The sequence below is a fragment of the Neophocaena asiaeorientalis genome, unplaced genomic scaffold (assembly GCF_003031525.2).
Source record: "Neophocaena asiaeorientalis asiaeorientalis breed wild unplaced genomic scaffold, Neophocaena_asiaeorientalis_V1.1 scaffold479, whole genome shotgun sequence".
NCBI lineage: Eukaryota > Metazoa > Chordata > Mammalia > Artiodactyla > Phocoenidae > Neophocaena > Neophocaena asiaeorientalis.
In genome coordinates, this window is record NW_020173774.1 from 3866009 (window position 1) to 3935945 (window position 69937).

Below are 69937 nucleotides of genomic sequence, written 5' to 3' on the forward strand. Positions count from 1 at the left end.
ATAACGGGGCTTCCCTGGTGGCACAGTGGTTAAGAATCCGCCTGCCAATGCAGGGGACACGGGTTTGAGCCCTGGTCTGTGAAGATCCCACATGCCACGGAGCAACTAAGCCCGTGCGCCATGACTACTGAGCCTGTGCTCTAGAGCCCGCGAGCCAGAACTACTGAGCCCACGCACCACAACTACTGAAGCCCGCGCGCCTAGAGCCCGTGCTCCACAACAAGAGATGCCACCGCAATGAGAAGCTCACACACTGCAACGAAGAGTAGCCCCTGCTCGCCGCAACTAGAGAAAGTCTGGGCGCAGCAACAAGACCCAACGCAGTCATAAATAAATGAATTCATTAAAATAAATAACGAGTTAAAGTTTCATCTTCAATTTCCAGCCCAATCCCCAATCCCCCTCATCAGAGGCAACCACTAATCTCAGTTGGATGTGTATCTTTCCAGACTCTTTTCTATACAAATACTTAATATCTCTGTGTCTCCATTTTCTCATCTGTAAAATGGGACTAATAATAATGGCTCTTCCCTCATAGGGTTGCTGTGAGGGTTAAATTGTTACCAAACCTGGGTCCCTGGAAATTGATGAGAGGCCATATGAGGAATTCAGGAAGGCTTTACTGGGGCTCGTGCTGCAGCACTAGGGAGCAAAAACAAGTAACAGGTGACCCTGCTCGCTGCCCGGGGGTGGGGGATGGCAAGCTGGTTCCTTAAATGGGGTGAGGGTGGGGGGAGACTTGTGGGTTGGGCCAGAGCGGGGGCTTAGGTGGTCTGCCCACACTGTGTAGTACCCTGCTTTTGCTCCCGGCACCTTGGAAGTGGCAGCTGGTTTGTGGCCTTTTTGTATCTTATCGTTCATACTTCGCCCCAACTGCACATGCATGCAGTTATTTTTAGTCCCGTATAGTTTCTTTGTATTCTGTTGCTCGAGGACCCCATTGTCCAGGTGCAAGCACCCCAGCAAAGAGTCCTAGGTCCGAGGACCCAGCCTGTCTCAAAATGACTTAGTACACACATGCAAAGTACTCAGAGACAGGCCTGGTCCAGCAAGCACTCAGTATATGTTAGTGATTATCATTATTATTATGACTACTTACGAACATCCATAAATGGTTGACTACTTGTTTGTTTTTCACATTTTACTGGATTTAAATTCTGCTACCTAATAGTTACCTGTCTGCGGGAAATTTTTTTAGCTTCTCAATGCTTTGGTTTTATCATCGGTAAAAGGGGGTTTTATACCTGCCTTCCAGGAGTGTAACAAGATGTGAATATGTTGTAGGAAGGTGACTAGCAACTCAGGAACCAGATCAGTACTTGCCTTAGTCATGATTACACACAGCTGGGGTCTCCCTCGCATCCTCGCACAGGCCTCCACACTCACTGCTTAAGGCCCTTTTACACCCAAAAGAAGAGGAGATCAAGGACAGGACAAACCCTGGCATTTCTCACCCTCCTGCAGACAGTGCCCAGGGAAAGGATGGGGTTTGGGCTAGAAATCACCTGGGAAATGAGTCTCAGTGCAAATTCTGATTCAGTAGCTTGGAGGCGGAGCCTGAAATTCTGTATTTCTAACAAGCTCCCTGGCGGTGCTTATGCTGCTTGTCTGCAGACCCCATTTCAGTATCCAGGGCCCACAACTCCTATCCTTCCTGTGGTCCAACTGAAAGGCATCTACAGATGCGTTGCCTGGCGAAGTCAGGGGCCCAGACAGCTGACCTCACAGTCCATTCTGAACCCCATGGGGCTGCCCTCCCTCTGGGTACTCCCTGGCCCCCGAGGATCCCATTCCTTCAAGGAAAGAAGGGAAAGTCTAGATTTTCCCCAGAGAATAGACACAGCCTCTGCTCCCATGGAGTTTACATCCTAGTTAGAGAAGATATACAATAAACAAGTAAACAAATATATGTCTGCGTTTTGAAAAAAAATAAAGCAGGATAAGAAGACAGTGTCTGAGCTGTGGAAGATGTTATTGTAGGTAAGATAGCCAGGGGAGTCTTCTCTGAGGAGATGGCATTTCAGCAGAGACCTGACTGAAATAGGAGAATGATGGGGAGTTCTCTGGTGGTCCCGTGGTTAGGACTCGGTGATCTCACTACTGGGGCCCCAGGTTCAATCCCTGGTCAGAGAACTAGGATCCTGCAAGCCAGCGCATGGCCAGTAAAAAAGAAATAGGACAGTGAAACCTGTGGATATCTGGGAGAAGAGCATTCTAGCACAGGAACAGCATGTGCAAAGGTCCTGAGGCAGGAGGAGGCCAATGTTTGAGGAACAGCAAGAACAATGATGCTAGCACGGGATGAGTCAGCAGGAGAGTGTTAGGAAAAGAAGATATCAAAGAGGCAACAGGGATCAGAACAGTAAGGCCTTCTAGGCCATTGTGAGGAATGAGTAAGACAAATTGGGAGGTTCTGAGGAAAAGAGTGACATCATCTAATTTTTTTGTAATTTTTTAAGATGTCATTTACAGAAAGTAAACTTCACCGTTTTTAGTGTAGAGTTCTGCCAATTTTGACAAATGTGTGCAAGCACGCAACCAGAGCTCTATCACCCCCCAAAAGTCTCCCTTGCCCTCTGTGACCTTCCCCACACCCACCTATAGCCACGGGCAGCCACTGATCTGTTTTATGTCCCTACGGATTTGCTTCTTCCAGGCTGTCATTTAAATGGAACTATAGAGTAGGTGCCCTCTTAAGTCTGAATTCTTTCACTTAGCGTAATGCACTTGAGATTCATCCATCCAAAAGTATATGGAACTTTTGATTACTGAAGAGTATTCCACTGTATGGATGTGACAGTTTGTTCATCCGTTCACCAGGTGAAGGACATTTAGACCGTTTCTTGTTTATGGCAATGACAAAATCAAATTTCTATAAACATCTTCGTACAGGTTTTTGTGTGATCATAAGCTTCTATGCATTTCTTCTGACAGAGATGGAGTGGGAGGAAATGGATTTACTCTCCGATCTGAAACAACTAAAAATCTGGGGGAAAAAATATACAGAACCTCTTCCCCAGTGGCATTTAACCCTTTTATTTCTTCCATCTTGAGTAGAAAACCATCCATCCTCCTTCCTACCTGGGCCAATGCCTTTTCTGTCCTTCAGAGCCAAGACACCTGAAATTATAACCTCATGTGCCAGTGCCTCCCACTGACTCTTCCACACCCTGGAATCCGGCTCCTTCTGCCTCTGCCACCTGGCCCTCCCCTTCCACTGTGCTGGGCTCACTGGGGTCACCGATGACCTTCCTAAGGACTGATCCTTAACTTAGCAATGGTCACTCTGTTCTTAACATCCCTTGCTACCTTGACCTCAAAGACATCACTTGGCCTTGCCCTCATCGCACCCTTATGGCCTCGCCTTCCTTCAACCAGCCACTGAGTGTCAGAGCCCAAGATTCCCTAGATGAGCCCACCTTCCCCGTGGTCCGAACAGACCATTTACTCCTAAGTCCTAGACTCTGATTTACAACTGTCTACTATCCTGGTATCCTGGGGGCACACTCGCCACTTCCATAAATGCACATTACGCCCAACACGCTCTTCCCCTCCGCTCCCTTTCAGGGCAAACTTACCTCTAAGTACCCGCTCAATGCAAGAGGAGCTTAGAAGCCATCCTTGGCACCATCTTCTCCTAGCCCCCTAAAATCAAGCTCTGTATATTCTACTCCCCTGATTATCGCAACCCTTGCACTGCTCCCCATCCCTTTTCTGCCACCATCTCTTGCCTGGGCAACCGAGTCCGCAGCACGACGTCCGCTGTCTCCTGTCTTGCCCTCTCGAGCTCTGTCCTGTCTCCCCCCATCTCCAGTCCCCACCACACCATCGGCGCTGCAGCCGCAGCTGAACCTCTTGCAGCCACCTGAACCCCTGTCATCTCACAGGCTGCTCTGTGTTCCCCAAAACACATTTTGCTTTCTCCTGGGCACCCAGCAACTACATTTCCCAGCCTCCCTGTGGAGGAGCATGTGGGCAGAATGACATGGTCCTCTTCCAGGCCTGGCCCATAAACCTGCCAACACACCATCTTCATTCTCACCCTTCTCATCCACCACCTGCATGGAAAAGGCTCCAAGGACCTAGAGGAGGGCAGAGCCACAAAGTAAGATGCAACGCCTCCAAGTGACATGTGGAAAGCAGCCTGGACAGGAGACCCACAAGTGAGAAGCAAACTTGCATCGTGTTAAAAGTTTTCTATTTCAATCACAGGAGACTATAAGCTCCCTGAGAGTATGGTCAATATTTAGCCCATTTTAGTAATACCAGCATCTAGCAGAGCATCTAGTTCAGAATAATCCATCTGGTCTCAGTGCCTGCTACCAGCTCAAATAAGAACACATAATTTATGTGTATTTTTGTCCTAGTTGAGTCAGTATGGCCTTAACCGGTGACCGTATGTCCAGGTTTGCCCAGGACAGTCCCAGTTCCTAATTTGGCTTTGACACAATTGTTTATCTATCCATTATGATGACAGCTCAATGGGGAGAGGAAATAGGGATGAAACAGCAATGATGGGAACCTACCCAGGCCTTGGGACTGATCCTTACATGGAGAACAGCACGTTCAATGAACAGCATTCCAAGAGTGTTATAAACTCAGACATGGACCAGGAAACTTCAATATCCAACAGGTCTATAGCTGATGAGAAGGTGGCAGGAGGTTCCAGGCCACAAGCTGTACCTGAAGACAGGTGAGTAGTGGCGTGGGGATCCAGGTGATGAGTCCTTTCAGGTTGAGAGCACAGAGCAGGTACTTTAGCTGAAGGCTCAGAAAAGAGTGCTGTCAGGGACATCAGCTGAAACTGAGGACCTCACAGACTTCTGCGTTGCTGGGGCCCTTGATTGAGGAAGAAGAGTCTTTTAACAAGATCTTTGAGGACTTAGTGTTTGAAACCCTTTGAGATGCAGTCTTAGGTGAATCCATTGAAGAGAAGGATATGGTATGGTGAGAAAGTGTGGTATGATAAAATCCATGAATACAAGCACACACTCACATACACACACACACACACACACACACACACACACGCATACATAGTCCCAATTCTTTCCCAGCCTGGCCTTGTGCCCAGCAGCTGGAAAGAAGGCATGAGCGCTTGGTTAATCTATGTTCAAGTGATTTAAGATGGACAATATGAAATGTGCATGGGTAGAGTCATTCCTGGGATATAAGCCTAAACTTCTTCCCTCCCTCACCCCCCCAGATAGCTTGTCCCATAAAACAGCAACCTGGAGGGACCAGACAAGCAGGGCTCAGTGTGCCCACATACGCCAGTCAGTAAATTGTTTTGTGCTTTTCCTCTTTAAGGTTTACGTTGTACATTTGAAACAGATTTCACCTGGATATAAATGTTAATCTGGGGTGGAAGGGCCTGGGGAAGGGGGTGTGGTGATATTTAGTGGTACCAGAATCATTGCCAAGGTCATCTGTACAGGGAGGGCCCTGGTAACGATTCCAGTATTAGAGGGCCATCTTTGCAGCTTCTCCAGAGAAGTACTATTAGCACTAATACGACCTGAATGCCTGTGAGTATGCCAGGCATCCTTAGACTTTTTACATCTGTTATCTCACCAAGGCAGGGAACGTTTCAGACACAAGGAGACTGAGGCTTGGCTGGCAAGTAATAAAACTGGGCCCCAAATTCCAGTCAGCCAGAAGTAGAAACCCCAAACCGTTTCTATTAAACATAATTTTTATTTCATCCAAGGCAAAGCTAGATAAAACTCTACAATGCAAAACATGTTGTCAAGGCAAGACAGTCTGATCACATTCATTCTGTGCTTGAACACAAGTCAGTGCTGGGTGTGTGCACATCTGCGCCTCCCAGGAGGCACCTGCAGATCTGAGGCCCCCCAAGGCCCGTTTGTGCTGCATTGTTCAGATCTATAGTTACATAGGAAATTGACTATGAGTATTATCATTCAAGGCAGAGGAATAAACCATGCATAAGATAGTCAAAAGCACTGTGTATCGGGTGGGAGGGTAAGGACTCCCACCTGGGACAAAGTAAAGTGAAGCAAGCTGTAGGATTTTCCCCAGAGAAGTGCCCCCTCCTGGCACTCCCCCCACCCCCGGCACTCTGATGGCATCTGTCTGTGACAATGAGATGGAGTCACGGCGGCGTTACGGAGCCCAGGAGCACGGCTGATCTCCCCCTCTGTCTCCTATCCTTTCTCAGCCTCCAGGTGCCCCAACGGATATAGCTCTGGCCAGGGAAGATGGCTCCTGAAACGTGCAGAACCTCCCCCATCTCAGGCACTCTCAGCCTTTACACACACCTTCATACACCCCGACGTCCATGCGTGGCCCACCCAGCCCACAGTCATGCATTTCCACACATGCACGCCACCCAGGCATGCCCTCAGCTGCCCCCATCTCAGGAGCTCGCTCTCACCCCCTCCCTGAGCTCTACCGGCCCCTCTCCCAGACCTCTCCAGCACCCCAGGTTCCTTCTGGCTGCCTTCTGCTCAATTCCTGCACCGGGAGAATCCCAAGGCCTGGAATGCTCAGGTCCTATGCGGGGTCAAGGACGGGGAGCTGGGAAACGCTTCGTCTACAGTCTCCTGACCTTACTGTCAGCATAGCTGCGTGTGTCCAGGGCTCCCAAGTTCAACTTTGTGAATGGCTCTCTCTAGCCCACAGGCCCTGAAAACACCCTCACCAGCCCCTGGAGACCTGCACTTGCTGAGGGTCTGCCTGGTAAGATGGCTTTGCCCGTACGTCTTCTACGGCAAATTCATGCCAGGGTTTCTCCGTGGCTATAATCCCGGCCTTGGCGCAGGACAGTGTTTGTGGTGGGGACTAAGTTCAGCATTCTTAGCCCCCACCTTCACTAAATGTCAGTAGAGCCCTCAGGCATTGGGGCAGCCAAAAGTGTGCCTGCTACAGTCCCAATCACCTCTACTGAAAACCACCAAACAAAAGCCATGGACAGGAAACTTTAAGCATCAGAGCCAGGGTTCTAACATCACAAAGACTAAAATAATTCCAAGGGGGAGGGGTGGGAAGAGAGAGACAGAGAAGAGAGAGAGTGTGTGTACGTGTGCGTGTGCGTGTGCATGTGTGTGTGAACTATGGGGATGGGACACAGAGATGAGGACAGGACAGACTTGGAACAACCCCTCCAATTATGACACCTGGACTGCTAGATCCCTTTCCAAGACAAAAAAGATTTTTAAACCAAAACTTGCCAAGCCTCACAACAGTCCTGTGAGGTAGGTATTATTACACCCATTTTATAGATAGGGAAAGCTGAGCCAAGAGAATGTGCATGACCCGCCTATGATGCTCTTCCTCTCCCCCACTCTGTACGCCTTGGCTTCCTCTCAAGGGAGTAAGAGGAGCACAAGACACTCTGCCCCCCCAAATGCTAACGCTGGGAAAGGAGAAGCAAGCAGTTCTGCGTGAAGGCAGCCTACGAAGTTTCCCAAATGACTGGTGGCTCTTGTCTGTCTGCTCCCAAAGCCAGGAAAATCTGAACCTGAGCCCAGGATGGGTGGAGGAGGCCGCAAGGGACAGAGGCAGATCTCAGTGGGACCCTGCAAGCCCCTCAGGCTGGGCAAGGGTCACAGGTCACAGCCATGGCTGCCCTGCAGGCACTCCTGTTCCCCTCCCCAAACCTGCACCCTTGGGGACGCTCGCTGCTGCTTTTTGGCAGGGAGAGTCCTCAGGCAGTCCCCACACACTTTGGAAAAGGGGGCTACTCCCCTCTCATCCCTCCCAGGGGCCCAGAGGACAGAGTGTCAGGAATTCAACAAGAGAGTGAGGGGGTGGGAGCAGATGGCGGATTCCTCCATGATCACAGCCCCGGCCCCCCTCACTTCCCCAACCCCACAGGGACAATACCACGACATGGCCTGTAAGGGGCCCACGGGAGCACTTGGCAGACGCCTCCAAGACTCAGTGGCTGGCCAGCGGGCTATTAACGACACAACTCCAGCTCCCTGGTCCCCTGCCTGACCCTGGGTGAGGGCAGCGGGACCCTCACCAGGGCCCACCAGAGCTGGCTGTTCCCTAGGGGCTGAAGCGGGGAGGGACCACATGAGCCAGGACTCAGGAGCTAAGGCACAGTCTAGCCCCATACGCAAGGGGTGTGCAAACCGGTGCGTGGAAAAGCAAAGCAAAACCCTGGGCACTCTCTCCCTGCACCTCCCCAACCCTGGGGTAAGAATGGGGCACAGCTGAGCAGGAAGCAGACAGAAAACCCAAGGGCTCTCTCATCCAAAGCAACAGGGTCCCCGAGGTGAAGGCCAGCCTTGACGCAGGGATGGAGATGAACACCCCGGGGCAGGGAGAAGCTGGAGGAACACAGGAGCAACTCCTCAAGCAAGATGGCGCCACCTGCTGCTTCAGGGGAAGAGGAGCAGGGCGGAGCTGGCTGCGAGCTCCCAGCGGTGGCCATGGTCCTGCCATGCCGAGGAGAAGGGGCAGCCAGCGTTGGCAGGGCTGGGGTGAGCGTCCCGTGGCCAAGAGGCCCGCCTCTGCAGCCCTGCTCCCCCAAGGAGAAATACTACGAAAGGTGTAGGTGGAGCCCCAGTGCTCTGGGAAGGCCTGAGGGACCCCTGCATGAGCCCTCAGGGCCCAGAGATCAGAGGAGCAGACTAGGTGGGCTAGGACCCCCCAAGACCAGGGTGGCAGCCCTAGATGGGAGGGTTCAGAGACTGAGCAGCTTGGGGCCTGGGGGTGGGGGCAGAACCAAGACAGGCAGGCAGGCACCCAGGGGTGGGGGGAAAGGGGAGTTCCTCACTAGAAGGATGTGGGGCAGCAGGAATCCATCAAAGCCTCTCACTGTAGGCCCCCTCCAGCAGCCTCCCACCCTCGGATCCTGTACAGAGTCCTCTGGCCACTCCCACCGTAGAAGGGTTAGTCCTCCATACTCAGGGTCCAGCTACCGGGACAGCCCTCACCAACCCCCCAAGTCTCTCACAAAGAGACATCTGGAGGAAAACCAAGGCATTCCCTGTCCAGGGTGGGGACACTGAAGGAGACCATCTACCCAGGTGTCGGGGGACCGGCCCTCCACACCGCTCCAGCCCCTCCTTTCCTTTCCTGAACCTTCCACAGGGCCCCTCCCTTGGCCAGCCCTTGTCCCTGGGGAGCCCTGGTGGGGAAGGGGGTGGGGCAGGCTGGACAGGACCCCAGTTTCTCCCCGCCCGGAAAGACTACAGTTTGAGCCAAGCAGCAGGTGTCTCAGGCACGTGGGTTCACGGACACGGCTCAGGCATCAGTTTCGTCATTAGAAAGCGAGGCTCCCGGCGGCTGCTTGGCCCCAAGCAGGGCTCACACTTTTTTTGGTGCTTTCTCTTCCGCCTTGGAGCCAGGTAACCCATTCTCTGTATTATCGTTCCCTGACGAACTCACGAGGCACTCCTTCCTGAGAGGAGAGAGGAGAGAGGGACGTGCTGGTGAGAGGGAGGAACCCAAGTGATGGGTAAACGGTAGAGGAGGAGCCATGGTGCCCTGGGCCAGCGCTGGACCCTCTCCCTGGCCTTCTGTAGAGCTATGGTAGCCAGAGGCCAGGTTGCCTGACCTCTCTTCCTCCATATCCTCATCTATAGAATGGGTATAATGATGGCCCCTTCTTCATGGGGTTGCTGGGAGTAGTCAGTGAGCCCTTGGAACTGTGCCTGACCCACAGGAAGGTCTCAGTAAGGCTAGCAACACCCAGTCATCTCAACGTGGCAGAAGGCAAGGGTACCAGGCGCTGTTCCTAGGGATCAGTGCTGAGGGGCAATTGTCCGGCTGTGCCAACCCAGGGGAAGGGTACAGGCCAGCGGGCAGTATGCCAAGGGCAAAGCGCTCCTCACCCAGGACCCCGCAGGCCCTTCCTCCTGAAGCTCACTGTGACCAGAGGTAGAAGAACGAGATGGAAGGGGCACAGCAGATGTGAACAGGGGGTGGTGGGACAGGGCAGTAGGAAGGAGAGATGGTTAGGTGGAAGACACCCCCCAGGAGCATCAACACCCTGGCCACCCTGTGCTGGACATGCTCCAGTTTGAGTATAACGCCCCCCAACAGCAGTGCCCAGGCTGCACAGGGCTCTCCAGGGAAGACCTGACTGCTACATCACTCCCACCTTTCAGCTCATGAAAACCTCCAAGTCTTTTTCACTGCTGTTGTCGCTAAACTACATCTTAGCCTCACCCTGGGCTTCTATACCTGGGTTTGAGGCCTTCAGGAAGGACTTAACATTTTGTCCTCATCAATTTCATCTTGCAAGATTTAGTCCATAGCTCCAGCCTCTTAAGATCCTCCTAGATCCAGAAAATGGAACCCTCCTACACTGCTGGTGGGAATGTAAATTGGTGCAGTCACTATGGAAAACAGTACGTAGGTTTAGTTTTTTAAAACTAAAAATAGAGTTGCCATATCATCCAGCAATCCTACTCCTGGGCATATATCTGGAGAAAACTCTAATTCGAAAAGATACATGCACCCCAATGTTCATAGCAGCACTATTTACAATAGCCAAGACATGGAAACAACCCAAATGTCCATCCACAGATGAATGGATAAAGAAGATGTGGTACATGTATACAATGGAATATTACTCAGCCATAAAAAAGAATGAAATAATGCCATTTGCAGCAACATGGATGGACCTAGAGATTATCATACTAAGTGAAGTAAACCAGGCAGAGAAAGACAAATACCATGTGATGTCACTTATATGTGGAATCTAAAATATGATACAAATGAACTTATCTACGAAACAGAAACAGACTCACAGGCATAGAGAAAAAAAAAATTTACGGTTACCAAAGGGGGAGAGAGAAATTAGGAGCTTGAGATTAGCAGATACAAACTACGATATATAAAACAGATAAACCACAAGGTCCTACTGTATAGCACAGGGAACTATGTTCAATATCTTGTAATAAACCATAATAGAAAAGAATCTGAAAAAGAATATATATGTATGTATGTATAACCGAATCACTTTGCTATACACCAGAAACTAACACAACATTGTAAATCAACTATACTTCAATCAAAAAAAAAAAAAAAAAAGATCCTCCTAGATCTCAATTTTGTTCTCCATCCAATATAGTTGCTAGGTTTCTTATATCACTCCTAGTGTAGTTCAAGTCTTAATAATAACAATGAACAAACAGAGCCCTGTGACATACCACTAAAGACCTCTATTCAGATGGGTCTATCTATCATCTACCTATCTATCTATCTATCTCAATACCTAAGGTATAGTCAACCTGGCCAATTCCTATCCAACTAACGATCCATATTTCTTTACTAAGCCCCTACTGGCTACCAGGCACCGTATCAGGCTAGAAGGGTGTCCAACTGACATGGTGCCTGCTCTGCAAACACTTGCAGTCTTCCAGGGGACATGCTATTACACAAGTAATTGCAATACAATGTGGTAAATGATAGGATGGGGGGCATACCAGGGAGGGACTCAACCTAGGAAGCCTCCTTCTAGGGTCAGGGAAGACTCTTTGGAAGTGTCCTTTAAGCTGAGACCAAGAAAGATCAGCAGGAAAAGAGGGAGGAGACACTCCATGCAGAGGGAACTGCACCCACATGTGAAATCCCAGAACTGATCACGAGATGCTGCCCCACACCTCTCGTCTTCTCGGGAAGAAGCCACATCTCTGCTGTTATGCAGGCTCTCCTTGCTGCTCAGAGAACCTCCTCGGGCTTCCCCGTGGCCTGTCTCCCACCTCCCCAGCCAGTCCCTGTGCCCACCAAGGCCAGACCCTTTCTTCCGGGTCCTCTGATGGAGCCAGGCCCTGCAAGCCCTCCCCAGCTCCCCTGCAGTCAGAGGAAAGCCAGTCTCAGCCTGGACTCCCAGGTCCTCAAGGGTCTGTCCCAACCCCTTCGCAGGTTTTTCCTCCCCTTCCTCCCTATCACACCCCCCCACTCTCTCAACCACCACAACAATAAATGCCTTGTTCTCCAGAACATGCTCCTTTCCCGGACTCTCTGTCTTTGCTCTCAGTGTTCCCCACCCGGAACACCCTTCTCTTTACCCTCCCCAGGGCTCAAATCATATCCATCTTGCAAAGCTGATCACAAATGTCTCTTTGGCCGGAAACCCTTCCCTAGTATCTCGCCCTCTCCTGAACCCCTGCGGCATTCTCTCACACCTCTGCACCGGCCCTAATCCCTCTGCCTTGTGTTACGATGATTTGTGTACGTGTCTTCTTTACAGAATCTCCTTCCTTCCAGAATTTCCTGCAGCACCTGGCACAGTACCTTGCACACAGCACCTCAAAAAGAGCCACCGAATGAAAGAACGACTGACTGAACTCTAGATCCACCCCATGAATCAGTAGGGTATGGTGGCAATGGTTGAAGCTTCAAAGCAAACAAGTCAGGATTCAAATCCCAACTCTATCACTCATTAGCCTTAGTCAAGTCACTAAACCACTCTGAACCTCACTTTGCTCAACTTCAAAATAAAATTGTACATATTTTATTTAAAAAATGCCTGGCGGAGTCCCTAACACATGGTAGGCATGCGGTGAATGACCGGAAGTATTACTATCTATAGCGTCCTGATCCAGCTGTGTGCTAGCAAGAAAATGTTAGCCTGCCTTGTTTTTGATGAACTTGTGGTGGCTCCCAAGGATCACTGTTTTCTTTTCTAAGTGCTTTTAAACCATATGTTGAATAACGTGTTCTCCAAATTTGCTCGCCATCAATAGACGGATTGTTAAAAACAGAATTTGGTCCAGCTCCATGCTCCTGGCCCCTCTTCAGATCTCCAAAACCCTCCCAGCCTCTGGCCATGATACAGGCGGACAACCCAAGAGTTCATCATCTCAACCAGTGCCTCCCTGCTCCCCCTCCCCTCTGCCGTTCTCTAAAGTCCCTCCCTGCCATCAGCTGCCTTCCCTTCTTACCAGTGGAATTTCTGCCCTTTCAAGCCTAATTCTTTCTTCTCAACAGAGCAGAATGAAGCCAACACCAACAGAGCATCTCCCCCTTCTCTCTTCCTCTCCTTGTTACTCTCACCCTCTCTGCTCCAATGGCGGGCCTGCCTCATCTCATCTTTCTTGCCAAGAACACAACTTTCAAATGCCTTTTGCCTGCTCTGGTTTTGCAACATTCAATTTTGGAGCCTGCCTGTTCCGGCAATTCTGGGCCTGGGTCGCACCCTTTGTACCTCCCCAACTTTCCTCCTCTTCCTCTTACAGATATCTGATTTATACCTGAATTTATCCTAGGGCTTCCTAGGCGGCCATATCAGCCTTTTCAGACTGTTTTTATCTCCCTCATTAGGATTTTCAGAATTTCACAATAAGAGACTCCCATCGCCCTAGAAGGATCTTCCCATTTTAGAGCTTCTGTGCATGGAATCTTATATTTTCCCTGATCTGAAAAAAAAAAAGGCATCTTAAAGCCTTTGGTAGGACTTTAGATTTAGGTGGTACAAATAGAGACAGGCTAACGGGATGGGCAGGAAGACAGGGGAATGAGGAAGAGCAAGTGGGTTGTATTTATGTTCTCAGTGAAGTCAGTGCATTAACAAACACCTACTGGGAGGATGGGGAAAAGGAAGTGAGATTAGGGATGGGGCTGGAAGATGGGAGGAGGGTGGCAGGGATAGGGAAGAGAGTGAGAGAATTAGGAAGAGACGATGGGATTAGGAGATAGGCAGAAGGATGAAGGGCAGATGGGGTAGATGACGGTGGATGAGAAGATGCTGGGAACACCTATAATATGAGAGTGGGTGGTGGGCTGGTGGGAGGACAGGAGTCAACTCACTTCTTCTCCTGAGTCTTCTTGATAATGAAGGCGATGAACTTCTTAACCAGCAGGATGAAGATGAGGAACCCAATGACCCCGCCCACAACAGCCAGGATGATGAGTGTCACTGTGTTGTCCACTTCTTCCACTTCATGGCCAGAGCAGGGAGAGAAGAGGGGTGGAAAAGGGGAGCAGGAGTCACCATGGCAGCCCAGCAGCTCCAGAGCCTCCAACCTGGGCATCTGGGACACGCCCACCTCAGGCAGGAAGCAGGAGAAGCTAGAATATGGCATCCATCAGGCTAGGGCATAACAGGAAGACAGCCCTCTCCCCCGACACTCTGCACATACGCCCTCCCGCAGACACCCACACAAGTTCTGGAATAACTCAGACTCAGGGACCACAGCACCCAGGTTTGACTTGACCCTCAAACATGAGACTTTCACTTGCCTCTTCCTAGGTCTCCTCTGCCCATGCAGAAGAAATTGAGAATCTCCCTGTGACATCTCTTATGTGATCAGAAGGCACTGGAGCCAGGTAGTCTGGATTTCAACTACAGGATTTCCATGGTCACTTACTAGGGGGTAACCTAGAACTGGTCACTTAACTCTTCTAGCCTCAGTTCCCTCAACTGAAAACTGAACCCCTGACTTCCCAAACCTTCTCCACCCACAGTCTCTCCCATCTCTGCTGAGAAAACTCCATCCTCCTAATTGCTCTGGCCCAAATCCTTGGAGTCATTCTTGACTCCTCTCTTTTTCACAAACCCCCATATCCAATCCACCTGGGAATCCTAATGGCCCTAACTTCAAAAATTCCAGGGCTTCCCTGGTGGCACAGTGGTTGAGAGTCCGCCTGCCAATGCAGGGGACACGGGTTCGTGCCCCGGTCTGGGAGGATCCCACGTGCTGCGGAGCGGCTGGGCCCTGTGAGCCATGGCCACTGAGCCTGCGCTTCCGGAGCCTGTGCTCCACAACGGGAGAGGCCACGGCAGTGAGAGGCCCGCGTACCGCAAAAAACTAATTAAAAAAATAAAAATAAAAAATCCCAGAATCATGAGCATCTCCTCTGTAGGAATTCCACCCCATCTAGGGAGCAGTGGACCCCCAGGCACACAAGAAGCACAGCACGATCAGGATCCTTAAGCAGATTTCCTTCCTTTTTCTCTGCTTCTGCACCTCCCTAGCCTTCCAGGCTCCCCCCTCGTAGATGCCCACCCAGCCTAACTCCTCCAGCCCTTTCCCTAAACACCTCCAGTGTCTGGGATCAGGTGACAGCCTCATCACATGCTTCCTCGTTGTCTGTTTCACCTGTGTCAGAATGAAACCCCACCAACTGGGACTTAAGCTCCAGAGGGAGAGATCATTCTTATCAGTCGGTTACCTGTGCCTCTACATGCTTTGCCCCTGTTTCAATTATGTGTTTACCTGTCTTCTGTCCTACCCTGACCTGTCAATTCCTCGAGAAAGAACACTGTGTATCATTCCTAGCACTCTTTGGTTTGATGCCTGGCATCCAATCGGCTGTCGCTAACGGAATACACAGTAGTTAGTAATCAGCACGTACAGAGAACTTTACAAAACACTTCCATGTAGTAGCTTCTGTAACTCTCACGACAACCCTAAGCGAATGCAGATTTTACAGATGAGGAAAACAAGGTTCAGAAGGCCCAAGTGTATATCACAAGCTATTCAGGGGCAGAATAAGTATTCAAGCTAAGTTATTCAAGCTTCCAGATGTAACTCCGGGAGCTCTTGAAAGCATAAAGCGAAAGAAAACACCAACGTGGTCCATTTCCCCATTACACTGAATTGGGTACCCGCCCCCACCCCCGTCCTTCCAACTTTACTGCCCTCGTCCCAGCCCTTACTGCGTACGTTTATCAACAACTTGGAGGAAGATGGTGGCCTGGTGCTGAAGGTAATTCTCCTTGGGGTTCTTCACGTGGCAGGTGTATTTGCCCGTGTCGCTGAACTCCAGGTTCCTCAGCAGAATGGAAATATTGTTCATTTTCTCCTTCACAGAGCCCTCCAGAGTGATGCGGTCATCATCTTTCAACTTCACCTTGGGGTCTGACTTCTCATTCTTCACGATCCCATCTATGAGCTGTGGGGGGGAAGAGGGGAGCCAGGAGGTGGCCAAGAAAGAATCAAGGTCCTTTCGAGAGTCATGACATCACTCCAGCCCACTCCTTGGGTATCTCCCTGCCCAGGTCCAGGAAGAGCCCTCCCCCGGTCGTTTCCTTCCAGTATCGATAGCTCTGCCGGTCTAACCTGGATTTTACTGGCTTCAGGCTAAACCCACTTTCTGTTATTAAGGTCTCCCTAGAATGTAGCATGCTTTTACTGTTCTCTTCATAAAAGCCTTTTAAGTAACGAATCCTGCAAATACCACACTCGTTTCCCTCTATCACTCCCCCTGGCCTCTGCTGACGCCACATCCCATCTGTCTGAATTCTGACCCTCCATCAGGACGTGGATCAACCCCACAGCACTGTGCGTCGGTACCCTCTGAATTCAGCGTCTAATTACATCCAGAGTTGGTGTCTTGTGACCTCTGGTCCCCTACTAGATTGCAGAGTGAGTGCTCAATAAACACCTGCTGACTGCCCCATCCCCACCCGTGGCCACAGCCCTGGCCCCTTCTCTTCTCCACCTTGCCCTCCCATCCTTCCAAGGCCTGTTCCCCAGCCCTCCTCCGATTTGGACTCTCCTCATTCCCCCTCTCCAAGTCTCCCAAAGGTCTCGTCTCTCCTGTTTTTTATATTAAAGTATTAATTTTTACAAAAGCTAACCAAGTTTCAGGTATTTCTTCACACCAGACAGAGGACTCTAGCCAAGAATTCCAACAGACCCCAAATTCTGGCAACACAATCTAAGCATCCTCCCCACTTAGATCCTTCTAGACAGGCTCCGACAAGAATACTGGGAGAAAAGGTGACGAAAGGTCCTGGGGACCATCACCGTGGGGTCAGGCCAGAAATGACCAGAGCCTGGGATGGGAGGCAGGGGTGAGGCGACAAGGAAGGGAGGAGGATCTGAGCCGTCCTGTCCCTTCCCCGCCTACTTACAATCTTGAATGTATCACTGCTGTTGTAGGACCACCAGAAGCGCAGGTTCTGGAAGCCAAAGCAGCTGGTGAAGGTGCAGGGCAGCAGGATCTCCGTGCCGTTGACAGCGTAGATGGTAGTGGCCTTTCCCACAGATACCTCCAGCGACAGGGACACAGGGACCAGGAAGAGACCTGTGTGAGGGGCACCACTTCCCTTAAAACCGCATCGGGGGCTTCCCTGGTGGCGCAGTGGTTGAGAGTCCGCCTGCCGGTGCAGGGGACACGGGTTCGTGCCCCGGTGCGGGAAGATCCCACATGCCCCGGAGCGGCTGGGCCCGTGAGCCATGGCCGCCGAGCCTGCGCGTCCGGAGCCTGTGCTCCGCAACGGGAGAGGCCACAACAGTGAGAGGCCCGCGTACCGGGAAAAACAAAAAAAACCCATCGGAACCTCCAGGCTGGAGGCCTGGAAGGGACCTCTCGGATAGGGTGGAGTGGCTTGGTCAGGCTGGGAGGTCTCTATCACCCTTGGTGTCAATATCAGGAAGATGGTTCTCTTTACTTCAACGTACACTGCCTGGGCCACCGCCGTGATTCATTCTCCCGCTTGGGCTGAGCTGGATGGACTTCCGAGCCAGTTAGCAGCCCTTGGGGCATTCTAAGTGACCACCAGGAGTCACCCCAACCCAGGAAACCCAGGCCCCTGCCTCCATGCCGCGAGTCCTCGCCCCCTAACCTGCGGATGCGGTCCCTGCATCGCGCCCAAGGGCAGGACCCGCGCCTCCCGTTTGCGCTGGGAATTTCCCCGAGGGCTGTGCGCGGCATCCCCGTTACGTTTCCGGGATTGGGGGTGGGGTATTGGGAGGCTGAGGGGGTCCCGTGAGGTGAAAAAGAGGAAAACGTCAGCAGCCACTCATCACCGACCCTGGCGGCTCCCACCGGCCCCAAGGGGCGGAGAGGCAGAGGGGAGCCTCGCGCTGGACCTTGCTGAACCACCGAGCGGGACCCCGAGAAGAGAAGGGAGACAGGGCGGACCGGGATGGCATCCAGAGTGGGTGGGGTGGAACAGAGCACGTCTGGGCATCGGTCAGCAGCAGCGAGAACCGAACGGATGAAGCAATAACGCAGAGAAAGTGAGGGCGGAAGACGCTTTGTGGAAGCCGACTGCGGGCAACCAGGTGCACGCAAGCGGGGTGCCTGGAGAGGGCGCTGCACACTCCGTCCCCTCGTGACCCGAAGTGGCCCATCCTGCCCCCCACTCCCCACAGCCCCACTGCGGCCTCTTGTCCTGGGAACATCCCCCGAGCCCTACACCCCCGCCCCTGCTTCTTTCCCACACCCTCGCATCAAAACCACCCCTACCGCTTGAGCAGGTGGCAATCGTGAATTTCCACTCGTGGCCCCCGGGTTCCGCCTCATGAGTTCTTGTAAGGAAACCTGGTCCTCCTGTCCTTCAAAGTCCTTGAGGAGAGTCCACCGTACCTCAAGGTCATGGGGAAGAGGGGTGTCGGAATCAGAGAGTAGCTCTCCTTGCCCCTAGATGAACCAGGCACCCAGGGTCACCCTGGGTGAGGGCTCAGAGGGAGTCCTTCTCAGGTTTCCAGTGATCCTAAGAATAATGACCTTTTCCTGGGCCGGGATGCTTGCTAAGGCTACGTGTGAGTAATCTCATATCACCCCCACCTCACACCTGTAAGGGGGTCTTATTAATCACATTTTACAGGTGGGAAAAATGAGGCTCAGAAGAGCAAAGTGCCCTGTGCCTTGGCCAAAGTCATACAACTTCTAGAGGCAGTTGAAATCTGAACTGGGGTCTGACCCCAGGTCTAGTGGGCAGTTGAGAGCATCCATCTGGCTGCACCAACTCCTCTGCCAAAGTTTCCCCGGCATCTCTTCCCAGACTGTAATTTCTCTCAACTACTTGGACCTCCAGCCTAGAGTGTGCGAGCTAAAGGATCCAGACTGATCCATGTTACAGACACTAAGTTGCTACGGCCTGATTTTAGAGACAGGACAACCAAGACCTAAAGTGGGAGGAAACTTGGCTGAACTGACTGGGTTTAGTGGCCGAGCCACTTGAGAACCCTTCTCAGGCCAGGTCAGCTCCCGGCTCTAAAGGCAATTCCCAGAACTGCCCTGGTTCCCAAGACAGCTAGGGTCAGCCTTTGTTTGAAAGGCCACCAACCTTGCTCTTTCTCCCATCCTCACTCTCAGGGAAGGACCTCCTTTGTCAGACTTAATTCCCTTGTGGTACATCATAAACCAGCTTCCTCTTGTTTTGCCCACATGAGATAATGACGCCTGGTACCACATGGGCGATGCTTTTTAAATAGGGGAGGAGGAGTTCCCCGGCGGGGGGGCGGGGAGCGAAGATCACACATGCTGTGCGAAGCCAAACAAATAAATAAATAAGAGGAGCTCCAAGGAGAGCTGGCAGCCCAACTCTGCTCTCAGGGTCCCCCTCAGCTTCTTCATGTCCACTTCACTTCTGAAGGCAAAGTGGACTGCTCTTACCACGAAGCTCAGAGATAACACCCCGGGTCCAGGATCCCCTGCCACTGTCAACAACTGCTGATACTTACTCAGCAATTACTGCGTGCCAGGCACATTTAACCTTCACATCCATGCTATGAGTGGTGTACTGTAACACCTCCCTATTACAGACACGGCAACTGACCATAGACAGGTTAGGTGACTCACCTGAGGCCAAAAAAAAAAGAGACATTTCTAGCATCCCAAAGCCCCAAAGCAAGAAAGTCCTTCCTTACATCCTTAAGCAGCAGGGTTTGCCCACCTGCTGGGTTCCAATTAGTGCTGAGAGGTCATTTCAATTAGCCTTCATTCTTTGATCAGCTCCTCTGTGCCAGGAATTGTTCTAGAGCAGTGGCTTTCAAATTCACAGAGCGTCAGAATCACCTGGAGGGCAATTACAGCTAGCTCTGCGGGGGAGTTACTGATCTAGCACGTAGAATGGAGCCTGGAAATTTGCATTTCTAAGAAGGTCCCAGGGAATGCTGTGGTCAGGGATGACCCTTTGAGAACCACTGTGCAAGAGGATTGCTACCTGTTAACTCCAAGTTTTATTAGAATGCCAAAAGGTAGGTATCATTTTTCTTATTTCACAGGCAATGAAACTGAGGCTCAGAGAGGTTAAGTCACTTGCCTAGGGCCACATAATAAGTGGTGAATCTGAGTTGAGCACCTATTATAAAATAGGACAGGCATTTTACATGCATTGTCCCATTTAATCCTCATAATAATCCTATGAGGTAGTTAGTTATTATTTTTATCTCCAATATTCAAAATGAAGAAAAGAGGCTGAGAGATTAACCTGCTCAAGGCCACACACTGGTGAGTGGGATAAGCAGTGTACCGACGGCACTCTGCTGTCCACCCCCTTGTGACGGTGCCTCTCCAAGAGAACAGTGCCGTCAGGGCCAAGCTCTCCTTAGCACTCTTGGTTTTCTTTTTATGTCTCCCCTCCCCCAACCCCCTGCCCCAGAGGTCTAGGGATGGGAGCCAGACATGAGATTCCACCCTCCAGCCTAGAAGATGGCCTTCTGATCGGAGACCCCAGCTTTGCTTCTCACCCCCTACCGCCCCCGCAAACCAAGGAACAGGGTGCAGAGCTGTGACAGGGAAGCTCTCGGGAGAAGGCAGCTTCCTGATGGCTACAGTGCTCCCTTGGGGCCTGAGCACGTGCTCCAAGGATCACCACACCGCCAGCCTCCAGCGTTCGGGATCCTGGGGAAGGTGGCAGGGAATGCAAGTCAGGGGCCAAATCCCTCTCCCCAACCTCAGCCAGAATGGGCTCTCCAAGAGCACCAAAGATACACATCAAAAGTGAAATTATTTGACTGCTTTAAATAGAAGCAAAAAAAAAAAAAAAGTCCAGAACAGAGGAGAAAAGTATTTCTTTAAGGTCTGGCTGACGACAGTACACATTTCTGCCTGATTAGTGTGTGCCTATGTGGGTGACTTAACTCTAATACAATCGGGACGCCCCGACGACTCTCAGAGTGAAGCATTGCCATTTCCATCGTAGCCCGGAGGGGACAAAGGAAAGGCAGAGACGTTTCCGCGGAGAAGTTCAGAGCCCTGCCCGAGTTAAGAGAGGCCAAACAAGCCTGGTTTCTCCACAGCACGCCCTCCCAGCAGGCAAAAGTCCTGCCGGCTGTGTCTGGGAGATTCGTGCACAGGAAAGCCCAGGGGCCTGCCTCTTGTACCTTCTCCCCTGTGAGCCTGCGCTGCAGGGAGAGGAGGGAGCAGGGGCAGGTATAAATCCACTAGAGGACCCCGAGAGGTACTTCAGCCAGGGTGGATGGGTCAGCAGACACAAGGCAGGCCCCACTCTGCCTGCTGACCTTGAGAAAGTCAGAGGTGCCATAGCCCCAAACCAGGGATGGCTGTCTCTCCTACCTTCTGAGCTTGGTATAAAGCTAAAACATGAGCTTATAAAACACGAGAAGGGGGCTTCCCTGGTGGCGCAGTGGTTGAGAGTCCGCCTGCCAATGCAGGGGACGCGGGTTCATGCCCCGGTCCGGGAGGATCCCACATGCCGCGGAGCGGCTGGGCCCGTGAGCCATGGCCGCTGAGCCTGCGCGTCCGGAGCCTGTGCTCCGCAACGGGAGAGGCCACAACAGTGAGAGGCCCGCGTACCGCCAAAAAAAAAAAAAAAACACAAGAAGAGCATCAGTGAGTCCATCCTCTGGCCTGGGCACTCTGCAGGTGGAGGATAGTGTTTAAAGGGAGGGAGACAGAGGTGGCCCCCATCACAGGTCTAGATGTAACCAAGGCACCCCAACTCAATGACCAGTGTCAGTCAACAATATCTCCAGGCCATTCATACGCTATTTTATACTTTCACCTTGTATTACTTCTTGGAGGTAATTATTTCCATGTGGTTATTTCCTTAGATAAAGAAGGGCTTCCTTTGCTTTGTCCCAAACTAAACTCTTTAGAATTTCTTGAGTGTGTTTCAGATTGAGGGCCTCTTTCTGGCATCGTGGGATTGATGAACAAGTCCTCCTACTCATGATCTTGTGGAATTCAATCCTAAGCCCCTAAGCCTTGCCTTTGCTCACTGAAAGACCCTAACCATGGAGCCACTCTCAGAGCAGCCATTTCCTTTGCTATTTACTGATCGGCCCCCTCCTATATCATCTGGGTGCTGCGGTTTTGTCTAAGGATTGACTCAGGCCTCCCATTTAAAGTAAAAATGTGTTGGGTACATGCAAATGTTATCATTAAATACACCAGCAGGGATCTCAGGGCTACCATCAGACCTTCCAAGGCAAATGCCAAGGCGGAAACATTCTGCCACCTTTTCCCACATCCGGGGACAGTGACACCCACCTTGGGGTGGAGGGAGGAAAGAGGGGCAGCGTGGTGCCCTCTCTAAGTTTAGCTCCCAGGGCTCTCCTGGCAGGGCAGGCGGAATCACAGCTGACTTTAATAAGGAAGCTGATACACTCTGGCCCCCAGGGGAGTCAGACAGGCTCAAAGTTAGAGCTGGGAGGCAGAAAGTGGGCCGAGGTCAGCAGGACAAGACCCCTCCTGGGGTGCAGGCCCTGGGGGCCGTGGGGGGGGCAAGGCTGAGCCAGGAAGGCCCCTGGGCCCAGAGACAGAGGAAAGATTTCAGCTCCCTCACCATAGGCAACCTGCCTCCTTCCGGCCCACACCGAGGGGCTTTGCCGAGATAGAAACATGCCCCTGAGACAACACTGGATGCTCAACAAAACCAGCTCTGCAAACAAGTCCAAGCAGAGTGCCCATCCCTCCTCTTGCAGGCCACGGAACGGGTGCATTGGTGCAGCCAGCCCGTGGCTTATGCAGAGAGCCCTACACCCACAGCAACAGGGCAAAGTGGGAGGATCTGTACCTGGGGTCTACCTAGCATGCTGGTCCCACCAGCCACGGCAGGCATTAGGGCTTGGGAGACCCCACAGGCCTGCATCTCCAGAAGAAGAACAAATCCCCCGTTCCAGATTCAAACCTGGGGTCTTTCTCCATTTCCCCCCTTTCCCATCCTCTTCTCCATGAACTCCTTACTTACCCTTTCCTTTCCCTTCCTCTGAGTGGGACTCAGCACCCTCTCCTTAATTGCCTTCTCATCAAACAAGCCCTTAATAAACACATACCAAGGGAAAGAGGGTGGGGCAACATAGCACCCTCACAAGTGATAATTACACAGAGATCACAGTAATTAAGCAAATCAGGGAACAGCAAGGGGTGGGTAGGACACATACATTACCAGTTACATGCTTAGGAAGGGACTGGCAACCATTTTACTCTCAACTTCGCAGTTGAGGATAAAACGGCCATGGCCACAGTGGGAACTCGGGCTGATCAGGGATGGGGTGAGGGGCAGCTAGTGTAGAGTGGCACTGTGCCTGGCCCATGAAGAGGAGCCTCAGTCCTACAGAGGCCCACTTCCTAGGGTCACTGTGAAACCAGCACATCTGTGCCTAAGGTACAAGAGAGAACACCAGTGACTTCTATCCAGCTGTGGGGATGTAATAAAATCAGTGGCTCCTGGGTGCAAGACATACTCTATCCCCCTCCTCCACCAGGTGCCCACGCGACAGGTCTGCACACAGTTTACATTTGCAGAAGCAGCAGTGACCGCCCTTAAAGGCTTCTGTCTCCCTGTTTTCAGCCCAAATGCCTGCATGGTGTGCCTGACCCGATGAGGGGGGAGCTGCCAAAAGCCAAATGTGACTAATATAAACAGGAAGCGGTGCAGGTGCCGGAGATGGAGTCGGCTTACATTGAAATCCAGCTATGATTTATGAGGCGATTACATTCTGGCCTTAACAAATATCATCCCCCAATCTGTTGGAGTTTGACACTCGAAACTATCGCGTGCATAGTTAATAGATAGATAATAGATAATTATCTATAGATAATTATCTAATAGATAATATCTATAGATATTCTATTATTATCTATAATTATCTATAGATAATTATCTAATAGATAATAATCTGTTCCTTCTGTGTCCTCTGGATGTGCCCCCTCCGTCTTCATACTCATCCCAAAAATGAAGAGCCAGGAGCAGGCTAAACAGGTTCCCCCACACCCCCATGGAATCTTTACCTAAGAAGAGAGATAAGATCCTTCCTAAAAGGGGGCTTGGGGAATTCCCTGGCGGTCCAGTGGTTACAACTCCGACTCCGCGCTTTCTCTGCCGAGGGTGCGGGTTCAATCCCTGGTCCGGGAAATAAGATCCCGCAAGGAGGCGCGGGCCAGAAACAACTAAATAAATAAATAGGGGCTTGAACTGTCCTCCAAGTCCCTTCAACCCCATCCAGTCTGCAGGGAAGGCAATGGGCACTGAGGGAAGTAGAGAGTAGAGGAGTCAAACAGAAAAAGGACCAGGAGGAAGGGGAGCTCCCCCACCCCCAACTGGTGCACGCTACTGCCTGGGCAACAAGCATCCAAGTTGCAAACGGCTCTGGGCAGAGGTAGAAATCAGCACCCGAACAATCACACGTTGGGATGCAGACCCACCTGGCGTCCCCTAACCCAAGGCAAAGACACCCTCCCCCAGCACGCTTAAACCTCCGAACTCTGGGCCCCAAGATTCAGCTTTAGAAGCCCGGGGCTGAAGGCACCACAGACAGCAAAGAGCTAATCTCGGGGCTGGCTGGCCGGATGGGGCAGGGGACGGCGCACGGTCCCCAGGGAGCTCAGCAGTCCAAGCCCGCGTCCGGCAAGAAGCGGTAGCCGCGATGCTCAGTCCGTGCCGCACTCCAAAGCCCACCCCGTCCAAGGCGCTGCTCTTCTAAGTGTCTCCTCCTCTGGGGGAAGGTGGGGGAAGGGTGGGGGAAAGAGGCAGAAGAAACCAAGCCGGGGCTGCCTTACCCAAAAGCCCAGTGCCCAGCCATCTCGCCCGGGCTGCGCCTCGGTGCCCAGCCCCGGGCATCGTGCTGTTCTCTGCCGAGCGCACCAGGGGCGCGGGGACAGGATACACAGGTCACAGCCGCGCTCGCAGCCCTCGGTCTGCAGTCGGCCCCGAGGCTGCCGGGGAGCTGTGCGCCGCCGGCCGGGGCTCGGGAAAGTTGGCGCGGAAAGGGCGAAGAGGGGGAGGGAGGGAGAGGAGGAGCCGGCTGCGGGAGCAGCCGCGGAGGGCAAGGGGAGGAGAAGGAGAGGCCCGAGGAGGAGGACCCGGAGCAAGCAGGACCTCCGAGCTAGTGCAGACGCGAGCGACGCTGCTCCTCTGCCTTGGAAGCGCTCCAGCCGCAGGAGGGGCGGTGGCCGCCGCGGAGCTCCGGGCGCCCCCGCCTCGTGGTCCCCGAGCCCCGGGAGCCAGCCGTACCGGCCCCACCACCACCACCCCTGCTTCCGCTCCGGCTCGGGCTGGGCGGCTGCGGCTTCGCACTGCAGGGCCGCCCTCAGCCGCGCGCATCATCCCGTGCGCTGAACTGCCATTAGGAGGATAGTTTGGGGACGAGTAGAGATGGAGCTTTTCGGCTGTTGGAAGGCTGTGATGTTCTGCTTTGAGGAACACGAGTAGGGTAGCGGCTCCCTCTCCCGGGGCCGCGAAGGGACCGCTCGGATGCCCGCAGCCAGCACTGCAGCAGCCGGCGGGCGTGTGCGGGCTTGCCCGCCGCGGCCGCCGACCCGCGAGTGTGCAGCCTCGCGGAGCCCCGCTGTGCAGGGTCCCGGGAACCCGGCTTCCAACTGTAAACTACCCCCATCGCCGCCCACCATCCTCTCCCACTGCTTCATGGGCTCCTCGAAAATCATGACGCTCCTAGTTAGGGAATCGGCCAGACACCATCGGGTCCAAGCCCCGCTTCACCCTCCCGCGGCGCCCCTACTTCTCATTTCTCCCACCTAGGCCGCCCCCCTCAGACCCTCCCCTTTTACCCCCCTCCAAGGGTGTCCTGAGTCCTTCAGAATCCTGGAGGACTCCCTGGGCCTCGCCTCCCTTTTGGGGCGGGGGTCGAGGAGCCCAGGGCAGATGTCCGGGCTTGGTGGGGGTCGCAGCCAGGTCAGAGGGCTTTTTCCCAGACCCTCTTGAGTTACAAGTGACTAGTGCTACTTGGGGTGGTTTGGTGACTCCTGTCTGCTATCCTTCTCAGCAGCCCCCTCCCGCCACCACAGGGCCTGTCTGAGGTCCTGACCCTCCAACCTTTGCCTGTCTGGAGACGGGTTCAGACCTGGAAACCTGCTCCCACTTCATGGCCTGACCTCTGCTACTGCCCCCGCACCGCCCACCTTCTTAACCTGGGGTCCCTGGGGGGCTTCAGAGATCATGGACCCCTTGAGGTTGTACTGGAAATACTGGAGAGAGGCTTGCTCAGTATAGCTGTGATAGTGGTATAGGGGCTCTGGAGTTAGGCACTGGGGAATCAAGTCCCAGCTCCAGCATATGTTGTCGTATGACCTTGAGCAAGTTATGCAACCTTCTGCAGCCGCTTCATCTGTAATATGGTGAAAAGGACGATATTCACCTCATGCAATTGTTAAGAGCAATGCCACCCTTAGACCTGGGCAACAGGGGCCTCAGCCCTGGGCTCCTGAGTTTGGAGGGCCTCACTCTGGCCCTCCTCTGGCCCTACGCCTCCTCACTGGAAAAGTGGTTCCTGGGACAGAAGGGAGGGTAGTCTATACACCTCCTCTTCCAGACCATGCTCCGAACATCCGGGACCCTGGAATTCCCTGTTCACGTGACCCGATTCCAAGCAGGCCTCTTCCCCGGGTCAATCCTCTCAGGAGCTGCCCATGCTGGATATGCACCCACAGGCCGGGGCAAAGGGCAGCTGTTTACAGAGGGTGGGAAGTGGATGGAACTTGACATGCAGATGGAGGGTTCCCAGGCATGCGTGAGAGACCCTGTCCCAGCAAGACCAGGGAAGAGTGGACCAGGGAATGGCTTTTGGGCCTGGCCTTAAAGTTAAGACTGAGGAGACTTCATCAAAGGTGGAGGATAATAGATGAGTTTTAACACTTTGTTATCTTGATTCATAACTTATATTTAGACATATATGTAATTATCATTTGTGCAGTTGCCCCAGGCCTCACAAACATCAGATGTGGACCTATGAAGACTGGATGAGATATTATCATACGTAAAAGTGCTAACAGAGTTCTAGGCATAGGGTCAGCCCGCAGTACATTTTAGCTCTCATCATTCTCAAAGAGGTCTGTGGCCCTAAAAAGGCTAAGACTCTTCCTGTCTCCAAGTTTGCACGTTTACCCCCTCCTTCTCCAGGAGCTTCCAGACACTAGGTCCACAGGGCCAGACATCCACACTGCCCACTTTATTTTTACAGCAGGGGTCAAGTTTCCCAGAGCCGGAGGCTGATTTGAGACAGGAGGTGAGCCAAAGGGAAGGAAAGTGACCCCTGCCCAGAGAAAGGGGAAGGGAGGGGACAGCACTCCCTGGATATCTTTAGACCCTGGGGACACGGAAAGGTGCCAGCTTCCTCCGCGCCCTCCACCTTCTCAGCTGCCTCGCTGCTCACCAACTCTTAGAGCTGGAAGGGTCCTTACGAAACCCACACGCCTCCCAAATGAAGAAACAGGCCCGGAGAGGTAGAATGTGTGGCCCAAGGTCACAGAGAAAGTGATTCTTAAAGTCAGAATTAGAACTTGCCCCATTATTTGATTCCCTCCCTCCACACCCCCAGCTTTCCTCTAGAGAGCAGGAGGGCTCCACAACTGGGCAGAAAAAGTGCTTGAAAGATGCATTAGCGGCTAGAGGAATTTTACATTTAGAGAGCACTTTCCTCAAAAATTCTCAAAACCCTTGTGCATCCATCAGATGGATGGGCACTTTGGCCCTTTCTGCGCCTCCGGCTGCAAGTCCCTAGAGGGCAGGATAGTGGTTTGGACACAGGCCCCCCGCTGTGCCCAGCAGGCTGGCTTCGTGGTGGTGGGGTCCTGCACACTCAGGTCCTGGGCAGCCTGGCTCAGAAATACCTCTAAGAGCAAGTTTTCAGGCATGCAGAGACGGACTGGACCCTGAGCCAAGGAGCTGCCAGGAAGCTGTTCTCAGGTGGGAGGAGATGGGGCCTAGATTTAAGGGGAAAGGAGATTTTTCCAGGGGGGTGGGTGTGCGGGGAAGGGCTCAGGGTCTTTGAAGCCGTTAGTCCCAACAGTCCTCTCTGAGACCAGGCAAGCCTCTGGGTTCCTGCCCTCCGCCTCCACCTCAGGGCCAGGATGGGAGCTAGGAAGCAGCACAGGTATGAGGTTCAGTGTGTGGTGGGGAAGTGACACGGGCAGAAATGGGGGCCGAGCTCCGGCTCCCAGCCTCCGGGAGATGCTTTTACCCAGGCAGGTACTCGACCCTGGGGGTGGTCCCACCTTCCACCTACACTGGGGCGGGTAGGTGGAAGATTCCATCTCTGTCAATTCTCAGAAAGCTAGCCAAGACCCCGGCAGGGGAGGAAGGGAGAGCTCCAGTGAGGCCTCCAGAGCTATTTTGGGAGGAGTTCCTTCTAAGTAATAAGAGCCTGGCAGGGAGCCTCCTCCCCCTCTGGCTCCCCTATTGCCCTTGCCCTTGCCTGCCTCTCCCCCTCCCGCATAAGCCCTCTCGGCCCCTGTCGGGGCATTGCAGGTAACGGAGCTGGACGGCAGCCACGCTGACCCGGCTCAGAGAGGCAGAGAAGAGGGAGCTCTGCAGGGATCCACCCCTCCCCCGCAATGCCCCCACCTCCCAGCCCCTCTCCCTCTGACCTCAGATCACTCAGATCGACACCAGGAGCTTATAGCCCAGTTATCAACAGGGCCCCAACCTCAGGACAGTGGAACTGCAGGAGCCGGGATGCTCTGCATACAGTAACTTAAAGTTGAATGCTCCCAAATCCTTCTGCCTCTGGGGTTGGGGCTGGGTGGATGCTACCTGGCCAGGCGTTTGGGTGTCTCCTTCTAACGCACCTACGTCTGTTCCCTGCCCATCCCGACTCACCATTCCTGCCCTCCAGCTCAGTGCTCACTTGCCTCAGCCACAGTCTCAGCATCCACTGAAGTTTGGCAGGTGCTGAAGGGGTTAACAGGACAGCATGCACCAAACCAACCCGCAGGCACGTGGCTCAGCAGCCCAGCAAGGAACCAGTACTGGCCCCCTCGCCCGCTGCTCCCCAGCCCACCTCGAATCTGACTTGGAGCAGCGATGAACTCTTCCTGAGCTCTCCTCACCCATCTCCACTTTCTCTAAGGGCTCTGGGCGCACGCACCTCCTCCATCCCTCCCTTCCTCTTTTTCTGTTTTCTGCCAGGTTCTTTCCAAACATCCCTTCAGGCAAAGGGGGGTGGGGAGCCCCAGACAGATGAGCTCATTGGGAGGAGGAGGGCAGAGGGAGGAGGGAGCTAAAAAATCCTGACCAGGGAGATGCTCACTGGACAGTCCCAAGCTGGAGAGGGGCATGTGCCCCCTTGCAGGAGCAGGCGTCTGCTTCCCTCACTGCAGCTCAGAGATGGGGTGAGTCCTGGGCATCCCTTTATTCTGGGACACTTTGGGGTAGGGCGTGAAGCCCCATGGCAGGGTCTCAGCCACCCTACCCAGCACCCCAGAGCTGTGTTTACCTGTGTTTCATGGATTACCATGCCCCACTGCTTGTCCATCATGGGAGGATGGGGGGCTCAGGAGGGCTGGGGGTCGGAGGCATTGGGAAGGTTTGTCATTCATTGTAGGGGGACTGCCTAGTCAGCTGAATGGCTAGATGTCCTCCTGGAACCGTAGACCTGGTCCTGCCGCTGAACTGGGCGCTGGGACAGACTGACCAAACCAGAAGCGTAAAAAGGTGCAGAGCACCAGGCAGGGCTCCCCTAGTGTTCTGGTCCCATCCGCTATGAATATTTTAGTGTGAGAGCAGTGGATCTTGCAAAGTGAGAGGAGAGAGGATGTGGAGTAGAAGAGGAGATATGGCAGGGGCAGAAGGTCAGGAGAGATGGCCGAGAGGAAGGGAAGAAGCATGGGAGCAGGGGAGAGTCTGCCTGGAATGAAGGGGAACCGGGGGAAGTTGGAGTGAGACACAGGCCGAGGAGGAGGGGTAGGGATGGAGACAACTGGTCAGCAGGTGAAGAAAAGATTTTATAGGTTTTCAGAAACCAGGAGAGGAGAGGGTGGCCAGCGGGAGCCAGAGCTGTTTGCACAGAGCTGTGGGGTCAGGTGCCAGGCCAGGCAGGAGGTGGGATGTTAGAGACCCAGTGGGAAGCCTTTGCCTCTGCTTCCAAACACTTTTGCCCATCTCTGGCTGTCCACGGTCATTTTGAGATTGGCTCCCAGTCACCCTTCCCCCACCCACTCCTAGGTCTCTGGGCTGCAAGAGGCCAGTCCACTGCCCTTTCCCAATCACAGCCTGATGTGATTGATGGCTTTGGCATCGCTCCACCCTGGGTTTGAATTCTCTGCTATTTTCTGTGTCACCTTGAGTGTACCCATAACTTAGTATAACAGGTCTCCTCATCTGTAAAAGTGAGACAAGAATGCATATTTGGGGAGTTGTCCTGAGTACTGTCAGCTGACACACATAGAATATTGAGCTCAGGGCAGGCACAGAGTAGCTACTCAGTAAATGGTGTTCATCCTGATTAGTCTAGCCAGCTGTCACTCACCCTGCTCCCACCCCGGCCCCACCCTCCAAACCCTTTGAGGCTGGATATGAGCCCGCCCATCCAACAGCCCTTCCCAAGAGCATCAGCTCCTGTGGAGAGCCCACAGGGTGTGAGCCTGCTATGGGACAAGGATGGGAAGGCTGAAGACTTTGACAAAGCTGGGAGGGTGAAGGGAGGAGAAGGCTGAAAAGATTGTCACCATTTTCTACAGTCTTGATTGAAGGACAGGGGAAGATTTGCCCCAGCTGGAGGGCCAAAGATACAAGTTAGACTTGGCCTGATCTTTGGAAAGAAGTTCCTGAGGGTTCCTAACCCCAAATTTCCACCCTCTTCCGGCCTATTTCTCACTGTGAATAGGGGCTCGCCACCTGCCCTCTCCCCACCACCATTGCTAAGTCGGGTAAAGATGAATAGGGCAAGCAGGTAGAAGAGTGCAGAGGCAGCCTGGGGTAGAGCGTGACTGAGTAACAAGGCAGAGGGACAGGAGTTTGCCCATTCATGTGTCCTGTTTATCTTCAGGCAAGCAAGAGTTAATCCTACTTCTATCATTTGAATCCTAAAATGAGGGCTGCAGAGGGCCATTGTCAGTAAATTTAGACAGCGTCTAAAAGTATGCCCTGACATATGAATCTCCTCGACAACACCCCCAAGCTATGCTTGAATACCTTCCGGGATGGGGAGCTCATTACCTCAGAGAAACTCAACCCTCTGCACAGCTCTGACTTCCATTGGATCAATATCTGCCTCTGTCCGCCAGCCCTAATGTTTCGCCCTGGGGCAGAATGGGTCAAGGCGAATCCCTCTCCTTGTGGCCACAGCCCCACCCGCTGTATTAGCCATCAGCTGTGACACACACTTCCTCTCCTGGAGGAACACACCCCCTTCCTTTGCCCATTTGCCCACAGGAGGGTCTCAGCCTGCTGAGGCAAACAGTTCTAGTCCTATGCCACCTGTTTACAGGGAATGTGTCGCAGTTGAGAAGCAGAGGCAGCTGCAGTTGGGATAAAAGTGACTTTGCCAAGGCTGTAAGGGACAGCCCTTCTCATGGACTCCAAAGTAGCCAAGCTGAGCATCCAGTGTCCACTTGGCCCCCTTCCCAGCACCTCGTGGACTCTCAAAGTCATTATTGCCAGAGAAAAGGAGAAGCTGCTTTACAAGCTACCTACTCCCAACTCACCTACTCCCACCACCTCCCTCCCGCAGTCTTTCTCCCTTTTCTAGACAGAGGCCTCCTCAGCCCTGCAGAGGAGTGGGGTCCTAGGCTAATCTGTTTTAGGACCAAATTTATGGGCCATGTCACGATGCCAGGATATAGTTCCAAGATGGGCTTCCTTCCCCGTGGCCCTCTGGAGCTCTCAAACACTGGGTGGCCGGAGCCTGTCCTAAAAGGTGGTTGGTACCCTGCACATCAGCATGGTAGCAGGCAGCCAGGAATGACTAGAACCTGGCAGGCTTCAGGGTCAATTTCACCATGGCCATCCGAGAAGAGTGCCCGCAGCGCCCTGCCAGCATGGACCTTCTGAGCCCCTGCAGTGCCAAAGGCGGAGGGCAGGAGACCTCAGTGGGGACCTGTGCACCCAGCTGCCCAACCCATATCCCACCAGGCACTGCCCCAGCTTCCTCTCCCCTGAAGTTTTTTAGCACAACACCTGCAACGTGGGAGGGAGACAAGTGGCCTAAGATGGACCATATACAAACCAGCATGAAGAAAGGCACTCTGCTGAGGTGTGGAGTGGGCCTTGGAATGGCGCCTAAAACCAAGCTCTGTCATTAGCCTGCTGTGTGACTTTGGGAGAATTACTTTCCCTCTCTGAACCTCAGCTTTCAAAACTGTGCCCTTACAAGAAGCATGGGGGCTCCTTTTTGTTCAACTCAAGCCCACTGGGAAGGGGCAGGCAGGAGCCTGGGCTGGTGTGGGCTGCTGTGCCGAGCTGTGCCGAGCGCTAGGCTCAGGCTGGGTGTGGGCTGTGGGAAGAACAGGTGGCCTGGAGCCAGCTGGGAGATCCTGGATTGTCCTTGACTCATCTTGTGGCCTTAAGCAAATCACTTCCCCGACCTGGTCCTCAGTTTCCCCTTCAGGATAATCAGGAGACTTGGCCAAGTAGTCCCCGGGATCCCGCCCATCTCTGATGTTGTAAAGATCTACTCTTCCCCCTCCCCCACTCCTTTTGGGCCTCAAAACCTGTCCTAGGGACTCTGAGAGGCTCCGCATACAGACTACTATTCCGGGGCAGCCGGCCATGGGCAGGCCGATGGCTGTGCCTGAGCCCTGCAGGGGCTCCGGCGGGAAGCAAAGGAACAGCGGGAATGGAGAGGCACCAGCACCTCAGGTGGGGGACACAGGAAGCCGGTGAGCAATTCTGAGTTGCGGGGTGGGAGCTAGCCCTTCCCGCACACAGCAGCTCCCTCCTCAATCAGAACTACCTCACCAGGCCCCAAGCAGCCCGAGCCCCAAAACATCAGTTTAGGGGAGACACCTGAGCCAAACCCAGTCCTCCCAGAAGCCAGGCCCAGCTCCACAGTGTCCTCCAAGCGTTCTGGGGGAGAAGCCTTAGACTGAGTTAGATGCTGTGTCCACCCGGAAGGAACCAGCCAGAATCCCCAGCACCTGAGTCCACATCCCCTGCCTCAGTTTCCTATCTGTTAAGTAGGGAAGCATCCTCTCTGACATCCCATCCTTGGAAGGACTCAGGGGCTCCAAGGGCAGACATCCTTTTAAACCAAGGTGCCTTTGGTTCTGTCAAATACCAGCCACCTCTGTTTAACACTGCCACCTTCTATCTGGCTTCTTTCTCGGGTAGCAGCTGCCGGCATTAGGACTACGAATGTTAGGCTACTCCTAGAATATTCTAAAATGCATCTGACCACTAAACCAGTGGCAAAGGTCTCTGGGTTACCAGGGAGCAGGCAGAAATGACGAAGAAACCATGAGAAAAGTAGAAACCAAGCACTTCGGCATTCCCTTGCATTCAGAAAGCTGAGGATTTTCTTATCGGGTGAGCCTCCTTGGCGAGGGTGTGTGGGTGTGTGTGTAAGAAAGAGAAAAGTGCAAAGAGATACAAAACCAGAAGGCAAGAGAGAAAAAGACTGGGTTGTCTGGGAGAGCAGAGCCCCTGGGCCAGGTGGTTGCCCTTGGTCCTGAATTGAGGGCCGATTCAGCAGCACGTAACTAGGATAGAGCAGTTCGCAGATGGGACACGAGCGACCTGATTCTTCCCTGCAGCCACCCTCATCCGTGAAGTTGCATGAGGGCAGACTCTGCACCAGCTGTCAGCTATTCCTCTTGAGCCCAGAGCAGATGAAACAGATGTCTGCCTAGTCAGACACAGCTTAGAAACAGGGGGCAGGAAGGATGGCCCGTCCACCCATGGAAAGAATAGACAACATCGGCATGACGGTTAGCCTTGGGGGCATAAAGTGTTGTCATCTTCCAGAAATAACCAAGAGCCCTCCAAGAAGTGGGTGTTTAGCCACCCTGTCCCCAGGGTGCTTTCAAGGTGGATGGAGTCCCCCAGGATTCTGTGAAGGCAATGAGGGGAAAAGAGGAAACATCTAACAAGAGGGGAGCAGAATGATCTCATCATTGATGGGGACCCAGCAGTGTCAATGGCATCACCAGGAAAGGAACAACAGGACTCCCTGTGAAAATCCTGGCACTGCCTCAACTTGCCCCACTCTGCACCCCTGAAAAAAGTCACACTCAAGGGATGTTCAGGGGAGACCATCTGTTTATTGCAGCCAATAAATCCAAGCAACGAGACAAACTACAACAGAAACTGTCTGCTCCCCAAAGCAGACACATCACAGCAGTTGGGTCACAGAGGACCATTTCAGTTTCTCTCTCCACCACCTCTTCCATTACCACATAGCACATAAATCCTAGAAAGTGCATAAGTAGTTGTGTTTTCCCCTCCAAGTGCACAAAGAGCAATAAGAACGTTCCATAATTTGCCTTTGGTGAATCAACTCAAAACACTGAGAAATGATTGTTGCCCCCTCAACGTAACTTTCGGGGTGGATGTAGTGAGATGTTTTATATTTGTATATATAATATATCTCTACCTATATATAGACTATGTACAAACGCATCAGCAAGCTTCAATAAAGGAAGACATCAGCAAGAGGCACAGCAAGAGACACAGGCTTTCTATCCTTAAGACGTATGTAGGAAGAAAAATTTCTCCATTCATCACCCGTTCCAATTGCACCAAGCCATTCCTATGGCCTGGGACTGTCTTTTGGACCTGGCCAGCATTTTCAATTGTCCATCTGCTTAACCTGACCTTGCAAATACTTACCAGCCCAACCTCACCAAGGAGACTCACAGGGAGAAATATGGATCCAGCTTTTCCTTTTTATACATTGGGAATAACTGTGATTAGTCCAGAGCTAGGGGGCAGATAGCTATTTCCAAAGCCAGTTCCAAGGCACCTCAAGGCATTTCAGTCCTGAAAAAGTGTGCGTTGTTCCTACAAGCTAAATCCCATGGGTTGGCAAGCCCATCTCTCTTTACAGGGGCCCTTAATTAGGAGAAAGGGACAGATACGGGGTTCCAAGAGAGCAGGAGAGGCAGAGGCAGTTGAGAAAACCAGCAGACTGAACCCAGCAGAGCGCAGCGATGGGAACACGCAGCCAGAAGTAGGGCTTGAGCCCCACGGTGCGGGAAGAGGTATACGCTAGAAAGCAGGGTGCTGTGGAAACATCTCACCAGTCTCCCACCTCTACTCACAGAAGCTCCATTTTGTTCCCAGCCTCATTGCCCTGGGGGAGGCAGCTCTATGAGGCCTCTGGAAGAGACTCTAAGAGGCTCGGGAAGAAAGTGCATATGAGGATGGGTACCTGAGACGAAGGTGGTTCCTGGCCCATCCCCATCTGCTTGGGCGCCTGAGGCCCCTGGAGAGGCATTGCTCTCCCTAGGACCCTCTAGGGCAGGGCAGAGAAAGGAAGGAACCCAGAAGTCTTGGGCTTCTTTATAGAGAGTTAGGACTTCTTAGAATAAACCTAGGGAATCTTGCAAACAATTTCCCTAAATGTTATGAGTCCTGGAAAAAGAAAATTCCCAGCATCCACACAGATCCTCACTCATCCCAGAAGAGGAGAGCACTTAAGAAGTTGCCAAAAAGTGAAATCTGCAAGCTGCAGACATGTTATTACAACCACCCTTGGTCTCAGCTGGAACGAGGGTGCCCACTACCCATCTCTCCCCTCTCAGCTGGTTGGCTCCAAGGATGGGCAATGTCCACCTACCCCAGGCATCCTGGGGGCTTAGCCCACCCCCATTGGCAGTGTGTTGATTGGCAGTTAGGTACTGATGAGCTAGAATTTCTAGGTGAGCTGGACTCATCCCACCCAGGAGCTCTCAGGCTGGTTGCCCACCCTCCACTCTGTCTGGCCTCTCACCCTCTTCCTTATTGCATCTTCCCTCTTTCCTTCCTTTCCCCCCTTCCCAGGGCCCAGATTCTGGAATCTCTTCCTTTTTCTCCTACTCCAGCCCTGGAAGCAGTGGCCGCAGAGGTGGAATTAGATGCACCGAAAAAAAATTCATCTTGGTCCCCACAGTGCTGACCTAGCAGTTCCCAGCTCTGTTATGGCTTTGTGTACATCTCCAGTACCTGGCCCAGTGCCTGGCACATAGGAGATGCTCAATAAATGGATGTTGAATTGAAGTGAATTAAACTGAATCGCCCATATGCTATTACTCTCTCCCCAAAAAGGCCATCTGCTGGGCAGAGGCAGAGAGGGGTCCCAGAAGCTGTCAGAGTCCCATCTCTACCCCCTTTCCCCAGACTCCTGCCCTGGGCTCTGACCCCCTGAGCCCGGGCAGGGCCTGAGCTCTGAGAAAGGCTGGGAAGTGCTGCAGAGGGTCAGCCTGGGGTGGGCGTGGGGCATTCCAGCAGCTCTGCCCTTCCACTCCCATCACCCCATCCCTGCCTCAGTCACAGCCTGGAGGGGCTGGGCTCCAGGGAGGTGAGCAGGGCTGGAGGAGCTCACCTCCCTCCCTTCATCTCCTTCATCTCTCTGTCTGCAGAGGCCCCTCCCACTGGGCAAAGCGTGGCTTTATTCATCCAACCTGGAGACTGAGGAACCAGAGGAGAAGCAGGCCCCTCGGTTGTGAGTTTGAACCTCAGTCTCCCGGTCTGTAGTATGGGTGACTTGGCTAGCTGATCTCTGAGGATCTTCCAAGGCAGTTTCTCTCTGTCTCTCTCCCGCTCCTGAGGCTTGAGCAATTCCCTCTTCATGTGAGTAAAATGGCAGTGAAAGTTGGCTCCCCACAAATGCTACTTTCCTCCCCCCCAGAGAGAACTGTCGGGGCAGAGGAGGGTGTGACATGGCTCCAGATGTGACATGGCCACAGGGTCTCAGAGGCTACAGGGCTCCCCTCAGGCTTCCCTCAGGGCCAAAAGCCAGATGAAACCCTGCTGAGGGTAACGGGGAAATTCTGAACAGAAGCCCCAGCGAGGTCCCCGCTCTGCACACCTACTCCTCTGACGTGGCTCCCACCCCCTCTCTCCTTATCTCTGCAACCTCAGCTGCTCCTGGCCCAGGTGATGGTGGCCACCCTGGGGGAGGAGGCAGTCAACCTTGAACTCCATTTTACAACGGAGCCCCCAGCCCCTCGTCCCCCAGCTAACTTTGCAGTTGCCTCCTGTGAGTGGGTAACTGCGGTGAAAAATGACCACCACCTGGAGAAACACGACTCCCCGCCCCCCACGGCCTAGCTCAGCAGCCCTTTGGTACTTTTCCTGCCAAAAATCCCAAGGGCTTAAGCAAGCCCACAGAAACCCAGAGGCTTCTGTGGTAGCAGCTATTGAAGGAGAAAGGTGAGAGCAGAGCTCCCTGGGCCAAGGCTTGTCTCCAGCTACCTCCAGCTTCCTTCCCTTCAAGGCCCAGGAAACGCACGGTCATCCCTTCAACACACCCCCAAGTTATAGGAACCCATCACCACCCCCGTGACAAGGCTGCCCAGAGCTAGGGGCATCTCTGGGAGCAGAGGCATGCCACACCCCAGGCCTTCTAGAGGCAGCCAGCAGAGCCCCGTCCCACCTGCAGGTCCCCTCTGAAACGGCCACCAGACCAGTCCACGCACTGGGCAGACTGGACAGCTGGCCTCCTCCTCCTCCACTGCCCACCCTCCCCCTTCTCTCTCTGCGCCCCTCCCACAGGCCTCCTGCCTCTTCTCAGAGGCTGGCAGTTTTGAGCCCGCTTCTCCCTCCCCCCAGGGCCCACACATCCCAGACGCCAGGGCAGGTTTCTCGAATCAAAGAGAGGTGAGTCTCTCTTGGTGCAGGGTGGCAGATAAGAAGGGAGGGGTTCAGGAGGCCCCAGGTCAGCCCTGGGATCCTGGTTCGAGAGAAGCACACCAAGAGAGGGCAGGCGGGGGCACACAGTGCGGGGCGGAGAGTGGGAGGGAGACAGGACGCAAGGGAGGGGCTGCAGGGCCGGCCGCCCGCCCGTTACTTGGTGCCATCGTCCGCGTTGCCCTCTCCATCCGTCTTGCCCTCCTCCTCCGTCTTCAGGTCATCCGTGCTCAGTTTCTGCTCTTTTTTCCTCCTCACACACTTTACTACCATCAGCACCAAGATGACCACAGCCAGAAAGCCCCCGACGGAGGCGCCCACGATCACGGCCACAGTGGAATCCCGCTCAGGGGGCTCTGGAGAAGGAGAGGAAACAGACCCGCTGAGCCCTAGGGCTGGAAAAGGGAGCCTCGTCCACTGGCCCCTGCTCCCTGCAGTAGGTGTGGGGTGGTCCTGACTTTACTCTCCTCCGTGGAAAGCACTCTAGTCAAAGCAAAAATCAACCCAGGCCATGGACCTCTAAGCGCCCCACCCACCCCATAATCCCAGGACACCTAAAAGCCCCAGGGAGGGCAATATAATGCAGTATCCAAGAGGATGGACTTTGAGGTCAAATGGACCCAATTTGAGTCCTGATTGTACTATTTATTAGTTGTGTGACCTTAGGTACCTGACGTAGCCTCAGTTTCCTCATCTGTAAAATGGGAATAATCATAGTACCTCCCTCATAGGGTCGTATGAGGATGAAGTGAGATATTGCATCTGGAGAGTTTAGCCCTAGCTATAACTGAGACGTAGCAAGTGTCCAATAAATGAAAGCTGCTCTTGGGATTCTTAAGATCGTGATCATGCTGGATAGCATCATCAGGGCTCCCTGAGACATAGTCCTCAAGGAAGGGAAGGAGTAAAACAGGTGCCTTCCACCCAGCACATGTTGTTGCTCCCACCCCTCAGGAGGGCACAGCCTCTCCCAAGGAGCCCCAGCTAGTCCTGCTGGAGAGTAGCTGGGTGGGAATGGGCAGGGCCCCAGCAGCCCCTCACCTTCCATGAGGACTTGCAGGTAGATCCTGCCGTGGCCGCGGTGGCGGTCGGGTGGGTTCATGATGTAGCAGTTGTAGGTGCCCTCATCCTCCAGCTGCACGTTTCTCAGCGTGACTGACACGTCATACTTGCTGGGGTTCCCTGAGAACTCCACGCGGTCTCGGAACCGCTCCAGCTTCAGGTTAATGATCTTCATGCGGAACTGGAGAAACTGGGGGGGCAGGAGGCGACAGGATAGGGGGCTGCATGAGCAAGGAGCTGCAAGGACAGCAGGAAGCCCCTCGCCCCATGCCCCCTTCTACCTGGAAGACGGGCAGTCACCTCTAGATCTCTGTCACCCTCCCAGGGTCACCCAGCCATGACAGCACACCTCTGCCAATGCCCTCAGGAGCAGATAGCCCACCAGGGTATGCTAGGGTCCTGGTACAGTGCAGGGGCAGGTGGTGGGAAAGGGGAGCTTCACGCTGTGGGGCTCCTGCCTCCCCCACCCCTGCTTCCATCTGAGAACTCACCATCTCCTCGGAGCAGTTACTACACTCCTGGTAAGTCCAGTTCAGGGAGAACTGTTTGTGGTTCACGGTGTAGCAGGAGTTGAAGGTGCAGGACAGGCGGGCATCAGAGCCATTGAGGACGTTGAGGGTGGTAGGTACTGTGACTTCCATGCTCCTCCCTGGTGGCACTGTGGACAAAGCCACAAGCTGGTGAGGATTCTGACAGACAAGGCCGGGGGGGCAAGCCTCTGCATCTGGTGGGGAGCGGAGCAGAGCTAGGACAGCTGGCGGGGTCCCTTATGGCTGAAATTAGGGGGTGGGGTGGAGCGGGGTGGGCAAAGCTCCTAAGCGGTGACTGATGTGGCCCTTGGGGTGGAGAGAGAGCACATCATCTGTCAAGCCAGGGACAGACAGATGGCCTCAAGCCTTCCCTCCATCTGGCTGTCCTGCCACAGGCCTGTCATGGCCACCTGATGGCTTAGACAAGGGGCTGCACAGTGCTGGCCTCGGTTCCCCCTTCTTCCCACCACTTTCAACCGTCTCGGCTGAGCCAAAGCCCTTCCAGCTGAAGCTGCAGTGTCCCCTGGGGGCAGGCAGCCTTGAGGACAGATGCAGACACAGAAGGCCTCGCTCTCTATACCGCAGGGAAGAGTCAAGCCATATGCCCAGCCCAGCCCAGCCCAGCCCCCTTCTCTTCCTCAGGCTCCTGGCAGGGACAGCAGATGAGCAACGGGAAGGAAGAGATGCCCCAGAAGCATAGGCACAATTCGAAGGGATCAACTGATGGGTCTACAAGGACAGGAGCCCCTTTTGGAGATGCCAGGCCTGGACACACCGCGGCAAGGAGCTGATACAGGCTGCAGGGACAGCAGGGTGCAGAATCCTCTGGGGAACACTGGACCTGGTCCAGGAGCCCTGGGTGTGTGGCCTGAGAAGGCCCATCCCACTCTGACATTCCAAGCAGGGCAGAGTCTAGGGTGAGGGGAGTGAGCGGAAGCCCTCCCAGCTGAAGCTGCAGTGCCCATCCCACCCCCCGCCCACAGTGGGGCAGAAAGCCTTGGGCACGAGATTTAAGGGGGTGCCCACCCTCAGGGTCATGCAAACACCTCCTTAAATTTTGCACCCTAGGCACTGCACTCCCCTCACCCTAGCCCTGGGCTGAATTCCAAAATTCTCTGCCAATATGGTCAAAACCTCATCCCCAAAGATGAATATTCTTTATAAAGGAGAAGCAGTAATGCTCAGTATCAATCATTCATTCACTCATTTACCAAATATTTATAAATCACCTCCTGTGCCCCAGGTACTCGGTCTAGGCCTGAGGGATTATTGCTGTGATGGAGGCAGGCAGAGATACTGTAACATGGAGCTTATCTCCTAGGGAGGGGGACAGACATCAACAGGGAAAAGAAATAATGTAACTTCAGCTGGTTCACAGGCAAGGGCTGTAAAACACAAAGCAAGGTGCAGGGTGTGTTTGACATCGGGTGGTCAGGGAAAGCTGCTCCGAGCGCTGCCCTGTAGGCGGCCCCCCGCTAAAGTGAAGGAGTGAGGAGCCATTTGAAATTCTGAAGGAATGCAAGGCAGCAGAACATCGAGAGGAAAGTTCCAGCGGTTGGAATGAGCATCACGTATCTGAAGCACGACCAGCAGTGATCAAGGAGGCAACTGGAGAGAGCTGAGGTCCCAGTGTTAGGCCAGGACCGGGGCACTATTCTTCTGAGTGAGAGAAGAAGCCGCTAGGGGACGGCAGGGGGGCAGCTAGGAGGCACGGAGACCCCATTGGATATGGTTCAATCCCAGCTCTGCCTTCTATCGGCTGGGAGAACATGGGCAAGTTCCTCCATCTTCTGAGCCTCAGGCCCCTCCTCTGTAAAACGCAGCTGATGATACCTACCTCCTTGGGGTTACGGTAATAATTAAATAAGATAAAATATGTAAAGCCAAGGGTAGGGGAATTCCCTGGCGGTCCAGTGGTGAGGACTCAGCACCTTCACTGCAGTGGCCCGGGGTTCGATCCCTGATGGGGGAACTAAGATCCCGCAAGCTTCAAGGCACAGCCAAAAATAAAAATACAAAATAAAAATAAGGCAAAGGGTAGCCTAAATTCTCCTCAAGTTCTGCCCCCTAAGCAGGAAGGGCTTAGGCAGGGCCACGTTGGAGCCTGACCCCTCAGGGCAGCCCCTTGGAATTCCCCCAGATTGCACAGGGCTCGCGTTTTGCAGAAGATTTCGCTGTGCAAAGCTGCCGGGCCCCACGCCAGGAACAGCAGCACTGCAGCCTGGAAGCAGGGATAGCAAAGCCCTTCCACTCGGCTCATCCCTTCGGATGAGTGGCCAGGGCCAGCAGGCGGGACTTAAGAACAGGAGATGCTCTGAACTGTTGGCCAGGGAGGTCAGGACCCAGCCCTAGATGGAGGGACAGGCGCACGGTTCCACCTGCAAGGCCAGGTGTGCTGAAGTGCTCATCAGGGAAATATGAACTGGAGAGGCTGAGCGGCAGCCCCAGGAGAACAAAGCCCAGTTCCCATCTCCTCGCTCTCACAGCGTTATGAAAGCACTGAGCACAGCGCCAGGCGAGGAGGAGGTGTGCTGAAAATGCCATCTCCGCCCCCGCTCTGCAGAGGCGGAGGTATCTTCAGGGAAGGAGCCCGGCAGGGCCTTGTCCTGAGCTTACCTCACATCCCAGGAACACCTTGCTTCTCTAGCACCTTCCTTGGGAAAGTTCCGCGACCTTCCCAGGGCACCTGAGCAAAAGGAGCCTCCAAGTGGCATTAGGAAGTAGGTCCCACACATCTGGCTGACCCATCCCTGCCTCTGTCCCTCCCCAGGCCACAACATCACTCCAGAGACAGAACTTGAACCCTACCAGGAGCTGCCTCCAACTTGAAGGAGCTAGCACTCTGCTGTGCGGGAGGGCAGGGCCCCGGGGAGTGAGGGGCCTTTTCTGGCCAGCAGGAGCGGGGCAGACTGAGAGGTGCAATGCGGCTCCTTCCCTGCATCGCTATGGCACAGCCTGCAGGAGGCACCAGGCGGACACGTGTGCCCTCTAGTGGTCAGAGAGGTCAACCGTCAAGTCCCAACCGCAGAGAGAGGAACAGGAGTCACCAAAGCAGGGGGAACCTCAGGAATTGTAGATCCAGCTCCATCATCTTACCAACGAGGAAAGTGAGGCCTGAGAGAGACACACAGCAGGTAGGGACAAGCCGGGTCCCGAATCACGGTTCCTGACTCCCAGTACAGCGCCCACTTCCGCCTGAGGTCTCCCAGAGTCCCAGCTCAGGGCAAGGGCCTTAGGCCTTTCACCAATCCAGGCCCTCATTAAAGATGAGGAAATCATCATGCAACGAGGACAGAGCTGTGAGCAAAATCCTGGGCTCCTGACGAGCTCTGCTGCTTCGGGAAATTAGCCGCATCCACGACTAGGGCCACAAAGGGACTTCATAGTAACGACAAGGTGCCTATTGTGTGCCAGGCGCTGTGTACATACCCTACAGATTATCACCTCATTTAATACAGCAACCCTATTATCACTCCCGCTTTCCAAGTGGGGAAATGGAACACAAAAATGTTAAATGAATAGCCCAAGTTCACAGCTGGTAAGTGACAAAGCTAGATTGGAACCCAGGCTGCCAGGCTGCCAGGCTCTAGACAGCAGGTTGAGGGGTGGAGGCTGGGTGAGGGGGTGATTTTTGTACCAAGGGGTCCCAGGGCTCAGTCCTCCTGCTGTCTACGTGGCAGGTCCAGCCCCCATGTCAGCCCCCAGGCAGTCAGGCTGGCCAGAGGGGATTGGTCTTCTTTAAAGGAACCTCCATACAAGGCGGGGCTCACAATCTTCCTGGTTTTCCCATTTGAGACCAGGTCTGGAGACTGAGTCTCTGATCTCCAACTCACAGAAAGGAAATGTTTCAACAAGGGTACCGTAAGGATGTGGCTTTTGAGCTCAGTTCCAAAACTTCACCAATGCCCAGGGCCCCTCACTCTTTCTAAGGTGTATCTGGGCACCACAGGCCCCATGTCATATACTTTTCTAACTGGCCCATTTTGCAGAGATCACAAAAATTTGCTCATCTCCTGTCAAACACTATTTCCTACACAGACTAGAAGTTAATTCTCTTCATGCCTCTTTCCAACCCTACAGCAACCTATGAGGTAGGTTAATTTTTTTCCTGGTTAAAAAAAAAAGAACAGAGTTTGTCTAAGCAGAGAAATCAGTCCCTACCCTTCTGGAGCACGCTGTGTCCCAGGGCAGCCCCTGCCACCCAGGTGACTGTGACACACAGCCCAGCTCCTGGGCTGCCTTACCATTCAGACCCACCACCTCAGGTCTCCCTCCCAGGCCAGGCCACCCCCATGCAGCCAGGAGAGCACCTGTCCTTGTCACCCCTCATCCCCAATCGCCATTGGCTCCCTGCTGCTTTCAGGATCTCGTCCAGGCTCCTGGGCTTCTGAGCCCTTTGCCATCTGGGACCATCCAGCATCCCAGCCTCATTTCCTGTCCTGCTCCCAACGCTTCACGCTTCCTCCGCTCCAGTGACCCCGGAGTTCTTACTTTCCTGAAAACGCCGCCTTCTTCCACTCCTCCGTGCCTTTGCACGTGTTTTTGCTGCAGGTTGGAAAGTTCATTCACCCTGCTGCCCCTGAGCCCTCCTGCTTACCCCGCAGATCCCAGCTAACAAGGCATCGCCCCTGTGGCAGCTTCTCCAGTGCCCGTGACCTCTCCCCAGACCGGGAGGTTTCTGTCACTTCCAAACCGGGAAGCAGAATGGCATAGTGGCCAAGACCAGCGCTCTAGCACCGTGGTCTGATCTTAGGCAAGATGGTTCACCTCCCAGCACCTCAGTTTCCTCATCCGTAAAATGGGAGACAGCATTAGGCCCTACCTCCTGGGACCGTTGTGAGGATTGAATACTAAAACATAAAGCTCACAGCGGTGCCTGGCTCATGGTCAGCCCCCACCAAAGGTTGGCTGCTAACAGCACATGGGATGCTGCATTACTGTTTTTTTGTTTATGTTCCCTAGTCCCTCGGGAGGCTCTGGGGAGCTGATTCTTATTTATCTTGGCATCCCTGGACCCGGGACAGCATGTGACACACAGTGGGCACTCGATAAAAGTCTGGAGAGGGAAGGGAAGGCGTTTTCCCCTGTGTGTCCGTGTGCAGTGGGGTTGAGTGAGGACCGGACTCCACTTTCTAAGCCTCGCCTAACATAACCCAGACTTTGGTAACCAGGCCAGTGGCCGTGGAGCCAAGAGTTTTGAGAAAAACTCTAAGGAAAACCAATCATTTGGATTGCTTCTAACTGAAAACTAGTCCCATGTGCTTCTGTCGTGTGTACAGCAGGTTGGCCAGCTGTCCCCTGTCCCTTTGTCAGCTCTGTAGTCATCCTCGCAAACCCAGGCCCTGTCTCAGTCCCCTCCCTTGTCACTTGGGACATCCCTCCATCTTGGGGACTGATGCTGCTACAACCACCAAGGTTCCATTGTCCACTTGAGCCCTCAGCCTTGGAGTACCAGGGCCTGTCTCATCACAGCACCAATCAAGTTCAAGTTCAAGGTCCCTACTCCTGCACCCTCTCCCCATCCAGGTTTGCAGAGGCTTTAGCTTCCTCCCACCACCGCCTCACAGCCCGCATGCCCTGACCTCTTCACCCTAGATTCCATCTTCCTCTAAGCCACACCCTGGTCCTGGTCCCCGAGCCCCCTTGCTTTCTTCACTTAGATAAGGCTCTCCCTCCTGCAGGAAGCTCTCCCTAACTCCCCAAACAGGTTGCCTGTCCTCTGTCCTCATTTCCTTGCACACTGGCCACTCACCCAACTCCCCTCTTTTGCCTGTACTTAAGATTCTTTGATCCAAATTATTGTTACTATAGCAGCATCATTTCTTAAGTATCGGGGGCAGTAGAATTCAGTGGTTAAGAATGGGGTGAAGCAAAAATAAACTCAAACCAGACACTATTAAACTCTTAGAGGAAAACATAGGCAGAACACTCTATGACATAAATCACAGTAAGATCCTTTTTGACCCACCTCCTAGAGAAATGGAAATAAAAACAAAAATAAACAAATGGGACCTAATGAAACTTAAAGCTTTTGCACAGCAAAACATGCACTACCAAACCGATAGCTAGTGGGAAGCAGCCGCATAGCACAGGGAGATCAGCCCGGTGCTTTGTGACCACCTAGAGGGATGGGATAGGGAGGGTGGGAGGGAGACACAAGAAGGAGGGGATATGGGGATATATGTATACGTATAGCTGACTCACTTTGTTATACAGCAGAAACTAACACACCATTGTAAAGCAATTATACTCCAATAAAGATGTTAAAAAAAAAAAAAAAGAGAATGGGGTGAAGTCAGACAACCAGGGGTTCAAATCTCAGCTCCCCTTAAACTACTGTGACCTTATTGGGCAAGTTACTTAACCTCTCTGTGCCTGTTTCCTCATCTGTAACGTGAGGATCATAATGTATCTGCCCCATGCGGTTACCAGTTGCCGTGAAGACTAAACAAGATACACAGCGCGTGGGCACGTGAAAAGAGTTCATAAAGCGTAGCTATAATTAAGCACTTGCTATGTGCCAGACTCACAAAAAACCCAGGCAGTAGGTATTCTCCAGTTCACCCAGGAAAGAACTGAAGCTCAGAGGGGAGTAACTTGCTGATAGTATGAAGTAAATGACAAAGGCGGCTTTAAACCCAGATCTAGTCCAAAGCTCGTGCTGTCTCTACTGCCTGAGCTTCCCTAACACTCCTGCTCTGTTTTTAATATGTTCAGTAACTCAGCAAAGCTCACAGGCCTTATCGTGCAGGCTGCCAGGGGCCCTGGGCTGTCTCTAGCACTCCAGCCCAATATCCAGCACAGCATGCCAGAGAAGGAGAGAAAAAGAGGGAGAGAAGGAGGGAGAGAGAAACTTTGTGATGGGGAATATTCCCACTGACAGCCGTTGGACTGGATCCTCAATTGCTATGCCAGCAATGAGTAAGTTTAAGAGCAAGAAGGAGACTACCTATAAAGCAGGCTTGCAAGTGACTCCCTAGCCCACCTACCCACCAGGAAGTCCCTAAGTGGCCATGTATGAAATTAGCATTTGGATGTCTTGACAGTCGGCAAGGTGGGGCTGGACAGTTCAGAGACGTGATCCAAAGGGCCACAGCCACACTCATGTGTTCCCTTTTTTTCTTTTTTTTTTTTTCTGATCCCTTCACCTGACCCCTCCTCCACTCCATCTGGCCCAAGCCAGAGAGCTTCTCCATCAGTGCCTGCTTCAGCAGTTCTCTTCCCAATGCAGAGATCACTCCTCAAGCCTGCTTCCCACCTACGCCTCCACACACTGCAACAAATCGGTGGTACAGATTTCCAGGAAGCCAGACCCAGACTCAACTTTCTGCCCCTCTACTCCCCCCGTACACTCTTTTCTGACATCCTAAATCCACCAGATTCCAAAGATCAAGGTTCACAGAAGAAGCCCCTTAAGGGAGCATTAAGTCCCAGGAGATTTGTAGCAGCTAAAAGAAAAAATCCATGAAGAGGCTCTGCACATCAGCCTACCCTCGGCCCCCAGCCCCACATACGTCGATTTCAGGGAAATCCAAAGAAAAATCACCTCCCTTCACAATTGACACCTCCAAGGAACCCTCAGCTCCCCTGACCCAACGTTTCTGCGACCAAGTCGTCCCAGCGTTATGCAGTCCCCAGCCACATCTCCCCCCATCCCCGCGCCTCCCTTCCCAAGGACAATGCCGAAGGGAGACTCAAGCGATGTCTTCTTTCCTGCCCCCGGCCCCCATCCTCCTCCTGTTGCGGCTGCACTTCTGTACCCTCAGAAGCATGCAGATGTGCAGTCTAACTTACCCAAAGAGAAAAAGAGACTGAGCCCCGTGAGACTGAAGGCAGGGCGAGGTAGCCAGGCATCTTTGTGCATTTTCAGAGACTGAGATGTTAGTCGGGTGGGATAGGGAGAGGGTGATTTGAGGGGCCGAGGGCTACAGGGGAGGAATGGTTAGATGCTAAAAGAAAAATGCACAGATGTACTTCAAAGACACATACAACATTAAGGAAGCTTTATTTCCATCTCTCTAATATGGCCGGCTTGTATGTTGCTGCTAAAAAGAGAGAGGGAGTGTGGAAGGGAGAGAGAAAAAAGTGGATGGAGTAAATTTTGTGGTTGGTGGATTTCGAAAAGCAGGTGGGAGGGCATAAAAAAATCTGTCTGCAAAGAGCAAAGTTCCTCGGAAATTTTTACCCTCCAAAACCAGAACTAAAGCATGGCCTGCCTTTCTTCTCCACTTGGGTGATTGTTGGAGTTGGAAAGTTGTTTGAGGAACCCATTTATTTCAAAGCTGCTGTGAGGGGTGAATTCTTTTTGTCATTTAAAAACACCCAAAAAAGGAGATGCTAGTTTTTGTTTTGTTTGAAAAGGGTTCAGGGAAGTGAGGTGGGAGACTTTCAGGACATAAGAACTTCCTCATTTTTCTAGCATTTCCACTGAAAACAGAACAGCAGGTTGGTGTAAAAATACCTGAGAGCTCTTACAGTCACTTGCAACATGAACTTTTGGGGAATCCGGATTCAATCAAATCAACAGTAAAAAGACATTGTTGAGATAATTGGGAAGAAAATAAATATGAACTGGGTGTTAGATTATATTAATGAATAATTCTTGATTTGGTGGGGGGAGCGTTAAAAATTTTTTGTGGTTGGGACTTCCCTGGCCATCCAGTGGTTAAGACTCCGTGCTTCCACTGCAGGGGGCGTGAGTTCGATCCCTGGTCGAGGAACTATTATCCCACATGCCCCATGGTATGGCCAAAAAAAAAAATTTGTGGTTATGTCCTTTAACATCTTTATCTATTATACACATTGGAGTGCTTATAGGTGAAATGATACGATGGTTGAAACTTGCTTTAAAATATTCCAAGAAAAAAAGTCGGGGGGAGGTAGGTGACACAAGACCAGATGTTGAAACTGGTTGTTTCAACAGATGTTGAAAAAGGGAGAAAACAATAGGCTAGTGTCACAAGTAGGAGAACTTGGGGTGGAGTACCCACGTGGCCCTAAGCAGATAAGGTGACCCCCACTCCTCTGGGACGACATTTGAGGAGAACACAGGTTCTCATGTAGCCACTACATGCACTTGCAATGGGCCACTGATGCAGCAAGGAGGGAGCCACCCACATCTTAGAGCATTAACTCTGTGCCAAGTCTTTAAAAGTTTGTACTTAATTGTAAGCCTGGAAGAGGTGATTTCTTCTCTTTTTTTTTAAATTGCAATGAGGAAACAGAGGTCGACAGGGACTAACCCACTCAAGTTACCTAGGATAGTTAAGGGCAGAGTCAGAGCCAGGACTCAAACTGAGGTCTGTGTGAAACACTGGGTATGTCCAGTATTCCACAACGCCTGTTGCCAAGGGGAGGAGACACGACACCTTCCCTTGGGGTGTTTAGAGACACAGGGAAGAGAAGACTGGACTAGATGAAGCAAGGGGCCTCTGCATGTGTGTGTGTGTGTGTGTGTGTGTGTGTGTGTGTGTGTGTGTGTAAAAGAAGGCGCTAAGAGGCAGGGTATGGAGGAACCAAATGAGAGGCCAGCACAGTGCTTGGTTCAAAGCAGACACTCAATAAACAGGTGCTGCATAGCTGCACGGGGGCACCCTGAATGAGTGAATGAATGAATGAATGAATGAATTTGGAGAGGAGTGAGACATCGTCCACATCATCGTGAAGGCAGTAAAATCCAGCTGAGGCCGCTGAGGCTGTCCTAGGCTGGGGGGGAGTGAAGTGGGCCAAATTTGGGTTGTAGTTGCTAAAGGCAGAAAGGCGGAGAGGAGGCCTCTGTGCTTCTCCACACCAGAGGTGGTTGTCCATGCCTGCATCTTGCACAGACTCTGTCGCCAAAGTTCCTCTGTCACTTCCCCAGAGTCTGGCTGCCTCTGGCTCATGCATTCACAGAGCTCACAGCCCAAGGGAAGGAAAATCAGAGAAGAAGAGATGGGGCAGCCTAGGGAGAAAAGTGTCTTCCGGTGGCCACAACCCCCAGGCCCCAGGCCTCCTCCGCTGTCAGCAGTGGCCTGGCTCGCAGGTGTGCCCGGAGAGATAGATTGGTACCAGCCTGTGCCCTGGCTCCCGCACAGCCCCTCGGCCAGGTCTGCAGCACCATGTCAGCCCGAGAGTTTTGGTTTGACATAGCCGGCCTCCTCCTTTTTCTTAATGCAGCTGAGTCTGCCTGCGAGGCCCAGGGAAGCTGATTACCGGGCTCACTTGGTCTCACACTGGGTCCAGATGCTTCTGTTTTGGGGACATCTGAGACAAGAAGGGGATCCAGAAGTTCCTTTGCCTCAATCCAGAATTTGGCTAAGAGAAACCAAGTATATGACTTTATAGACTTTGTCCAACTCAGCCCTCCAGGACCAAGGGTCAGAAGGCGCCAGATCAGGGGAGAGACACCCTGGCAGGGTGAGTCGGGAGGAGAGCTACCCCAGAACCTCCCCTCAACTCACGTGGGCCTCCAGATGCCCATTTGCTCCAAAAGAATACGCTTTCCCCAGGAGCCAATAAAAGTCTGGGAAGCAGAAACTTGAAGAGGTATTTTGCAGAATGAAGACACCACTGTTGAAGACTGGCCATTTGGGAAATGAAGCCCTATTTTCGGCATTTCTACCCAGTGCCATTCATCCGTGAAGATTTTATTAGACAACACTCAATTACCTACCCTGCTGGGGAAGACTGTTACAAATAATCTAAAGGAAGGTAGCTTCCTTTTGCCTTTGGAATTCGTGGTTGAAGCTACAAAGAGGCTCCCTAGGTACCACTGCCTTACTGGACCAGCAACCTCAGCATCACCTGGGATCTCCTTCGAAATGTACAGCCACAGGCCCCACCTCAGACCCAAAGAATCAGAATGTGCATTTTTAACAAGATCTTTAGGTGTTTCTTGAGCACAGTAAAGTTTGAGAAGTAACACCTTCAGCTAATACTAAAAGGTTCGCATCCCAGGAGCAAGGGGCAATGCAGAGGCCAGGTTTGCGGGGTTGGGGAGAAGGCACCGGCAAGCAGGAACAAACTTAGGGGTAAATGGGCAGAGCAACCGGCGGCCTGCTCAGGGATAACAATCTCACTCACCTCTCTCCTCTGCCCGGGCCCTTCCCAAGCCATTCCACACCAGGCGAGGTTTCTCTTACCCCGCATGGGGCTTTACATCATGGTGTCTCTGCCTTTGCAGTTTCCTCTTCTAGGAATGCCCTTCCTCCCTTGTCTACTCAGCCAGCTCCTAGCCCTTCTTCAAAAATCTGCTACAAAGTAACCCCTTCTTTGTCGTACCTACATACCTCTCCTCTCTCTGCTGCTGTGACCCTGGGTCCATTCACTCATTTATCAATTCCCTCAGTCAACAAACTCAAATATCTATTTGATGTCCCCTATGTGCCAGACACTAGGCTAGAAACCAGAGACCCAGAAACGAGTGATATACAGCTCACCCTTTGAGAGCTTACCTTCTAAATAGAGAGACAAATGTATCAATTCCCATCTGCAGTACACCTGGGTTGCCCGAGTCAGGGAGTATTGTCATTTTTTGTTTATACATCTTATCTCCCCAACTAGACTGTAGCTTCTTAAAGACAGGGGTTGTGTCTTATTCTTTTTAGTTTGTGTTGGGCCACTACTGGTCCCTGAGCAGATGAAAATGAATGAATGAATGTCTATTTTACATCTGGGGAAACAGCAGAAACTCCAACAGCCTGACCTTTCACAGCCAAAGTGTGGTAGAACCAGGACTGGGAGCCAGGTCCAGCCACTCCACACCCTAGGAATTCCATTCAACAAGGGACTGTCCCACATGGAGTCAGATGCTGCAAAGCTCACAGAAAAGACCTAAACAGGATCTCTAAGAGTTTAAGATCTCTTGCAGAAAAGAAAGCCTCACACCCATGAAACAATTAGAGAACATCAGAAGATAAAATCTGGTAAGTGTAGAGACATCTAGGAAGATGTGAGAAATAGGAGATCACCCAGGCGAGACTCAAGCAGGGCCTTGAAGGAATGTTGACTTGGGCAGGCAAGAAGGAAAAGGGAATTCCAGGCAGGGGAACACCAAGAGCAAAGGCTCAGAAGCACAAAAGACAAAGGTATATGGAGCAGAGGGTTCCTGTCATGGAAAAAAAAAAAAAAAATGAGAGACGTGGATGGGTAGACAAGATGGCACCCAACCTCAGAAGGCCATGAACATATGATGTGGAGTTCAGACAAGGGCTTTGAAAGTTCTGGGACAAGTAAATCACTATTGCTCTCACCACCTATGAAATAAGAAAGGGTTTAGCTTTCTGTGAAAACTCCAAGTTCCCTTATTTTTTGATAAAGAAGGGGTGTTTCGAAAGTTGGGCTTTATAGATGTGGTAATGGATCGCCTGATCTCCCTTGAGGAAGACCAAACCACATTTGCAAACCAGCTGGCCAGGACAGAAGGTCAGGAGTCTTGAGAAACTTTGTTTATTCTTAGTAAGAAGATAATTGGTCTGTGTTGGGATAAAACTTGCAACCTAAGGTTCTTTGGGCCTAAGCAACTGAGCCAAATCAGTGGCAGTGTGACCCCTTCCACACACACACACACACACACACACACACACACACACACACACAGAGCTAGCGTTTTATAAAAGAAGATTGCCAGTATAGACATGCAAGCATATGGGCTAGCCAGAAGGAGAAAGAGTGGGGTGGCAAAGAGAAATAAAAGACCAAAGGGCTGGCGGAAGGCTGCAGCCTTTAATAGGAGGACCTTCTGCAGGTCCGCAGTGGACAGACAGGCTGAACTGTTTTCAATTCCAATAGCCAAACTCTGACGGTGCCAGATTATCCATTATTCTTGGGTGGCCCCACCCCCTCTACCCTTATGCTGCTTTCTGTTGGCAAAAGCCTGCTTGCTTCTGGAAGCCTTTGAATATGGGAGCATCTGGTGTCCTAGAGACTTAAAATACTACAAATTTGAGTAACAAAACTGCTTGGATCTACCAGGAGATCCAGTTTGCTCCATCTCCATCAGGTTTCATACCCTTCAGAATGTCACCCCTTGGAGCTATGCAAAGCCCTTCCCTGAGCTCAGCTTCCTAACTCTTTCTTTGAATGGGAAGAGGGACTTAGGTATTTAGGGTTGCAAGGGCTTCCTGCCCATAGAAATAAAAATTAATGGGAGTTGGGGACTGAATCATCAGAAGACAAATCAACTGGGGGAAACACACTGGAAGAGGATGGAGGGCCCAGACCAGGCTCTAGCCCCTAACTGACCTCATTTAATCCCCACAATGTATTTTATATCTGGGAAATAGCCTCAAAGAATTGACATAAACTTTGCAATACTGAAGAGAGAGGCAGAGGCAAGATATAAACCAGGCCTATTTGACCTTGAAGCCATTCCCTACGCCATATGCCTTCATGGCCCTGGATTTAGTAGACAACCACCCCTAGGCGAAGGGCATGAGGGAGCAAGCAGGTCTTTTCCATGGTCCCTTGCAGGGCTATTTTCGTTTGGGGCAAAATTATATTTGACAGCTGTGGACTTGGACTCTCAACTTTGACTCCATGCCTGTGTATAAGAGGAAGATTTGTGGAGAGGTAGGCTCGTGGGAGAGAGGTGGGCTTCCTCTTCCTCCTCCTTAGAATGGAAGCCAAACCTTGGATGAATTGAATTCAGATTTGATGTGGGCAAGTCAAACTCTGGAGGGGCATGCCCACACTTCCCGGGGGAAAGCACCCTCTGCAGGAAGGAACGTATGGAGAAGCTGCCCAGCCCACCCTCCAGCTCTTAGCCCAAGTATCCCCTTCCACCCAGAGCAACAGATGTACAGTCACCATCCATCCATCTCACTCGGTATCCTGAAGGTCATCATCCTATGAAAACAATAATTGAGGAAATGGAAAAGGGCCCCTTAGCCCAGGACAGCATGTTACCTTATAGCCCAGAAATGAAACTACTTCCTTCCCATGAACTCTTAGTATATGAAAGACTCCTCCTCCCCCCTCTCCTTATCATGTCAACACGTGTCCCCTCTCTGGTATGTCTTGGACAGGCTATTGCCTTCAATTCACATACTATAAATTACTGACATACTCCTTATTGAGAGCTGACAGGTGAGAAGGAGACATTTAATGACTCTTAGCCATGGCTGAACAAAAAGAGGCTCCAGGCCTCCAAGTGGAGACCTGAGAGCCTTTGGTAAAAGAGAAAGATAATGATGACTGTGTTATAGAGGGTTCTTGATATTTGCAGAATTAAGGAAACCCTTCAAAAATGTAGCTCCACTTACAGCTACATGTAAAAGAATGAAATTAGAACACTCTCTAACACTATACACAAAAATAAACTCAAAATGGATTAAAGACCTAAATGTAAGGCTAGACACTATAAAACTCTTAGAGGGGGCTTCCCTGGTGGCGCAGTGGTTGAGAGTCCACCTGCCGATGCAGGGGACGTGGGTTCGTGCCCCGGTCCGGGAAATAAAGCAGAAACTAACATACCACTGTAAAGCAATTATACTCCAATAAAGATGTTTTTAAAAAATCTAAATTTAGAAAACCCATTATAAAAAATAAATAAATAAATAAACAAACTCAAAATGAATTAAAGACCTAAAGCTAAGGCCTGACACTATAAATCCCTTAGAGGAAAACACAGGTGGACCACCCTTTGACGTAAATCGTGGCAAGATCTTTTTTGACCCACCTCCTAGGGTAACGAAAATAAAAAGAAAAATAAACAAAGGGGACCTAATGAAACTTCAAAGCTTTTGCACAACAAAGACAACCACAAACAAGACGAAAAGACAACTCTCTGAAAGGGAGAAAATATTTTCAAACTAAATAGACATTGCTCCAAAGAAGGCATACAGATGGGCAACAAACATGTTAAAAAATGCTCAACATCACTAATTATTAGGGAAATGCAAATCAAAACTACAATGAGGTATCACCTCACACCGGTCAGAATGGCCATCATCAAAAAATCTGCAGGGGCTTCCCTGGTGGCGCAGTGGTTGAGAGTCTGTCTGCCAATGCAGGGGACACGGGTTTGAGCCCTGGTCTGGGAGGATCCCACATGCCGCGGAGGAACTAGGCTCGTGAGCCACAACTACTGAGCCTGCGCGTCTGGAGCCTGTGCTCCACAACAGGGGAGGCCGTGATAGTGAGAGGCCTGCGCAACGCGATGAAGAGTGGCCCCCGCTTGCCGCAACTAGAGAGAGACCTCACACAGAAACGAAGACCCAACACAGCCAAAAATAAATAAATAAAAAAATTTTTTTTTAAAAAATCTGCAAACAATATATCCTGGAGAGGGTGTGGAGAAACGGGAACCCTCTTACACTGATGGTGGATATATAAATTGATACAGCCACTATGGAGAACAGTATGGAGGCTCCTTAAAAAACTAAAAATTGAACTACCATATGACCCAACAATCCCACTCCTGGGCATATATCTGGAGAAAACCATAATTCAAAAAGATACACGCACCCCAATGTTCATTGCAGCACTATTTACAATAGCCAGGACATGGAAACAACCTAAATGTCCATCAGTAGAGGTATGGATAAAGAGGATGTGGTACATATATACAATGGAATACTACTCAGCCATAAAATGGAACGAAACTGGGTCACTTGTAGAGACGTGTATGGACCTAGAGACTGTCATACAGGGTGAAGTAAGTCAGAAAGAGAAAAACAAATATTGTGTATTAATGCATATATGTGGAGTCTAGAAAAATGGTATAGATGAACTTATTTGCAAAGCAGAAATAGAGATGTAAATGTAGAGAATAAACGTATGGATACCAAGGCGGGAAACGAGGGTGGGATGGATTGGGAGAGTGGGGTTGACATATATACACTACTATGTGTAAAATAGATAACTAATGAGAACAGAATGTATAGCACGGGGAGCTCTACTCAATGCTCTGTGGTGACATAAATGAGAAGGAAATCCAAGAGGGGATATAGGTATACATGTGGCTTATTCACTTTGCTGTACAGCAGAAACTAACACAACATTGTAAAGCAACTATACTCCAATTTTAAAAAATGCAGCTCACTTAAGATTGGATCAGAAATCAGAGACCCACAAAAGACCTGCTCTTTATCCAGGCCCTGAATGGCTAAGAGGGAAAAGTGGGATGCAGAAAATGAGGAAGGCCCCGTGGGAATAAAGACGAGGAGATCTGAGCTGGGCCCAGACTAGAAATAGGAGTTCAGAACCAAAGGATTTTAAAAACTAACCTCATTAAATCTTACAATAGTAACCCAAAGGTAAGGGAGCCTCACATTTCAGACCAAGAGTTAAATCAGCGGCTGTCCACTTTGGCGACGCATGAGTGTCACTTTTGTAAAAGGCAAGTGCCCCAGCTCCACCCAAGAATTCCAAACCAGAACACCTCTGGTGGAGCCCATCAAAGAGCCACCAGCCACTCTGAAACCCAGCCAGAATCAAGAAGCAGTGCGTTAAATCAAAGAGCTGTATTCATACCCCACTTCCAACCCCATTCACCCCCTCAAAACCCCAGTGTGTAAGTCACAGCAGGTCTTTCCTCCAGTCACTTCAATTGTTTCAGGAGTTCCAGACCATAGAGTCCTCACCAAGACTCCACTTGCCCCTCAGCCAGGGTAGAAACACAGGATGATTTCCACAAACTGCATTTATTTAGGGATAATTGGCCAAAGAAATCATTTGGGTTGGTTTTTATCTCTGTGATTCTTCCCTGTAACCATCCACAAAGAGCACCGTCCAAGCAGAGGGTCTGACCTGATGGGATGCTTGCGGCCTCTGGGGCAGCTCAGTCAGGGTCCCCAGGGCCAGTGTCCTGCTCCAGAGGGACCAAGTCCATGCTCCCCCTAATCAGGGCCTGTTCCTCCAGAGCTGTCCCATCTCTCTGCCAAGCTGCAAGCCCTCCATCTTCAGTCCTTTGCCCAAGCAATGAGGCCGGAGGAGGACTTGGAGGGCAGGGGGTCTGACATGGACTCAGGACACAAGGAAGAGAGAGTCTGTGCCACGGCCAAGGGCAAAGGGAACTCCCCCTTCTTTTCAAAAGGCTTGCTCTGTCCTTGGCATTCCCCCATCTGACTTTTTGTCAGATGGGCTAGTTGGTGCTGACCTCAGAGAAGGCCAAACTGGGTGCTGTGGGGAGAGAGAAACAAAGCACATTTGTAAGAAGCATTTCAATCATAATAGTTAACCATTTATTGAGCTCCTTCCATCTGTCCAGCCCAATTCTAATTTCACATGCACTGTCTCATTTGATCCTTACCACCTGAGAGACAGGTTTTATCGTTCCCATTAAGGATTAGGAAACTGAAGTTCAGAGAAGCTAAGTTGCCTGTCTAAGACTGAACTAGCTTCTGAGTCAGGGTAAAGATTTGGACCCTGGTGTGTCCAACTCCAAAGCCTGCGATCTTACCATTGTGCTCTACAGCCTCAGAAAGGGGACACGGCGTGGTGCCCCCTTCATTTAAGTAAATTTAATCAAGAAGCAAAGGTTCTTTGTTACCCTGCTCTCTTTCAGATAACACCTCCCTACCTGAGGTCTCAAACAAGTGGTACGCAGGCCAGAGTTCACCCACGGGCTTGTTTAATTTGGTACATAGTGTTTTAAAATAACTTGACAACCCCTGAAGGGCTTTGAGTTTGTGGCCCTGGCCTCTCATCACACTCGCTTTATTGGAACCATTTCAAGGGGACAGGGCTGCCATTTTCTGCAAAGTTTAAATCGCAAGCACCTGGCAGTGAACATGGGGAAGCTGGCTTTGAAGCTGGCTTTCCCTCCTCCATCATCTCTGCCCCACAGACTATCTGCAAACAGTACCACCCAGGTGGCTGACACACTCCCCAGCAGCCACTGTGCAGCTAGCTGTATCAGCAGGTCTCTAAGATGAGGCTCTGGCAGTCACTGTAGCACCACATGTCTATAACAGGAGAAGGATGGGGGGAGGGGAATGACTATATTCAACTTCAGAGGGGAGCTTATGTTTCCCTTGGTGGAGCCAGGCCAGGGCTCTGATCTCACACTTCCCTGGCAGAACCTTTCTCTGCTGTAATTATCTGGAAGTCATGTGTCCTTAGCGCTGGTGTGACAGGAACAAACACAAGCCGTCATCCTATAAACAGAGGAGGCCAGCCTTCCTGAACCCAGCAGAACACGGCTCCCTCCATGGCTGGGGTGCCTATCGTTAGTCTACAAATAGCATCATATCTCTCGCCAGCTCAGTCCTTTTGTCCTTACCCCTACTCACTACACAGCAAGTGTCTTTTTTAGGTGCTGGACTTCCCTGGACAGTTGAGCAAAGAGAAAGTAGGAATCAGACTCTGTATTATTCCATGAAATTCAGCATGAAGCCTTGCCGGCAATTAGATTATGTCAAGGTATAATAAGTCACAGAATTTAAAAATCTAAGAGTTGGAAGGCACCTTTTGAAAGGAAGGAAAACCATCCCTTGTGACACGATGCTTGTGCAAGGATCTTACAGCCCCCTCTTTACTATGCTGTGTTAAACCAGTATTGTACCGATGAGGCAGAGATCTTGCCTACCCTCATGAAGGCACTTCCTTTTGCCTCTAAGATCAATCCTCTCCAGCCCTAGAGATACTCATAATACTCGAAATTGGGTACAAGGACAAGTTTGATATTACTTTTCTATCCAGCAGAGCTTCAGCTTCTCACCCTTTCCTACTACCTAGAAAAATCTCTGCCCTCAGCAGAGTGGCCTCCCCAGGGGACCTAGCAATGTGCATCCCCCATGAGTTTGCCATATCCTTCCCAGCTCCTTTTTCTGCCTCCAGATGCCTGGCTTGGGTGGACCCAGAATATTCCTCACCATGGTCATGTAGGTGGCCTCTGACTTCCCACTTGATTCTTCATCAGTCACCTCTTGCATGGTTATTGAGGAGTAGATATGTTTCTAGAGGGGAGAAAATCATGTAAATATTCCTAAAACTCAACAAGTCTTACACGCCAGAGAAAAGGCTATCTACCACTCTTCAAGGGGACAGGGGTTCTCCAGGGCATCAACCACCAAAATCAGTAGGGCAGAGGGTTACTAAGAGCTAGAGAATTATCATAGGTCACGATACTCCAGTCCTCAGACTTCCTGGAAATTAAGAAAATTAGCTCATCAGCAAAGAGCACTATCTTAAGAACCAAATTCTTTGGTTCAAAAGTCAAACATCTAGGACTTCACTGGCGTCCAGTGGTTAAGACTGCACGCTCCTAATGCAGGGGGCACGGGTTCGCTCCCTGGTCAGGGAACTAAGATCCCATGTGCTGCATGCCGTGGCCAAAAAAAAAAAAATCAAACACCTTTGTTTGGATGGGCATTGAGGTAGCAGCAGAAAATTCTTATCTTGCCAAATTATTTGTACTTTGTGATTATTTCCTCCTAATTAGAGTCATGTCAGGACGGCATCCATCAGCAGCTAACTGTCATCATCTCTTCCAGATGGTTTATATGCCAGGAACAGCCCTCACTGAACTCCACATCTGTGAGGACAGAGGTACTTTGTGATTCCCATTCCTGTCACTATTTGGAGAAGTGATATCATCCACTGACAAAGTCTTGGACTTCTGGAGTCCCCCGCATTATGTTGTGAGAAAATCCTACTCTTGGGTCACAAACAGCCCAAAAGATGGAAAGGTAAATATGATAAGAGGAGTTTTTCAAAGGAAAGAAAGAGAGAGAGAGAAAGAAAGAGAGAGGGAGGGAGGGAGGGAGGAAGGAAGGAAGGAAGGAAGGGGGGAAGAAAGGAGGGAGGGAGGGGGAAAAAGGGAAGGAGGAGGGAAGAAAAGAAAGAACAAAAGGGGAAAAAAAGAGTTCAAGGAAACTAATCCATTTCTCAGTCCCTGGTAGCAATTATTTATCACAACTAATATGGTTGAAAAAGTTCTTGATCCTCTCTTTCTAAAGGTCCCCGAATATTTAATCTGAACAATTAACTCCTTCACTTAACTCTGGAATGGATCATAATCATCCTTTATATTGATACCATGCCTCATAGATTACAAAGCACTTGCCTATCATCATGTTATTTGAACCTTACAACGGGGCAAATACGTTTGTCCTTAAACTCATTTTACTGATGAGAAAACTGAGGCTCAGGGAGGTGGCAGAGCTGGGCTTGAACTGGGACTTTCCCAGGGTCCTCCAAGGATGTACTGGGCTGCTGGACTGGCCCTGTCCACCCCACGCCACTCACTCTCCCAGGGACTCATTGCAGTGATGGAGATTTTCTGAGCCGCTGCTCTGTGCCAGGCACTGGATGCGCCGAGACATAACGATGAGTGAGACACAGTTCACACCACCTGAATCCTGGAGCAGCCTCCACCTTGCCCTCACTGAGCACAGCAGCAAAATGGCAGAGTTCTTCTCTTACCTCTGGATTTGCCTTCTTTGTGTTCTCCAGGCTTTTGACCAAGGTCGTGGAAGTTACTGAACTGCAAAGGCATGAAAAGCATGTGGAATTACCCAGCCAGCACCGTATATCCAAGGCTGACAACATGAGACCACACAGAGTTTTATGAAGAGAGAGACCCCAGGTTAGGAACTACTCCCAGACACCTACAGCCCACGCTACCCAGCTCCGCTTGAGATCTGAGAGATGCATGTCTTTCACCGAGAGCAGAAAGGCATCTGGAGATAGTTTAGGCTGAACGACAGCTTCAACCTCTCTATTGTCACACTAACAAGTTTTCTGCCCATAACAATTTTAAGTAAATTAATAGAGAGGGGCCATGGGATTCGATCTTAACATTTCCGAGGACTGGGGAGATGGAGCTGAGCCAGCAGGAAGCAGCAGAAGCTCAGCGAGACACCAGTTCAAAGGCTTCCGGCTTCTTTCTTCCAGGGAGGAGGCCAAGCAGAATTATCCCCTCAAACACCCAGGGCTGGGAGCTCCGGCCCCTTCCCTGCCCTTGGCCTTTGATCGCTCGACCACCTGCCTTCTGCATTTGCCACTAAATAGGCTTCCTTTCTTTCCTATTTTGGCCTAAGGTGGAGCGAGAAAAGAAAAATAACAACAACCAGGGTTAAAGCTAGAAAGGAATGTATATTTTTTGGACTCAGAGTAGAAATATTTTAATCGTATTTTCTGATTATAAAGTTGTATGCTCTGATTGTAAAATAACTCAAATAATACAGAAATGTAGACGGTCTGAAATTGAAGCCCCAGTAAACTCCCTACCCTCCTAGCACCCACCTTTTCTTTTATCTCAAATAGCACTATTAACATTTTAGAATTATCCTTCCAAACCTCTCTCAATGCAAACATAAGTATGCTCACACAAAATATATTTAGTATATATGCTGCTGAAGAGAGAATTACGTAATATGCTTTTTTATTAAAATGAGATCATTCTATATATTGTATAATACTACTCCTCGGACATCTTTCTCCATCATTACATACAGAGCCATGCGGTATTTCATTGAATGGAATACCAATTCATTGAATCATTACCTTTCTGACAGGCACTGAGAATGATTTCAGTTTTTAATTATAATCTTTGCTACAGCAACCACGTTTATGCACAAGTCTCGGCACATCCGTCCGACTATTTCTTTAGAATAAACTAGTAGACAGACATGGAAATGCTGCTCTTCATTTTGAGGGAAACTGAGGCCCAGAGCAGGGAAGTGAGCTGATAGGGAAAGCCAGGTTGTCTAACTCTTGGTTCAGTGCTGTCCACATGCCCAAAGCAAAGACCTTCAAGCTCAAAACCAAGTCAGAGAGCCCCCGGGGAGTCAAGTGCAAACCTAGCAGGCAGCAGCAGTTTCTGGATAATACATGTCCCACGGGGAAAGGAGTCCCAAAAGTCAGCACTCCTCAGTCTTAATGGGGGTTCTTGCCCATTGACACTATTTCAAAAAGAGAGTCAATTTGCCCTAGCAACATAGTTCATCAATAGTTGGATAAACGGAAGGATATGAGCCTGCCAACAGCCAGTGAAACACTAGTGCCCGTGCCCAGAGCATCGGTGTATTTCTGAGGTACTGGTAGAATTTCAAGCCTTTAAAAACACATTTCAACAATAAATAATTTAGGACCTGAGGCCATTCATTCAAAAGTAGCTTCTCATAATTAAAATGTGGTCCTTCAGATAAAGCCACTGACAACCCTCAAAGTCTGAGCTTCTCTACGAAGTATATACATACTGTGGACAATCCAAAAATCGTTTCAGGCATTGAACAGCACCATTACGGTTCTTGCATAAGATTTACACTCTTAATTGTGCTCTACTTGGACCAACATTTGTAAGTCTTTGTAATCTTTGTAAAATGAGGATGGTGTGGGAATGTGCAAGGCCTTTCAGGATAACAGTGAGCAAAGGGGGTGGGGTCGCTATACGATGACGTCTAATGTGGTAACCACAGATGATTCTGGTTTAAAACACCCCCTTCTGTGAAAATGGCACACTTAGAGCCTTATCACTCTCTTCCACTTCAGGCTAGAGGCACCTCCAGCCCCCCAGCCCAAGAGATGGGAGCAGCCCTGTACCTCTTATCCCCATAGGTCCTCTTCACAACCAATATCAGAACCGGAAGCAGCAGGATAGTGGCGCAGATAACTCCCACAATGATCACCAGCTGATTACCGCCCAGGATCTCAGGTCTGAGGGTTATTGAGGTCACCAATGCTTGGGAAAGGAGAGAAGTAATGACAGGGCCTCAGTATTCCAGAAAAGAGCTGGGAGCCTCACCAGTTCTAGGCCAAGTAGCAACAGCTACGTCAGAAGTGGGAGGAGAAGGTCAGACTCCACTCCATGTTGAAACACTAGGACTCCAGCTGTCCCCATTAGATTGAGAACCAAAGTCTGCTGACACACACACACACACCCGCCCCCGCTTACCGTTAAAATGTAGACTAAGGTCGGTGGGAAAAGAGAATATCACCTCACCTACAGTAGAGTTTCCTTTCACATTAATAATTCTATCTTAAAATGTGGTTTACCAAATGACAGAAATAACAGACATGTTAGAGCCTGCTCTACAACACTCAGCCCCATAGTCATGATACAAAGTAAAGCACTTCCACCCTTATGGCACCCTTCACTCATTTCCTCAGTTCACTCTGAACATACACATCAAACACCCCCTGGGTGCCAGATATCACTGGGCACAGAAGATACAAAGACTAATAGTGCACGGTCCCTGCCTTCAAGGAGAGAGACAATGTAAACAGAAAACCACAGACTGCTTATAGATGCTTTGAGAGCTGTCCATATAGAGTACAGAGCAGCATAGAGAAAAGGGTACCCAATTCTATGGGAGCAGAACCTGAGAATTTGTCAGCAAAAGTTTAAGAGTTTAAGCTGAGTCTTAAAGGAAACATCAAAGTTTTTTTGGCAAACAGTATGGGGAAGGATGGTAGGGACTTTATACCCAAGGTCTGGAGCTCTTAGGTGCTTTTTTTGTTTGTTTGTTTTGTTTTGTTTTGTGGTACGCGGGCCTCTCACTGTTGTGGCCTCTCCCATTGCGGAGCAACAGGCTCCGGACGCACAGGCTCGGCGGCCATGGCTCGCCGGCACAGCCGCTCCGCGGCATGTGGAATCTTCCCGGACCGGGGCACGAACCCGTGTCCCCTGCATCGGCAGGCGGACTCTCAACCACTGCGCCACGAGGGAGGCCTTCTTAGGTGCTTTTAGGTGACAGGATGGTGCTTTTAGAAACTAGCAAGAGTTCCATGGGTCTGGTTCAAAGGTTGTGTTTGTCGGTGTGGTGGGGACTGAGGCTGGATAAATAACAGGAGCTAAGTCATGCAGGACCTTGATTATCTCAATGAGGAGTTTGGATTTTTTTCTTTGGCAACGGAGAAGACATTGAGAGATTATAAGCAGTTGAGATTTGTTACTGAGAAAGATGGCACTCAGAGCTGCATGAAGAATGAGGGGTAGTGACTGAGAATGAAAGCAGAGACTTGTTAGAGGCCTACAGTCCAAGACGGGGATGAGACAGCCAGAATAAGGCGGCGGTGACAGATGGGAGAGGAGGCAGATCCAGTCAGTAGTAGACAGCCATAAAAAGGAACGAAACTGAATTATCTGTAATGAGGTGGATGGACCTAGAGTCTGTCATACAGAGTGAAGTAAGTCAGAAAGCAAAAAGCAAATACGGGTTGGTAATGCACATATATGGGATCTAAAAAAAAAGGTATGATGAACCTAGCGGCAGGGCAGAAATAAAGACGCAGACGTAGGGAACAGATCTGAAGACACAGTGGAGGAAGGGGAAGCTGGGATGAAGTGAGAGAGTAGCATCGACATATATACACTACCAAATGCAAAATGCGTCGCTAGTGGGAAGCAGCCGCATAGCACAGGGAGATCAGCTCGGTGCTTTGTGACCACCTAGAGGGGTGGGATAGGGAGGGTGGGAGGGAGGCTCAAGAGGGAGGGGATATGGGGATATACGTATACGTATAGCTGATTCACTTTGCTGTACAGCAGAAACTAACACAACATTGTAAAGCAGTTATACTCCAATAAAGATATATATATTTTTTAAAGTCAGTAGTAGAAATGACAGGACTTGTCAACTTGTTAGACTGGGGGTCATGGGAAAGGGAAGAATCAAGTACAACTCCCAGGCATCCAGTTGGATAACCGTGTAGATGGTGGTGGCATTAACTGAGGTTGAAGAGATGGGCTGGGGAGAGGTGAGAGGGGTAGGTTTGGATATATTGTATTTGAGTATTTGTGGAATATTTGGGTGGAGCTCATATAATACATAGAGATAGATAGATAGATAGGCAGACAGATAAAGTTGTATCTAACAGAGAATATATTGAATGTATATAGAACATGGTATTCAATACTACTGAGGTAGAGAAGGTCAAGGATGTGCCTTTAGAGTACCATTGGTGATCTACGCTAGAGCAGAGGTAGAAGCAGAAGACTGAATGCAGTGTGCTATCAATTAATGGGAGATGAGATAGGAGACACCATGTCCAGCCCTTTAGCAAGCTATCTGGCTGTGTAAAGAAAGAAATACATAACGTATTGTGGGGAAGGTTGCACAACTCGGAATATACTAAAAACCATCAAGGTGTACACTTTAAACGGGTAAATTGTAAGGTATGTGAGTTGTATCTCAATAAAGCTGTTTCAAGAAAAATAAAGATATAGGATGAGAGCTAAAGGAGACAAGGACACAGGTAAGAGGAAGAGTGGAGCGTATGTTTGTGCTGAGTGGTAGAAGCCCTTGGAAAGTACGGGCTTAAAGAGCCATGTTGTGGGATCCTGAGAAAGAAGAAAGAGCACCACCTGAGCACAGGGGCTCAGATAAGCCCTGGGTGGAAGGGAGCTCAGGATGGCAGGGCAGGGATGACGATGGGAGCGGATGTAGGTCCGTTTGTGGGCGGGGAGGGCTCCAAAGTTGAATGAGCTCCCGTTAATGGCTTCTATTTTCTCTGTGAAGTGGAGCTAAGACTTCTGAGAGTGAAGAAAGCCATCTGTCTGCTTCCCTCTCCAGCTGGGATTCTTTGCTATTGGCAAGAAGGCGCCTCCATAGACTTAAGTCTCTGGCCAGAGGTACTGGGGTGCGTTGCACCCTCACCTCTATCCCTGCCCCCAACCAACCACAGCCAAGCCCTGGGTCCCTAGCAAAAGGCAAAGTCCACAGGCCACATCCTGACTGCTAACTGGGTTATGGTTTAACTTGAACTCCTTACTTATCAACCTCTATCAGTCAACACAATTTAGTCTTTACTCTCCTACACACCAATGGCCTTAATACACAGTGTTTCGCCAGAATACAGAATCTTTGATCAGAAAACCCCTCTATTTTTGGTTCTGACCCTTCCTGTTTTCTCTCTGTTCTTTGCTGTCTCTCACCAGCTCGAGATCATCTTCCTTTCCACTACAGAGCAGAGAGCATCTCCCTTGAAGCCAAGTCAAAACAACTCCAATCCATCTCTGAGCTCCTGTACTTTTAACTTAGTATATTACACTAATGAGTGAGGTCTGGCAGAGGGGTGGTGTTCACTCAATATTAGCTTTTTTTCCCTTGACCTGCCAGCAGGGAAGAATTAGGGTGAGGCAAGTAAGGTGCACAGGGCACCAGATTTAAGGAGGCATCACGCTCAAGGTCATGCAAGTACAGGGTACAAGTGCCTGATAAGTGCTGGGCTTCTCAGGTTCGGGCAAGTACAGCACCTGGGAGTGATGCCTCCTTAAATTTTGCACCCTAGAAGCCTCTCCAGCCTCACCCTAGTCCTGGCCCTGCCTACCAGCTATGAGGCCCCTCCTCCCTCTCCAACCAAATGTTAGATACTTCGAGGCTCTTTCAGGATCACGTGCAGCACAGTGGTTTTGCTGACTGTCAGGTTCCCCAGGTGGATACTGCAGGTGTAACTTCCTCCATCAGACTCCTTCACTCTGTGAAGCATAATGGAGCCATCGTTGTGGGAAGTGTCCCCCACCAGGTTTACACGGTTCTGGAAGCGGCCCCAGTTCTGGGGGTATCCCATGGTTGCCTTGAGTTTGGGGTAATAGCACAACACAATCTCCTCCTAGAAGGGAAAGGTAAAACGTATGAGATTGAAGGGCTGGGGTAGAGGGGCGCGGGGAAGGTTGAGAGGGGGAGCTCTCAGGACTCACAGACTCTGTGTGTGGAAACAGTAAAGGTATTATCAGAAGGTATTAAGTAACACAAATCCATGGACACACGTGTCTGCGGGCACATAGTTGTGCAGGATGCCACCAAACCACAAACAACTCTTCCACCTCAAGAGAGGGATGAGGAAAGTGGGAATGAGAGACTTTCAGTTTTTTGCATTTCTCCAGTAAAAAAAGTAAAAGTACACCTTTACTTTTTATGACATATCCAGTTGGATAAACATGTCTAAAACTGAACTCCAAAATTCTCCCCCAAACCAGTTCCTTCTTATCCATCCCATTTTGGTAAATGGCAACGTCTTCTTCCTTAAGCTCTGGTTAAGAATCTTGCAGTCATCCTTAACTCCTCTATTTCTTGAACAACTCACATCTAATCCCACAACAAATCCTCTACCCTCGAAATACATCCCAAATCTAGCCACTTCTCACCTCTTCCACAGTCTGGTCCAAGCCACCATCTCTCACCTGGATTTCTACAAGAGCTTCTCAACTTGTATCCCTCTATACTTCCCACTACAGTCTATTCTCAGCAGATGAACCTTTAGAAATATAAGTTAAATTGTATCACTCCTCTGCTCAAAACCCTCTAATAGCCCTCCATTTCTCCTAAAAGTACAAAGTCCTCCATGAGCTGCCCCACCCCCATCTCCTCTCTGATTTCATCTTCTACTGGCTTTTTCCTCACCTACTTGGGTCACTTCACTCCAACGACACCAGTCTCCTTGCTGCTCCTTGAGTACTGGCCTCAGGGCCTTTGCACTTGCTGCTTCCTTTGCCTGGAACACTCTTCCCCCCTAGACAGATGCACGGTTGCCTCCTTCACTTCCTTGAGACCTCTGCTCAAATGTTACCTTTTTGGTGAGGTCTCCCTGACCACCTACATAAAATAACAACCACAAAACCCTGCTTTCTTGCTCTCCATAGCTCTTACTATTACCTGACATATCATGTATTTATTTCTTCATTGTTTTACTATGTATATCCCTCCATCTTTTTTTTTAACATCTTTATTGGAGTATAATTGCTTTACAGTGGTATGTTAGTTTCTGCTTCATAACAAAGTGAATCAGCTATACACATACATATATCCCCATAACCCCTCCCTCTTGCGTCTCCCTCCCACCCTCCCTATCCCACCCCTCTGGGTGGTCACAAAGCACCGAGCTGATCTCCCTGTGCTACGCGGCTGCTTCCCACTAGCTATCTGTTTTACATTTGGTAGTGTATATATGTCCATGCCACTCTCTCACTTTGTCCCAGCTTCCCCTTCCCCCTCCCCGTGTCCTCAAGTCCATTCTCTATGTCTGCGTCTTTATTCCTGTCCTGCCCCTCGGTTCTGTCCCTCCATCTTGACTGTAAGTCCCCCATCAGGGCAGGAGCTTTGAGTATTCACTGCATAGCAGATGCTTTAAAAACACTTGTTAAATAAATGTGTTGGAATTTTTTATAAAGTTATATAAATATTATTATTTTTTAAAAGCTTTTAAGAAAAGGAAATGGGCATACAAACAGAAACATGAATGAAAAGACCTGGCTTGTCTCTTGTGATTCAAATTCACAACCCAAAACGTCAACTCTCATCCTATTTTCTGCAGTGTCTCAATTGGTGGATGACATATAAATGCATGACGAGTTTCCAGAGGTGAATCTGGAACTACATGTAATTCACCAGACCCCACCATGATGCCATCATTTCTTTTTTTTTTTTTTGAATTTTATTTTATTTATTTTTTATACGGCAGGTTCTTATTAGTTATGTATTTTATACATATTAGTGTATACATGTCAATTCCAATCTCCCAATTCATCCCACCACCACCCCCCACCACTTTCCCCCTTGGTGTCCATACGTTTGTTCTCTACATCTGGAGGCCACCATTTCTGACCCACTCAGCATATAGGAATCAAGTGAGTATAAATGACTTTTTGTAGGGATGACCTGGAATATGTCTTCATTTATAAAAGTTAAATCTTTTCTAAACTTTGTACCTTAACTTTTACTAACAATAAGTTACCCGAGATGTCTCTTACAACACACTTTGACTCATCAGGATATCACTATGCCATAGTTGACATCTACTGGTCTAATGAACTAACTTGCTGTTTACTACTTCAGAGTTCCCATGAAGTACTCCTCAACCTGGCCCCCAGGACCTACTAATCCCAACATTCGAAGCATCCATGAAGATAAAGAAAATTCCCTCCATCACATAAATGGGGCAATGGGGCACAGAAGAAAACTCACAAAAATAACCCAAATAAGAATAAGAGGGCTTTTCCCTGGTGGTGCAGTGGTTAAGAATCCGCCTGCCATTGCAGGGGACACGGGTTCGAGCCCTGGTCCGGGGAGATCCCACATGCCGTGGAGCAACTAAGCCCGTGTGCCACAACTACTGAGCCCATGCGCCACAACTACTGAAGCCCACGCGCCACAACTACTGAAGCCTGTGCGCCTAGAGCCCGTGCTCGGCAACAAGAGAAGCCACCTCGGTGAGAAGCCCGCACACCACAACAAAGAGTAGCCCCCGCTCGCCGCAATTAGAGAAAGCCCACGCGCAGCAACGAAGACCCAGTGCAGCCAAAAATAAATAAATTAAATAAATAAATTTTTTTAAAAAAAGAATGAGAATGCAAAATGGTATAGACGATCTTATTTGCAAAGCAGAAATAGAGACACAGATGTAGAAAACAAACGCATGGATACCAAGGGGGAAGGGGGGATGGGATGAACTGGGAGATTGGGATTGACATATATACACTATTGATACTATGTATAAAATAGATAACTAATGAGAACCTACTGTATAGCACAGGGAACTCTACTCAATGCTCTGTGGTGACCTAAATGGGAAGGAAATCCCAAAAAGAGGGGTTATATGTATACATACAGCTGATTCACTTTGCTGTACAGTAGAAACTAACACAACATTGTAAAGCAACTCTACTCCAATCAAAATTAATTAAAAATAAAAATCAAAAACATTTTTTTAATTTTAAAAAAAGAATATGAATGCAATTGCGCTTATGCCTAGCCCATTGCTTTCCTGGCTAGGCCACCAAAATCATCCCCCTTGCTATCCCATGGGCTCTACGAAAAGGGGAAGAGAGAAGAGGAATTCAACTAAAATGCAGTGGTCAAGTCCTGTACAAATGCTTTACACCAGCTGTCTCCTGTATGCGTCCTGACAACCTGAAAAGCTGAGCAGCAACAGCATCTACTTCTTCATCTTCATCAGAGTCATTTTTCCCAACCGGAAGCTGAAATTGCCCAGCCAAGTGGCTGAGCTGAGAGGCCCAGCTTTGCCAAGGTCCAAAGCCCAAGCCCTCACAACACCACCACATGGCACCTGATGCCTGCATTCTTGATCTCCCCGCTCTGTCCTGACAGCATCGGCCAGGGGCTTCTTATACACAATGAGGGTTTCTCCTCCTTACCTTGGTGTGCTCTCCTGATGAGAACATCCAGTCTACCCTGGTCATGTGTTTCTCTTCTGTGCTGTGGAAAACACATCCCATCTGAGTCGAATCACCCACATGAGCCATGAGCTCTGGGGATAAAATGATAAATCAAGTCAAACTTAAGGTATAATCTATAGAAGCCAAAGAACTTCTAGAAGAGATAATATTTAGCCAAAGGTCCTCAACAGTAAAATCAATGTCACCACCAAACACTGCACACTTTCCTTCCACAGACGATCCTGATTATTCTGTGTGGTCAAAATACTCAGAGGTCTCTCACTCAAATCCACACAATACCCCAAGGATAAGACAATACCCTCTAGCTACCAACATTGGGGTCCCACTGACTTCAGTAAACACTTTCTGGTTCTCTTAATTCCTTTCTCCTTCTCCTTTTCTAGAACCTCTCCCACAAGCCCCAACTCCACTTCAAGCTTGTAATAAAGAAAGTACAGAAAACCTTGAAGCCCCCCACTTTCTGTTCACCAACTTAGATACCCACATCTGCTTAACATAAACAGGAAGTGGAAAGTTATATAACTCTCATTCTTATAAATAATCCACTGGCTCTCCTAGCTGAAAAACTGAATCACGGGTACGGGTAACTCTCTTCAACTTCTTTTATTCTTCTACAAGTTGTCTTAGGACTTGCTTAGGACAATTCTGGCTAGA

At 50.8% G+C, this 69937-nt stretch overlaps 3 protein-coding genes across 6 annotated transcripts in view; all 3 read right to left on the reverse strand.

Moving 5' to 3' along the window:
* Positions 1–5710: 5710 nt before the first annotated feature.
* On the reverse strand, positions 5711–25062 carry SCN4B (sodium voltage-gated channel beta subunit 4). 3 transcript variants are annotated; one of them, XM_024751838.1, is made up of 5 exons: positions 24950–25062; positions 16787–16959; positions 15594–15822; positions 13735–13864; positions 5711–9376 (listed from the first exon to the last, which is right to left on the reverse strand). In XM_024751838.1, exons 3-5 carry the CDS (start codon positions 15724–15726, stop codon positions 9283–9285), a joined length of 357 nt encoding a protein of 118 aa, XP_024607606.1. In that variant the 5' UTR covers positions 15727–15822; positions 16787–16959; positions 24950–25062; the 3' UTR covers positions 5711–9282. The 3 variants fall into 3 exon arrangements, with proteins under 3 accessions (XP_024607606.1, XP_024607604.1, XP_024607605.1); XM_024751836.1 differs by having other exon boundaries at positions 24631–25056; XM_024751837.1 differs by lacking the exon at positions 24950–25062 and adding an exon at positions 18127–18397.
* Positions 25063–37547: 12485 nt separating this feature from the next.
* On the reverse strand, positions 37548–47182 carry SCN2B (sodium voltage-gated channel beta subunit 2). The gene is made up of 4 exons (XM_024751822.1): positions 47017–47182; positions 39184–39350; positions 38672–38882; positions 37548–37986 (listed from the first exon to the last, which is right to left on the reverse strand). The coding sequence occupies exons 1-4, from the start codon at positions 47084–47086 to the stop codon at positions 37787–37789; spliced, it is 648 nt and encodes a 215-aa protein (XP_024607590.1). The 5' UTR covers positions 47087–47182; the 3' UTR covers positions 37548–37786.
* Positions 47183–55825: 8643 nt separating this feature from the next.
* The window catches only part of JAML (junction adhesion molecule like), a 29547-nt gene continuing 15435 nt past the window's right edge, over positions 55826–69937 (reverse strand). The window contains exons 6-11 of one of the 2 annotated variants that reach the window (XM_024751704.1): positions 69242–69354; positions 65463–65700; positions 61690–61828; positions 59569–59629; positions 58017–58100; positions 55826–56322 (exon numbers count right to left, since the gene is read on the reverse strand). In XM_024751704.1, coding sequence (XP_024607472.1) covers positions 56230–56322; positions 58017–58100; positions 59569–59629; positions 61690–61828; positions 65463–65700; positions 69242–69354 — 728 coding nt within the window. In that variant the 3' untranslated portion in view covers positions 55826–56229. The remainder of the gene's footprint in view (positions 56323–58016; positions 58101–59568; positions 59630–61689; positions 61829–65462; positions 65701–69241; positions 69355–69937) is intronic. The other variant, XM_024751705.1, reaches the window with a different exon arrangement.

What these genes read in the sequence shown, in the direction of transcription:
- SCN4B (XM_024751836.1), bottom strand. Translation starts at nt 24,691, where the DNA reads ATGCCCGGGGCTGGGCACCGAGGCGCAGCCCGGGCGAGATGGCTGGGC. An exon ending in GCAGTGATACATTCAAGATT is followed by an intron (nt 15,823 to 16,786) that starts GTAAGTAGGCGG and finishes TCCCCCCCACAG; the next exon opens with CTCATAGATGGGATCGTGAA. An exon ending in CCTCCAAGTTGTTGATAAAC is followed by an intron (nt 13,865 to 15,593) that starts GTACGCAGTAAG and finishes CTGGCCATGAAG; the next exon opens with TGGAAGAAGTGGACAACACA.
- SCN2B (XM_024751822.1), bottom strand. Translation starts at nt 47,086, where the DNA reads ATGCACAAAGATGCCTGGCTACCTCGCCCTGCCTTCAGTCTCACGGGG. An exon ending in GTAACTGCTCCGAGGAGATG is followed by an intron (nt 38,883 to 39,183) that starts GTGAGTTCTCAG and finishes CTGCCCCCCCAG; the next exon opens with TTTCTCCAGTTCCGCATGAA. An exon ending in CCTGCAAGTCCTCATGGAAG is followed by an intron (nt 37,987 to 38,671) that starts GTGAGGGGCTGC and finishes CTCCTTCTCCAG; the next exon opens with AGCCCCCTGAGCGGGATTCC.